At 37.1% G+C, this 72,089-nt stretch overlaps 1 protein-coding gene across 1 annotated transcript; it reads right to left on the reverse strand.

The window, feature by feature from the left end:
• Window positions 1-20,521: 20,521 nt before the first annotated feature.
• LOC134855071 (uncharacterized) lies at window positions 20,522-22,228 on the reverse strand. The gene is made up of 3 exons (XM_063871452.1): window positions 21,769-22,228; window positions 20,966-21,219; window positions 20,522-20,782 (listed from the first exon to the last, which is right to left on the reverse strand). The coding sequence occupies exons 1-3, from the start codon at window positions 22,226-22,228 to the stop codon at window positions 20,522-20,524; spliced, it is 975 nt and encodes a 324-aa protein (XP_063727522.1).
• Window positions 22,229-72,089: the final 49,861 nt, after the last annotated feature.

The raw sequence follows: 72,089 nt of genomic DNA on the forward strand, positions 1-72,089 counted from the left end.
TAAAACCAAAATAACTACAAGGAAGAATAAACACTCATCGAAAATGATTTCAAGGTAACAAATCATCATCGAAAATGATTTCAACGTGCGCTATTTTTATTAAAATCTGAAGCGCAGTTAATGAAGAAAGTTAAGTAGTCAAGAATCGTTTACAAGGGTAAGTTCAACTGAAATCAATCAATAGGGTAGGCCAGTTATGACAATATCTTAAACAAGTGATGAGTTGATCTCCAGATAAAATAGCTCAAAGGATTAATTGAAAACCGTTACAAGATATTGATGGTATAATGTGGCAAAGACGAAGAGACACTTTTCATTCGAACTTCAAACTGTTAAAATATGAAGGTAAATGCCAGTTGTTACGCTTCGAAAAATGGCAATAGCAAAATGAGCAAACAATCAGCAAATTGCTGTTGAATAATTGAAGTTTTGTCTTCTTATTGAGAGAGAGAGAGGGAGAGAGAGAGAGAGAGGAGAGATAGAGAGAGAGAGAGAGAGAGAGAGAGAGAGGGAGGGAGGGAGAGGGAGAGAGAGAGAGAGAGAGAGAGGAGAGAGAGAGAGAGAGAAGAGAGAGAGAGAGAGAGAGAGAGAGAGAGAGAGAGAGAGAGAGAGAGACAGAGAGAGAGAGAGATAGAGAGAGAGAGAGAGAGGAGAGAGAGAGATTAATTCAAAAGATTAATTTCAATACACATTAACTATATTTTTTGCTCTCTGTTTGCTTGAAAAATAATTTTGCAAAAAGAAAATGAAAAAAACTGTGGATCTTACAATGATTCCTTAAGAAAATTTTCTAATTGAATTAGTGTCAAGCAATTAATTGATTGATTGCATACTCCATACACAGGAGGTAGTTCATGACAATTTGCAGCTTTGGTCAATACGGGGTTTATATGAAATATTCGACAAAAATTTATATCTTAAAATAATTTTGGATTTTGAAATTTGAGAAACTATCTCTGTTCCAAAGCCTGTCAATTGTCGATGGACTAATCATCTTGATTTGAATGAAAGATATACTTTCAAAGTTTACCAACAATTATAGGAAAAAGAAATAATTTGACAAATCACACTTAAAGATCAAAAGTTTGAGCTATCACGAAAAACATGCCACATTGGATATATAATTCCAAAAAACGTTGGCTGAAAATTTGCAATTTTGGTTATTTTATGGTTAAAAGGGCTTTTTTCAAAAAAGACGTGGTACTTTTTTCCTATGGTTTTTTTCCTTCTTTTAAGATTAGAAGACATCTTATAAAAGACACCTTATATCATTGTGTGGTTTCAACTTCTTTTTAAAAAAACATCAAAAAATATTTGAAGGTCGAAATAACATCAAATCAAAACTTTTACAAACTGATAACAAAACCTATAAATCTTGAGCAGACACACATTGAGCCGAAACAAAGTTTCTCTAGAATTGTTCAAGTACTTCCTGAAAGCTCATGTCCATCCTCGAAACAGCTCGAAAACTTTTTTTTGCTTATCAATTGACTCAAAAGAGGTCGTAAGGCTAATTTGTTTTGAGCTGTTTTCTTTGAAGCCGAATGAAAAAAAAAGAAAAAAAAATATTAACAGCGAAAACTGATATAATGAAATCGGATATACGGTACACTTACAACGAACGATAATTTCAGACTTGCCCAAGAGTTTTCTGCGTGTTGATCAAAGTCCAAATGGAAACTAATATCAAATTCAGTCATCTGGTGTCAGAAGTTACTTTCGGGTAAAAAATCAAAAACTTGGTATAGAACACCCTTGCATAGAGAAAAGTAAAAATCGGAAGATAATTTTTTCATTTCCAGTTGCCCAACCTATGTTCAATCGAAATTGTTCCTAAATATAATCACCAGCTAAAAACATTCATTTTTTTTCTCGTGAAATTGTCGAGATACAGTCAAGAAAATTGATCATAAATGAACTTAAAATTAAAATGGTTAGTAAAATTCCCAGAATTTCAACCACAAAATTTTTTTGAAGCAAGGATTTTTCCTTTCCACAAAGTTACTTTCTCACTTATAACATTCAGTGAAAATTATAACTAAATCATTTCGGTCACTTAATCTACTTTACTAAGTTTTATTGGAATGAGAAGTTCGGTCAACCAGTGCAATCATAAATTCTCTGGCATCGCAATACAAAATCAATTTAACTGCAAGACCATTGCCACTTAATCAATGTTTTTTTTTTAAATTGTTAGTGATGCTAAAACATGAAAACGCAAAAAAACTCAAAAAATTGAGTTTTGTTGTGAGGAAAAAAACAATGATCAAACTTTTTTATGCACGGGGAATTGCGCGTTATATAAACATATAAGACAAAAGACTTTCGTCTATGAAACTTGTAAGATTGAAATGAGAAATTTGGTCAACCAGTGAAAAAATATGGAAAATTTCGGCAATTTTGTTTATTTTGGGCTCAAAAGGGCATTTTTTCATAGAAGACGTGGCACTTTTTCCTTTCGTTTTTTTTCATTTTTTCAACTAATAAAAGACATCTCTAAAAAATACACCTTAAATTGTTGTGTGGTTTCACCTTCTTTTTACAAAAACATCGAAGTAAAACGTTTGAAGGTCAAAATAACATCAAATTGAAAGTTTTACAAACTGATAAAAAACCTGTAATTCTTGAGCAGACACACGTTGAGCCAAAAATTTTTTTTCTAGAAATGTTTAAAGCTAAAATACTACCTCGAAACAGCTTGAAACTTTTTGTTGCTCATCAAATGACTCAAAAGAGGTCGTAAGGCCAAGTTATTTAGAGCGGTATTCTTTTAAGCCAAAAAAGAAGAAGAAAAAAAGTTAACCAGCGAAAACTGATATACTGAAATCGGATATACGGTACACTTACAACGAACGGTAATTTCAGACTTGCCCAAGAGTTTTCTGCGTGTTGATCAAAGTCCAAATGGAAACTATTATCAAATTCAGTCATCTGGTGTCAGAAGTTACTTTCGGGTAAAAAATCAAAAACTTGGTATAGAACACCCTTGCATAGAGAAAAGTAAAAATCGGGAGATAATTTTTTATTTCTAGTTGCCCAAGTTATGTTCAATCACAATTTTCCCTAAATATAATCACCAGCTAAATATATTTAATTTTTTCTCGTGAAATTGTCGAGATACAGTCAAGAAGTTTTCTCATGAATAAACTTACAATGAAAATGGTTTGTAAAAAGTCCAAGAATTTCAACCACAAAATTTTTTTGAAGTGAGGATTTTTCTTTTCCACAAAGCTACTTTCTCACTTATAACATTGAGTGAAAAATTTTACTAAATATTTTTGGTCACTTAATCTTATTTAATATTTTTTTTTGGAATGAGAAGTTCGGTCAACCAGAGCATTAATAAACTCTCTGGTACAAAAGCAGTTTAACCGCAAGACCATTGCCACTTAAACAATGGGTTTGTTAATTTTTTATTGATGCTAAAACATGAAAACACAAAAAACTCGAAAACTTGCGTTTTGTTGTGAGGAAATAAAAACAATGCTCATACTTTTTTATGCACGGGGAATTGCGCTTTATATAAAAATATAAAACAAGAGACTTTCGTTTATGAAACTTGTAAGGTGGGAATGAGAAATTTGATCAACCAGTGCTTTCATAAACTCTTTGCATTGCGATACAAAGAGAATTGAAACCGTTAAGAGCATAATCGAATATAATTTCTTTGTGAGACAAAGTATTCATAATTCTTTCTGCGATGAAAAAAAGCACTTGTTAAGATAATCTCTGAAAAAGTCCAATGCCAATAACGATATTTCTCAATCGTTACCTATGCAAAACTTACTTAAAAATTTAATTTGCTGGAACTGCTAATGCTTTATTTTGAAAGCTAAATACGAATATTCGGTAAAGGAGCGACATGCGTAGAAGTGAATGAACTTTAACAAATAGAACATCATCGGAACTTTTTTTCTGCATTTTGTAATAAACAACCGCCTTTATTCTCAGAACAACCAATGAAGAGTAAAACTACGCTAAAAAAACCTAACTAAGGTGAAAAAAGCTGACAGAATCAATTCGATTCGCCGTTTTTGTTGTTTCAGCAAAAAAACTGATTGGTAAACTTTGAAAGAAATTTAAAAAATTTACTTTTTGCATTAATCGGTTGGGCATACACAATTTAGCTCTCTGTAAGCATCAGCGTTCTTAGATTCTGTCAGCCTTTATAGATTTAATGTTAAAAAAAAACTTTGTTTGCTTAGCTTACTGTCCAAAATTGTTTTTTTTTTAAATTTTTCCATGATTTTTATTTGTTTGAAGCATTCCTTCGCGAAGTTGCACTAATGAGGAGTTTGAAATTCAAACTTGTCATCAGCAGTAGTAAACGTGTGAGAAGAGCTGGGGGAGGGGTCCCGGTGGTCATCTATGTATCAAGATAGAAAATACATTTCTGGTACAACGGGCTATGTGTTAAGATAGAAAATATATTTTTAAGGTATTAAAACAGAGTATAGGTTTGGCCATATACTCAAGAACGAGGTTTGAGATGGTAAACGTCAAATGGTGAGCTTTTCTGAGCCAAAGTTTGCGAATACAGCAATGTATAAGAAGCTAATATTAAGATTTGTTTTTACTAGTGTTCTAACCAACTGAATTATTTTGAAACTGTTCTAAAGTAGACTGAAATCTAACTGACACAATAAAGAAAACTAGGATTTTGATAGAAAAAATAAATTGCAAAAAATTACTTATCACTGCACCGTATGGAACCTTACAACTATTTAGTAGTTAAATCTACGAGATTTATGCTAAAGTTATTTTTATAGCTTCGCCAAGAACTCTCCTGTATTTGGACCCTGGACCATCACCAGTATTCCCAAAAGTTCTTTTTTTGAGTCCTCTGCTATAAATTTCAGTTTCTACCATAGCGGCAATACGTATTGCTTCCCACCTACAAAATTCGAGTGAAGCAAAACTCTTCATTGAAATATCTGGGTTCACGTTTATGAGGCCTTTTATGAACAGCGCAGCCTGTACGAGGGAATATTTTTTTTTGTACCGCATATAAAGTCTTTTCTAAAGTTACTTTGTAGTCACTGAACTTTCTTCACATGTATTATACAACCGTTTCAATTATCTTTTCCGCAGTCCATTCCCACATTTCTTGAACGTTGTAACCGTTTGCTTTTATATACTCTCATCCAATTTTCGTTTCGTTTCCTTTTTCAAAACCTTGTTCTGACAAAGATGGACGTGTTTTTTGATATGGGCAGAAATGATAGTAGCACCCCATAGCGTAAAAACTGTTTTACAATGATCACAGTAGCCATCAACATGGAAACGGTCAAAATTTTTTCTGCTGTACCTTCTTGTAGAAGCTCTCATTTTCCCACTCGCTAAAGTCACTTCCAAATAATGTCTTGCAAGTATTTGACAATTTACAGACAAAGAATTGATCGAAATCTTCCGCTTTTTGTTTGAAAATTAAGGAGTGTCCAACAGTCATGTTTTCTCTCACTTTCTCATACAAATCCCTATCGCCTATAAATAAGGGGTAGAGGTTGTCTTTTGTCGATTTGTGTAACATTCGCCCGGAAGTACATATCGACGGAAAATAAAGCTAGGCTATAAGACGACTGGCCATCGTCTAAACAAAGCTCTACACGCTTTTCACCGTCTCTACCGAAGCCAGTTCTTTGGGTGGTCTTTCTAACTTCGGGTCGACAAAAACGTTACTGCTTTCGGCTTCGGTCAAAACACTCAAATTAACTTACTTACATGCAATATTAGTGAGCTCATGGCTGGGTCTCAGTATCTCCAGACCACGAGGTCACTCCTAAAAACAGGGCTACTACTATTTGTTATATTATGATTGTTTTTGTCTTGTAGATAAAAATCAACGTCTCCATCGAAGATGGATCAACCATTTCCCTTAACTCCTAGCTTCTCATCGTCAGAAAATGAATCCAGATGTTAATTAATTTCAATTCAGGACATAACCAGGAAGCTAAACGTTAGTTTTAAAACAGTTTTAATTCCGGTCTCAAGACCCCTCCGGATTACTGAATCCGGGAAAATAACACTCTTATTTCCTCTCCGGAAGGCTGGTTTCCACCCTTCACTGTTAGCGTGAATGGCCTTGCAACGCTTGTAGCGACACAATCGTTGTAACTTGGAGCGGTCCTGCAAATACTCTGTCGTATTTTTCTATTCCTTGTCGTCGTTTTTCTCGCAACTATCGTTTTTATTGTTTTCGCAACTTCTCTCGTTGTTCTGTTTTTGTTTTGGATTTCTTCCAAAATGGCCGTTTTTGACGTTTCTCGGAAATCTTACTTAATCATTCGAAATATAAAAATTTAAATTACCAGAATATTCTGACCTTCACAGTTTGTCTAATCGTTTCAAAAACGTCGCTAATCTGTTAAAACTGCCAATTCTCAAGGTCAGCGGCTAATAACTCGAAGTGGCCTTTTTTGTCAATTCTGGTCGAATGTCACCTACTCCCCGGACATCCCGGTCAATGTCCCCATTGAATCTCGTAGTCTTGCTAAGAATGGTACAGTGCCATCGAACAGAATTTGCATAATGCACGAAATCCCTTTTATCCACGACATATCGACTCAATGCGGAATATAAATGGCATCATACTACACTACTATAGCCTTCCAAATTCCTTCACTAATTTTTACTTTCGAGGATATGACTTAAGATAAAATCTTTTTGACTTCAATGTCAATGCCCTGATTTAAAAATTTTTCTCCTAGGTTTTAAAAGGTGTTAGTTTGCAGGAGAGTCCTGCCAAGCAACAAGCTAGAATGATCCTACTATGCTTCTTTCTTCGGAAATTTTAGTTGTTATTGGTCCTGAATATTAAAATCAAGGAACTGGTTAGAAAAAACAATGAAACAATCTCCCTCTTCAAGAGATTACCCAAGTCCTTCATGTCACCACAAAGTGATCAGTCGTCCTAGTTGATTAAAAACAGTCATGCAGGCTGGAATATTTAAATATACTTTTCACTCAAGCCTTTCTAAATAAACAGTAAGTGTCTCTAAGGCCACTAACTAAAATCAAAATGCAAATTTTTAAATGCAACAAATTCTTTAATGTTCAAAACTCAACTAAACGTTTTCTTTCAGTTTCAATTACAACTTGGTTGCTTAGTTTCTCAATTGAGTTTCTTGTCACATACAAAACAATTCTCAACTAGACGTTTTCTTTCAGTTTCAATTACAACTTGGTTGCTTAGTTTCTCAATTGAGTTTCTTGTCACATACAAAACAATTCTCAACTAGACGTTTTCTTTCAGTTTCAATTACAACTTGGTTGCTTAGTTTCTCAAATGAGTTTCTTGTCATATACAAAACAATTCTGGGTTTTAACTTCTTCTCTTGCGTCACTTCTTTGTTTCTTCTTTTTCGTCGTTTAGAAGTTCTATAACTTCTAAATTCTTCTAACTTTTTTTCTTTTTGCGTCTTGTTCTCTGGCCATTTGTCAATGTTCCATCTCCTCCTCTTGCGACATTGACCATGCATTTTCAGTTTCTGTATCTTGCAACACATCAGTAGCTACTCTGACGCTGTTGGAAGCAGTCCTCCAACACTTCTGCTCCTCTACCCTTTGTTTACAACAAGGTAGGGGATCAACGTTAGATTCTCTGTTCCTGCAGAAGCTGTTGTGGACACACAACGTCACGTTTCTCTCCAAATCTTCCTTCAACATCTCTTCTTTCTCCCTTCCTTCACATTCACTCATCCTGGATATTCTTTTTACGGCGCTGGTCACTGCATTCCGATGAGTTACGAAAACTCGCTTGAAAGCTCCTGCTCCAATGTCCAGCTGATACGTACTGTACACTCTGCCGTGCTCCGACATATGCTTCTTGGCATATTCGTACAACCATGCAGTCATGTTGGCTCTAAACCATGGCATCAGTCGTCTTCTTGCCCATATCTTTTTCACTTCAATCGGAATGTTCAGAATCTTGCACATTGTCTCAAAAAGATCTAAATCTTTAAGACAGTCCAATTTCTGCAATCGTTCTCTCGTTGGCGCTTCCAGTCTACTGTTCTCCTTCACATGAGCTTCCAGCCATCGTATCGCCATCATAACTCCCACTATCACTATCGTAATGGGCCGTGATGAGTCTGGTAAACCCATAGAGAGCAGCTCTCCACAGTCTCAGATCAACACCAGATTACTACCCCCGGGGTACCACCATGTTTGCAGCAAGCAATGGCAGGGAAACTCATCATGTGTTGACATGATGCTCCTCCAATAACGCTTTCCCGAAGCTTCCAGTAGTGGTTCTACTTCCATCATCACTCAGTGGATTTCATCATTCTCATCTACTGCACTGTAATCCGTAACAGTTGATCTTTTCTGTTTTTGTCTTTCAAACCACTGAAGTTCCCACTGGCGTATCCCATGAAATTTTTTCCCAGTATCGATTCTAAATCTTCCTTAGTTCTCTCTGGAACTGCTGAAAACAATTTGCACAGTAACTCGTAAGACGTTCCTGACATTCTCGCTAGTCTTACACATTTTGGCACCAAGAAGGCTTGATCCACGATCGTTCTCGTACTTTTTACATCCACAGCTACGAAATGCACTGGGTATCTGCTCTTGCACATTGGAGCTAATGTCGATCCCACCAAATATCGCGATCCCGATGGTCTGCGATAAATTTCACTGTGTCGGATGTTCATTTCCGCTTCGATCGCTTCCCTCCATTTTCCTATGTGCTTTCGCTCAGTCTGCAAAACTCCTGGGGACACTTCTACACTGATGACCGTGACTATCTCATGTTTCTGTTCTAGATTCAATAGTGACTCTAACGAAGCAAACTTGCTGTAGAATCCTAGTGCAGCCTATAGATTCACCTCAGTTCCTCCATGGCAATCTGCGATCAGCTCTGTTTCCGTTTTCGCTTTCATCACAATGTTCCCAAACAATATTGTCAACTGCTTGTGTTGTTTCTCCAGGGTTTTCACACAGTATAGGCCTCCACAAACGTGACATTCCAGACCACAGACTTCTGCCAGGCAGCTACCAGGTTTAATCCAGTCCTCTGGTCCCCAGACAGCCAACTCTCCGCCCTCTATGTTGCTTTTCGTCCTCTCCGTTGCTTTTAGAGGCTGTTGTCATCACATTATAGATGATATTTGGATCACGCAGGTTACAGTCTGAATTCAGTTCCCTCTGTAAATCTTGTGTTGCACGTAGTATCGAATCAGCGTTGGGACTAGGATACCATGATGGTCTCATCAGTTCCCATACCACCATCAAGCTCGTTCTCAGTAGTTCATCTGAGAACCCCAATCAAAACTCTACTCGTTTGTCGGATTCTGGCATTGAAGGTGCGGCCACCTTTTCCTCAAAGACTAGTCCCAGCCTGGTCTGCTGATAAGCAGCGCTTCTTATCGTCGCAATTCTAGACGTCCAGAATCTTAGCAACACTGCTTGCTCGTAATCAAAGAAGCAATCGCGTGTGTCTTCGTTTAGGAATGGGTTGTACGCTATCCCTATGATTCCGGACATGTAGCTGTAGGACTTCTTCCTGATTGCTCCACAGTACTCACTGGATTTCAGCAGTGCTCCCATAAATTCCTTAGTGAACCTCAGCTCTTTCTTTGAGAATCTCCTAATTTCGTCTATTTTCCTCATGGGTTCTTGCTCCACGGGTTCTTTCATGTTCACTCTCATTGGTTTGCTTTGATGCACATCCAGCAGTGCTAGCAAGAGTAAGACTTTCGCTCATTCATCGAATTCTCTGCTTCAAGGTAGTACCGTGCATCATCGTCTCCAGATAACCTTCCATGGCACTTTTGTCTTCCAGAGCCATTAAGTGTCCTCTGGCCGAGTTTCTGTATTCCAACATCTCTATGTATCCATCGGCGGGTTTATCTTTTGAAGCAGTCTCCGACACTGTCAGTCAATTATATTCCATTGGGACTAGCTGTCCCACAACACTTCCCTTTCCGTGGTTCGTGGGAGACGGTTTAAAGTCTTTCATGGTACTCTCTCCACATTGTACTTTCAGTTCCAATGTTGCTCCAGTCACAGTGCGGTCATTCCTTTTGGATTTATAACCTGTTGATTTTATCCCTGCCATGAGAATGGGTGGCACCATCGCTACATCAGTCAACATTCTGTCCGTGGCAGACAATCGATCATCACCTTGTCCCAAATCCATAGCTTCGTCGACTCGTTTTCTTTTCGCTGAGCTTACAGCTTTTATCGAGTTTTCAGAATCCACCTTAGTCTTTCCCGCTTTCCTCAATACCACTTTGCTGCCTAGCTTCATCTTCATTTCATTGATTTTATCAATCACCAATTTCGATCGCATCGTTCCTTTCCTGGTTCTCGACAGATATACCACTTCTCCTTTATCTTCTTGCGGCTTCATCTTGATATGAGAGTTTGCCTGTGGCTGAGTCGATCAACAATTCACTCAATCTCCCTTCACACTCGTCGAGTTTGTCACGGACTTCCCGCATTAGTGGTCGGTTGAGACCTACCTTCAAAATGGACTGGGTTCCGTAGCTCTGAACTACTGTCCAGACTTCTTTCATGAAAGCCACCCTGTCCTATCTACATCCCGTCCTATTTTCATGGTCTCGGTGACGTACCTCCACTTCTTCTTCGGGTAACATTTCCAAGAAGGGTACTCTGGCAGCGCCTTCTATTATTCTTCTCCTTGGTGATTCAATGAGGAGTCTTTGTTCGTTGTCTATAGAATTGCCCGGAGAGCTGCTCTCCGGCAAATTTCGGTTCATTTCCATAAAGGCCGACGGTGGTTTCAGTGTCGAAGTACTTTGATTTGCTGGCTCAGTCGTTTCCAATGCAACCGCGCTGTTTTCAAAATCACTGAGGAAATTGAAATCTAGGCTGGATACCCCTCCTGTCGGTACCTTATCGTCTTCCTTCTCAGCTTGATTGGGATTCTGATGCAAAGGTTCCTCCGATCGACGGCTTTCTTCCTGCCCATCATCTCCTTCTGATTTTCCTTTTGAATTTGAGGGCCCTTGCTCTTCAGTTTTGGCGCCTTCCGGAAATTTCGGTGTGACTATCTTGTCAGCTGACTGATCTTCCTCCTCTCCATAGACTTCTTTGATCTCCTCATAGCCGAAGGGTGCTAAGAGGGTTCTCGTCTGTAGTGTTCCTCCCACCGTTGACTCCGGTTTCACACTTGTCAAAATTAGGGAGGCCTCAGGTAATTCAGCTCTGCCTCTCATCCTCATACGCGCCAAATTCAGTTGTGCCCAATCCTTGTCAAATACTCCAGGCTTTGGAGTCGCTGCATTGCTTATTCGCCTTCTCGTTGTCTGATCCGTGTAAGCAAAGCGCATATGCTGTAACACTGCGGAATTTCTGCCCACAAAACACGGATCCATCGTCTCCGAGAAATTCGCTACCCTCCTTTCGTTGGTTACAAACGCTCTCAACCTAGGAGTCTGGACTGTGGAGACTGCTCTGAGCAACATCCTTCTTATCAGAGGGAAATCAGGAATCTCCTCTGGCAGCTTTTTGTAATCACCCCAACCTTTCGTCTCTTCTCTCACCTTGTGGTATGCTGCAGTGAGACGAGGAATTCTTGTGATCTCACCATTTGTATTGTCATAGGGCCTTAGATTCCAGAGCTTCGGAAATACTTCAATGTGCCCTCTCTCCAATTCTCCCATACGATCAAGGAAGTGATCGTCGAAGTTGACTACCGTCATTTCTGGCTCCAATATCTTTGCAAACAATAGATCTTCGCTCATGAGTTCTCGCAATACGTGCCGCTCACAACAATCCAGAGCACTTCCGTCCACTGCTGATATGAGGTTCAGGTGCAGCACCGACCTCCTGTGTGCTTCCACCTTAACATCAGGGAACGCAAACGTGACTGCCGTTCGTATATGACTGTAACAAACTGCGTGGTTCCTCTGATCAATGCTAAGGGATCGGTCCTCATTGCTAAGCTCAGATCAGTTAGCAGGGGCATGCCCCCAACATGTCGTCGCACGTCTTCCTCCCTCTCAATCGTCTCATCCTCTCCTGTTCCAAAGCGATTCTGTTGCAGGAGGTACTGGATAAGAGTATGTCTCAGATCTCTTATCTTATTCCAGGAATGCGTGGCTCGCTTCACGTCGAATCTCTTCATGTTCTCTCTCATCTGCTCTGGTAGCGCGTCAAAATCATCAGTCCTCCCAAGTTTCCATGCGTTATCGCAATCAACGTTAGAGGTCCATCCAATCGCAAGTTTTGAACTCCCTAGGTGAGCAGTACCACCGGTCCTTTCACAAAGTTTTCTGCCCCAAATGTCACGAACAAGGCTAGAAGCTCAACTATCAACACTTCCACTACTGCTTGGAGGAATTCCTTTATCAAATATCGAGAAAGCGTGGGGTGAATCTTCGACAGGAAGGACGCGGTCCATCCGGCCCCTAGCCCTTCTAGCATGCTTTCAGTCCGGTCAAAACCTTCTTCCCCTCTCACTTTCTGAGTCCAGAAAGTTTCCAGGGTAACTTGGCACACTCTGTTCACAAACTCGGCTGACTTTTCCTCAGTATTTTCGGCCAGGTTCACCTCCTTCACTAAGTAGACATAGATCTTGCTGATCATCACTGGGCCTTGCTCAAAAGCATTCGCACCGAATGCCGCTACTCGAGGAGTTAGGTGTAGCCACTGGTTAGCCTCTGGTTTGGTTCTTAAAACCATCGCTACCAAGTGAGCTCCGGTTTCCTTCGAGTTCTTTCTTCTCTCTCCTTCCTCCTTTATGTTTATTCCTTGGAACCATAAATCATCGACATCGCTACAATTACTCGATGCTCGTCATCTATTCCTGGCTTCAACTTGAGCTGTCGACTGAAGTTGGACAGTTCCAACCCCAGCACTTCGTCCAACACTAACATGTGCAGCGCATGGTCCTTGAATCCTCTCATCGCGTTCGAGATATCTAACCATACTGCAGGTAGTTCAGCCCTGAGTGGTCTCAGATTCTCCATCTCTATCTCGCGATTTGGGGCCGATATGATCACATCATATTTCCTTTCCGAGAGCAAAGCCACAATCGCATACACGAACTTTAGTCCAACCAGGAGACGTGCATACCCCGGAGACAGCGCGATCACGGCTCTATGTCTCATTTTAGTGAAGGCACCCTCTTTCAGGGTATCCACTACTTCACCCATTGACTCGAGGATATCTTTTGTCGCTGGCCATACAGCGCTTTCGGCCGTCGTAGGTTCTCTGAGTCTGCTCAGGAAACCCCTACTGTGTAGATGGTCATTGATGCCAGCGAACACGATTGTGATCACGTGGCCTGGGGGTGCTTTCACCTGCCTGAACATCTTTACATGTTCTCCAATCGGCGCCCTCGTTATCAGGAATCTTCCAGGTCTCTCTTCTCAATTTCCTTCATCGTGATTCAGTTTCACGTCTTGTATCTGTCTTGCATTCACTGGTCCCATTGTATTGTTCGAGGGCAGTCCATCTAGGTCGGCAAACCTCAAGGCAAGTGCACAGCTGAAGTTTATACCAGCAGCTATCAACCAGTCCACTCCTGTTATTGAGTGCAATCCGCTGACCGATAACCTTGCTCCGGTCAGCATCCTCATGGCATCTGCTGCGAAGCTCACTGTCTGAAGGTTAATTTTCATCAGATCATCATTGTATATGTGCCAGGGAGAAGATATGCGCCTCGACCACATCAAGGAGCTCCTATCAGGGCGTCTTTACTCTCGACTGGTACTCGTTGTCTTCGATCTCGTATCCGATCTGGAGGTGCTGGTCGTCTCCGCTGTCGGGTTTACAGGCACTAATCTTCGTCTAGGATTGATGGTTCTCCTCGTGGGCGCCTCCCCCAATCGCTCTTGTAAGTCTGTTCTTTGACCTGGCTCGCTAGAGCTCTGCGGCATATATTTTGTCACGGCCGGGAGCGTTCCCAAACCTGCTTCCAGGTTAGGAGGCACAAAGGTTGAAATTGCCGGTTCATTTGATGCTTCCTCCTTCTTCAGCACTCCCGTGTCAAAGAGTTCTACTTCCAATTCTTACAATCGCTCTTGGAAGACTCTGTTTAACCAGGCCTGTCCTTCGATCCTATCAAATTGGATGCCGTCAGTAGTCAGTCTGGCCTGATCAATAGCTCTCAGCTCATGCTCGATATCCATAAGGATCATCCTTCCGGCATTCCGACTTTTAAGATTCCTTGGGATCTTGTTCCACCTGATTACTCCTTCATTGTGTCTTGTCCGTGTTGCACTCAATGTCCTCGTGTTCATTGGCACAGTGCAGACGGGCAGTACCGCGCAGTTGAACTTCTGCCAGAGATTAGTAAATAAGCACACCATCATTGATTCCCCTAGTGCCTCTTCCTCATCTGAGCTTCTGGAGATGTTATTTGTCCCAACCAGGATCATCACATTAAGGGTTATCCCTGGGTTCATCAGCTTCTTCAGCCGAAATAACTGGGCTATCGTCGCACCTCCGAATCAGATGTGATGTCCCCAGTGGCGGTTGCTGCAGGTTTACTCCTGGGTTCCAGGTCGCTCGATTGAAGCAGGCTCTCTGATCCGTATTCGGAACTCCTGTGAAGCTATACTTCAACTGATTGTTCTTTTGTACGTCAATCACCCGGGAAATTTCTTCACCGGTATCCCTTGTACTTTCCTGTCTGGGACTATAGAGCTCCTCGTTCGTAATGTTGCATTGCTAACTCCCTCTTTGGTCGCACGTCTTGGGAGAGGTGTACTCTGCCCGTGTCGTCTATTGTTCCATAGGCTGCAGTCATCCCGGAACCTGGCGCATTCCTGTTGGCAACTAGTCGTCAAGCTGTCTCTATCAGCTTCCTCACCTTTTGCTCCACGACTGGGTCACCTAAGGTATCACTCGAGTCCGGGATCTTCACTCGACCAGTTGTAGCTGGGAGTCGCGTTTCTGTCGTCTGACTCCTTTCTCGAGGCGTCAAGAGCTCCATCGGGGACTGCCCACGAGGAATACTCCATGCAAGTATCACTTTATCCACGGCTGTTGTCAACGTCAGTCGCTCCGATCGCTCTTTGTAGTCCCGCCTCAAGCGCTCTTTTTCTTCACCCTGCTTCTTGTTGCAGTCTTCAAACTGTCTCTTCCACATGTCTCTATCCTCCTCCGTACTTAGCGTGGTCTTAGTCATTTCGGGCGGTCTAGTACTCCTCTTTCTCCGTATGCTGCCATCAATAGGACTTCCGTGGGGCGGTCCCCATGGTTGTCATGCCCCAAGATGTTTATCAAGGCGGTCAGCAACTTGACTACCTCTGGGTCCTCCAGAGCAAAGTCTCGATCCATTAGCCGACGTTAGATCGCATCTACCATCAGTCCTACATATGCCTCTGCCAGGTCCATCAATTCATCCAAGTTGAACTGATCCATTTTGTTTTCAGGTTTGATTCTACTATTGATTCAACGACTTGAACTCAAGTGAGTAATTAAATGATCAATCAGGATCTAGAAAAGAGGTCACGAATTTCACACTTGTCAGCTTTAATCTAATTTCTAGTTAAAATTTATTTAAAACAGTCAGGTAAAAAGAATTTGGTCCTAAAATTTATTAAAATCAATCAGTCTCTAAACTTTTGGAAATCGACCTAAAACTGGACAGTCCAAATTTTGGATCTAATCCTAAGATCGTCATTCAGTTGTTCATGGTCACTAACTCCTTCTTACCCAGGGTCTTAATAACATAACACATAACATAACATAACACACATATCACACAGTACATATATTTTAGTCTGACACCCTCTTGCATGCCATCTGAACTCAGCCTATACCTAAGTTATATTTCTTATGCAAGTATACTTGTATTATAGTATCAGAGAAGATAACGTGTATCAGCGCGTACAGTTCCCGTGGATGCAGTCTTCCTCTGTTCGGATCGTACACTGGATGCGAAAGCTCCTTCACTTCCCTTTCCACAAGGAAGTCCCTCAATCTCGTCAAAGACAAGACTATTTTTTCTGGGTCTTCGTGCCGCTTCTCCGTCGCCCTCGTCACCAAAAAGCATAATTACTTTCCCGGTATCTGTGACGCCGCCGGAGGCAAGGCTGCTACGCCCCATATTCCTGGTCTTTGCTTCCAATGTAGTTTTATGTTTTTATTTTCTCTTTTAAAATCTGCTGCTAACGCTGTCCTAAAACTCTTGTCTGCTGTGATTGCTATCGCATATGTTCTATTTGTGAGTATGAAATCGCTATCTGTTAGTATTATGCTACTTGAATATTCATTTAGTAAAATAAAATATGACTCAACTACCCTCCCTATGTCTGGTTTCGTTTATTTTCCGCCTGTTCCTGCTTCTAAATCTCATGTCTCTCTTGCTATTCTCAATTTTTTCTTTAATAAATTTTCAGTGTGGGTATGTCCTACCCCCACTCCCCGGACAAAAATATCCACCGACGTCCCTGTCGATCGCATACCGGATATCAAGTCGAGGTTGGAAGCCGGAATGAGTAATCGCCCTACCTGGGCAGTCCAGGAAGGATCCTCTCGTTCGGTTTTTGTATATTTCATGTTTTCACGATCTACATCCTGAATCGTGACTTTGGTCTCCTTGGGGTCCGACGTCATTTCGTTCAGCCACTCAAGACACGCAGATTCGTCAAATCTAGTTCATAGGATTGCTGTTGCTCGTCGTCGAATTCTACTTCGGGATTCGACCGGTCCTCGATCCATTCCTGGTCGTGGTCATCTACTATATCGATGTCTTGCGACACCGTTATTCCTTCTAGACCCACCACTTCTTCCACTATCTTCTTTAGATCTATCCTGTACACTACAAAGTCGTCACCGTAAGGATTATATTTCTTCTTGGATCTTGTCCTGTCGTTCTGTCGCGTCTGCATCGTGAACGGGAGATCTGGTTACAAGTTCTTGGGGACCTCCATTTCTTCGGGGTCTCGCCAGTCCTCTTCTGCGTAGGGTAAGGTTTCATCGTCTGCTTCAATCACCTCATTTGGATCCAGGTCCAGTGGTGGACTTGTTTCTTCTACGACTTCGTTTACATCATTCTCCCTGGTGCCCTTCTCGTTGACCTCACAAGCAGGGTCCGTCATTAGATAGTCTCCCTCTTCCATGTCTGCAGGTATACACCAGTCTTCTGTCGATGGGTTGTGTGGCTTAATGTTCTCATAGTGGGCGGCTCGGCCAGTACGCAGTCTATAAAAGCCTCCCTCCTGGTGCACTTTCGTAACCATGAAAGGTCTCCTCCACTTTTTAGGAGCTTTTTCGTTCCTTTCGGTGGTATAACGTTCTGAAATACACATACGTAGTCTCCTACCGAGTAAGCATTTGCTCCAGCTGCTTTCTTGTTGAATCGTTTCCCCTGCTTTGCCTGTGCTCACTGAGTATTTCGTCTACACAAGTCGTTTAACTCTTGCTGTCTAATCACATCCCTTACGTAGACCTGTGGAGACGTTTTCTTTCCCTCATACTCTGGGTAGAAAAAAGTCAAGGGCAAAGACTTCCCGTGTCCGGTTAGCAACATGTGTGGACTAACTCCAGTGGTGGAGTGTTGCGTGCTATTATAAGCTCCCACATCCTGTGGAAGGTATCTGTCCCAATCGGTCATGTACCTGGAACATTATACCCTCAACATCGACCTAACGTTCGATTCAGCCTTTCCACTAAGCCATTCGTCTGGGGATGGTATGCCGTGGAGTGAGCTTGAGCAACCCGTGTGCGTCTCATAAGCTCTTTCGTGAGTTCTCTTACGAAAGCTGTTCCATTATCCGATTGAAACGTCATCGGACAACCATGTCTCGCTAACCACGTATTGATCAGGTGATTGCACGTCTCTTCCGCTGAGGCAGTTAGGCATGGCACGGCCTCTGCATACTTCGTGAAGTGATCTATCATGACCAAGATTTGATTATAACCACTGTCTGTCATGCGTATTTTTTGGTGATCTGCACCACCTCGTTGAAATCAGACGACTCGATTGATTGTAAAGGAAATCGCAATTTCCTTGGATCCTTTACCTGTTGGCATGACAGACACGCTGTTACCCACTTCGCTTATGCCTTTTTCATCCCAGGCCACTCAAAGCGCTTCAGGACCCTCCGATATACTTTGTCGATCCCCTGATGGCCCATCTGATCATGCGACCTGAATAAGAGTTCTGTCTGATGGAGTTGCGGCAACACTATCGCGTTATACTTGTATAGGACTTTGTGTTCATCTCTTCTCTTGCAAGCCACAATGCCGTCCTTGTTCAAAAATATATTACCTCTTGCTGCATAAAATACTGTCTCAGAATACGGTTACTGTCTTCCTCCGGGTCACGTTTGTCCGGAGCACCATTTTCTATCCACCTTTTCAGGTTGCTTGTCATGCGGTCATTTCTCTGTGCCCTTAGTAGGTCCGAGAGTCTGTATCTCGCCTTCAAGTACGTCTTCATGACCCTCATCTGACTATTCAGCTCATTGGGCTGGTGTGTGTCTTCTTCCATCTTAACGCACCAAATCTTCGCCAACGGCTGTATTTCTTGTTTGAACGGCTGAAGATCAGTCCTGACTACCTCTTTTTCTGGCAACAGACTTATCGAACTTTTCGATACCGCTATTGTTTCCAGTTCATCCGCTGCGTTGTCAAAGACGCTTTTGCTTGGTATGAGGTGGCGATCACTGTCAGGGTCCTGGTATACCTCTCTATCCAGATCCCTTGCTCGAGTCTCCACTAGTAGTGTATGGATCGCTAGTTCTGACAGTTACGATCCCGAGCTCGAGTTCCTGTCTGAGTAGGTGTCAATTCCTGAGTTCCGGGAATGGTCATCTGTTGAAGAGTGTGTAACGGAGTCTGCACCCTCTCCTGGGTCAGTTCTGCGCGTTCTGCTCATCCACCTGAACTCCCCGGACAAAATTTTATTCTCCAGGTCTTGATCCTGAACTCGCCCTTTCTCCTTGCCGTTCGTCTCCCTGGACAAACTTCCTTGCTCCAGGATTCGACCAACTTCTTCACCTTCCTTTTGCTGGTCATCAAAGGTAACGGTTTTCTTTTGAATGCCGTTCCCCTGTTCATTCCATTTATATGAAGTGCTTGTTAAAACTTCTCGGGGTATCGAGGATACTAGTTGCTGAACTATTGTCCTACAATCCCTCTAATTATCTTTGTGTTGTCGTATTGACGGCATGATCTTCACCTTCTCACTGACTGTCAGTGGTGCCATGGCTGCTGCCCACTCGGGGTCATCTTTGGTCACTTCTCTCTCTAACATTCCACCTAGCATCCGCATCACTTTCGGTGTGACCTGCACCGTTTTATCCAATAACGAGAGGATGTTTATGTTCATGCGAGAGAGTTCCTGCTGGACCAGGTTTGAGCGCAGCAACAGATCCAAGGGCACCGGGTGCTTCTTGGATAGAATCTTTATCTCAACTCCTTTCTCTACAGGTAACTCAGGATGTCCTGGAAATGGATGTCCAGACTTGTCCAACCATTTCGTCAAGGGAAGCGCTTCGTAAGCTTCCTTGTCCAGAAACGAGAACCCTTCCTTTATTTCTGCCTGATTGGCTTGCTTCTGTTCTAATCTTTCATAGAACTCAGTTTTCTTGCTGAGGCTGTCAGCATTCTAGCATTCTGGTGTTTGTCACGCCTCCTGTGCTCGATTATCATGTGGTAGCCATCTAATCTTACTATCCATCTACCAATATAACTCTGATCCATCGAGTATGTCTTCAACCAGGATAACGCTCTGTTGTCCACGCGTAACTAAAAGTGAGCACTCCCCAAGTATGCGTGGTACTTTTCCACAAATGTGACTACTGCAAACATTTTTGCTTTTGGTGCACCATTTTCATCTCAGTGTCACTCAACACCTTGCTGGCATATGCAATGGGACGGAGAACCGTTCTTCCATTCCATTCCTGCTCCTGATGCAGTATTCCTGAGATGTCTACTACCGATGCTTTCTGTGTCAAGAACATACATGCCCTTTTCTGTAGGCATGCCTATCACTGGCCGCGTCGCAGAGTTCCCGCTGTATGTTCTCGAAGGCAACTTGTGCTTCTTCGTTCCATTCGAACTTCTTTCCTTTGTTGCGCATCAGCCTCTGCATTGGATACATCTTGTCTTCATAGCCTTTTATGAACTCACGGTAATAATTGACAAACCCTAGGAAGCTGATGAGTTGTGCGTCCGTTCTGGGAGCCTTCCATGTCAACACAGCCTTCAGGTTGCTTGTCATGCGGTCATTTCTCTGTGCCCTTAGTAGGTCCGAGAGTCTGTATCTCGCCTTCAAGTACGTCTTCATGACCCTCATCTGACTATTCAGCTCATTGGGCTGGTGTGTGTCTTCTTCCATCTTAACGCACCAAATCTTCGCCAACGGCTGTATTTCTTGTTTGAACGGCTGAAGATCAGTCCTGACTACCTCTTTTTCTGGCAACAGACTTATCGAACTTTTCGATACCGCTATTGTTTCCAGTTCATCCGCTGCGTTGTCAAAGACGCTTTTGCTTGGTATGAGGTGGCGATCACTGTCAGGGTCCTGGTATACCTCTCTATCCAGATCCCTTGCTCGAGTCTCCACTAGTAGTGTATGGATCGCTAGTTCTGACAGTTACGATCCCGAGCTCGAGTTCCTGTCTGAGTAGGTGTCAATTCCTGAGTTCCGGGAATGGTCATCTGTTGAAGAGTGTGTAACGGAGTCTGCACCCTCTCCTGGGTCAGTTCTGCGCGTTCTGCTCATCCACCTGAACTCCCCGGACAAAATTTTATTCTCCAGGTCTTGATCCTGAACTCGCCCTTTCTCCTTGCCGTTCGTCTCCCTGGACAAACTTCCTTGCTCCAGGATTCGACCAACTTCTTCACCTTCCTTTTGCTGGTCATCAAAGGTAACGGTTTTCTTTTGAATGCCGTTCCCCTGTTCATTCCATTTATATGAAGTGCTTGTTAAAACTTCTCGGGGTATCGAGGATACTAGTTGCTGAACTATTGTCCTACAATCCCTCTAATTATCTTTGTGTTGTCGTATTGACGGCATGATCTTCACCTTCTCACTGACTGTCAGTGGTGCCATGGCTGCTGCCCACTCGGGGTCATCTTTGGTCACTTCTCTCTCTAACATTCCACCTAGCATCCGCATCACTTTCGGTGTGACCTGCACCGTTTTATCCAATAACGAGAGGATGTTTATGTTCATGCGAGAGAGTTCCTGCTGGACCAGGTTTGAGCGCAGCAACAGATCCAAGGGCACCGGGTGCTTCTTGGATAGAATCTTTATCTCAACTCCTTTCTCTACAGGTAACTCAGGATGTCCTGGAAATGGATGTCCAGACTTGTCCAACCATTTCGTCAAGGGAAGCGCTTCGTAAGCTTCCTTGTCCAGAAACGAGAACCCTTCCTTTATTTCTGCCTGATTGGCTTGCTTCTGTTCTAATCTTTCATAGAACTCAGTTTTCTTGCTGAGGCTGTCAGCATTCTAGCATTCTGGTGTTTGTCACGCCTCCTGTGCTCGATTATCATGTGGTAGCCATCTAATCTTACTATCCATCTACCAATATAACTCTGATCCATCGAGTATGTCTTCAACCAGGATAACGCTCTGTTGTCCACGCGTAACTAAAAGTGAGCACTCCCCAAGTATGCGTGGTACTTTTCCACAAATGTGACTACTGCAAACATTTTTGCTTTTGGTGCACCATTTTCATCTCAGTGTCACTCAACACCTTGCTGGCATATGCAATGGGACGGAGAACCGTTCTTCCATTCCATTCCTGCTCCTGATGCAGTATTCCTGAGATGTCTACTACCGATGCTTTCTGTGTCAAGAACATACATGCCCTTTTCTGTAGGCATGCCTATCACTGGCCGCGTCGCAGAGTTCCCGCTGTATGTTCTCGAAGGCAACTTGTGCTTCTTCGTTCCATTCGAACTTCTTTCCTTTGTTGCGCATCAGCCTCTGCATTGGATACATCTTGTCTTCATAGCCTTTTATGAACTCACGGTAATAATTGACAAACCCTAGGAAGCTGATGAGTTGTGCGTCCGTTCTGGGAGCCTTCCATGTCAACACAGCCTCTACTGCTTCCGGGTACGGTCTCACGCCATGCCTGTCCACCAAACTTCCTCGGTACTTGATCGACTCCCTAAGGATTTCACATTTCGATGGTTTGCATTTCAAGCCTGCTCTTTTCATGCATCCAAAGACCTCGTCGAGCCAATCAAGGTGGTCTCCCAGGTTTGGTGTTGCTACGACTACGTCATCCACGTAACACATCACAAGATTCCCGTACTTCTTCGTCACTCTGGTCAAAGCCTGAGCCATCAGTCTTTGAAACGTGGCCGTTGCGTTGCGCAAGCCGAAGGGCATCCTCCTCCACTGGTACAACCCCATTTCACACGCGAATCCGGTCTTTTTTCTATCCTTCTTCCGCAGAGGGACTTGCCAGAAGGCAGAACCCAAGTCCAGTGTGGTGAAGAACTTGGCATCACCAAGTTTAGAGAGGCTCGTCTATTAGCGGTATCGGGTACGCATCTTTTATCGTCATCACGTTTAAATAGCGAAAGTGACAACAAAACCTAAGCTGCCCCCCTTTCTTTTTCGCCATTACTACCCCGCATGCCCATGGTGATTTCGAGGGTTCTATCATGTCGTATTTGAGCAACATTTCGATCTCCGCTCGGCACGACTTATGTGGCGTCATTCGTCTTGCGCCTTCTATGTGGGGAACAGCGCCTTCCTCAAGTTCGATTTCGTGTTCGACGAAGTTACAGCAACCGATATCCGCCTTATGTTTTGAAAATCCGCGTTCCGAATTAAAACCTCCCGCAATAACTCGAAATCTCCCTCGCCTATTTTCCCTTTTAAGTGTTCTATTTCTGGCAAAACTGGTTTGTCAGATTCTAGTTCATATGACGAGGGGCGTTCCGGAAAAATCGAACAGCTCCATAAGCCGTCATACGTTTCGAACTTCATTGAAAACAGTTTATGAATAGATTTTTTGCATTAATCATTTTAAAAACTTCATCTTTATTGGCATGAAAAGGACCGTCTTTCACACTATGTTTCTTCAAGTTTTGTGTCTCTTTATAGTCGGTCCTCATCGGCAAAGCGTAACCAGGTTTCTTTCCACGCTGGATTGAAACCGTGTTGACCAATGTGTTCAAAAACACACTGACACACAGTCCGTTTCGAGTTACCGAGAAGCTCCGGCCTAAAATCACCGAACTTTGATTATTTGGATTCGGTACCAAATATACCTGTTACTATCATTTAACGAATTCAAATTCCTCATTCTAAAAATTGCCACCACGGCCGGTCCGGGCTGTGTTTTTACTTTTCTATCTAAAAAAATTGGTACCTTGTTTTCGTCTGTTATAATTCTATTAATTGGTTTCTCAACATACTTCCGATCCGGGTTTCTAATACTTGTTAGACCGTTGTTCAAGTCAATCATTACGTCAAAATTCCTGACAAAATCTCTGCCCAAAATGAATTGGTCGGCGTCGTCTAGATTCTCTACTACCATGAAGCTTATCCAAAGATCCCGTCCTCCCATGTGGAGAACCGTTATTGGTGTTCTTCAGGCTACGTAAATCGCTCCTCGATTGGCTGCTGCCAGTCGGAGATTCGTCGGAACTAGATAATCCCTCGTGAAACCCATTCTTTCCCAAGTTTTTATCGGCATCACGTTCACTATCGCTCCTGTGTCCAGAAGCCCTGTGACTCCGATTTTTTTCCGGTGGTGTCAAGCAGATGTGCAGTCACATCTGCTTCGTATCCATTGTGAACTGCGTCTTGCTCCATCATGGCGTCATGGCCTATCCTACGGACTTTGATTTCCTCTTCACCCTAATAGATCTGCCCTATCTGGTCACTGTCTGTTGTCACATATGTCCTAGTGTAGATACTGATTCCATCTACGTTCATTATCACTTGATACGGTCCATAGACTTCCACGTAGCGCCCATGAAGCTTCTTTAAGCGAGGGCCACCCATTGTTAGTAGTGCTCGCACAGCTCTTGACTCAGTGCGTGGCTCCACCTGCCTCAGATAATCTGCGTATGTGTCTAAATGCATCAAAGTGAACTCTGATGGTTCACTCAGATTTCTGATTACCTGGTGTCCCGCTACCGAGATTATTGACAGTATTTTGCTTCCTTGTAGCACCATACCGAAACTCTGCCCGGAGATCACCTTACGTTTCATGCTCAAACTATTTGGCGCTTTTTTTTCCTCGATTTCTGATGCCTCGAAGGTATTCAGCTTCTCCTGTTGTTTCTCATTTTCCGATTCGAGCGTCACTTTTTGTTCGATCTCGTTCGTTACGAGTTCCTGCTGGACTCTATTTAGAGCATCCCTCGGGGCTGTCCTATAATCAATCTTGAAGTCGTCCGCCACAGTCACCGGTTCCGGTTCACATGTCTCTTCTGTTACCGCTTGCATTTTCTTCGTAGCCAGCTCTTGCGGTTTTTCTTTTCTGCGCGCCTCCGTTTCACTCAAAAGGCGAGCCTTGCTGGTTTTCACTCCCGATAAAGGTTTCTCATGCCTTGGATGCTTTATGTCTGCTACAGCAGCCCAGAATTGCGTACAATCTGATTTAAAGTGACCTTCCAAGTTACAAAAGAAAGCCCTCGGGCCGATTTCCCAATTACTCCTCTCATGAAGTCCTCATGGTCATTTTCTCGAGACCAAAGCATAGTAATTGTTCTTGTATATCCAGATCTCGAAGGAGGTTTCAATAAAAAATATTCTTTTGACTTGAGCCTCAACTCCTCTGGTGTTGGTGCATTGGTTGATAGTGGTGTGTAATGTGTTGCTAACATTGTTCGAAGTTCATCATTCTTCACACCATCGATGAATTTTGAGGATACTGCCAGGTTCATCCTCCTAATCGACTCACCCGGTTGGCTGCTCCTTCTTAGCATCTCCAAATTGTGTAGAAACTTGTCTATTGTCTCATCTTCTCGTTGCCTCCGTTTCTCGAAGCGCATCATTGCCTGGTGTCCCTGCACCCCTGATCCAAAACGATTTAACAAGATTTCAAAGATTTTCTCAGCTGTGACCCGCTGGTATTACGTTTTGGCCATCACGCAGTTCAGGGCTGTCCCTTCCAAGTTACTGGTGAGCGCACTGCATTCTTGCCTTTCTGACAGGTCTTCTTCCTCAAAATGCAGTTTCATCACCTCTATCCAGGTATCAATACAGCCATCAGATTCGTCTTCATAGCATCTTGGTTTCTTAAAGACTCAACTGGACCTTCCACTGCGTTCATTGGTTCTGGATAACCTCGTAAGGAATGTCTCCAAAGACCTGTTTATGCGTTCAAAGGCTGTGGCCGTTGATGTAGCATCTCTTGTATGCCCCGCCTGAGTATCATCGCCCCCTGATAAGGGTACTGTATTTGGTACTTCCCTTCTGTCCGAATCGCGGGGATTGTTTCATCCTTGGCTTGCATGACTCGTCCCTGGGCTCGCATGTCTCCTATCACTGGAATGACCTCTCCCAGTCGCATGTGTGCCTTGCGTCGGTCTTTCGTTTGAGGTCTGTCTGTTGCCCGTTGAACTTGCTCTGCTGTTTGGCCCCATGTTCTATTATCCCTTGTGGCATAGCCTGATGAACTGCCCCTACCTCTAGTGGATCCATACGTCCTCCTCCTAATTTGTCGGTCATTAAAGTTCACCTTCGGCTCCCTGCTGGTACCTCCGGAGTTCGGTTCCCCATCTCCTGGTCCACTCCTGCTGCCTAGTAGCCCGTTCAACCTATCCGTGATAGCCTGAGTTCGCCTCTCCATCATCGCATCTATCTTTGTGTCAAGAATACCAAGAGTCTGCTCTTGTTGAATTCTCAACTTCTCCATGTCATCTCTTAACCTTAACTCTCTTTGCTCCGCTTCCCTTGTCATTCGCGACAAGTTCTTTGCCAATTGTTCATCTGTTCTTTCCTTCAAGCGTTTTTCGCTTCTACCAACTTCTGGTCGATTGCGGTTTATTTCTTCCCGCAGACTTTCTCTCTCGACGTGGACTGCTCTCTCTAGTTCACTCATTCTTATGGACATCTGTTCATTTTGTTCTCCTATACTGCCCACTATGTTGTTCAAGGCTTCTTCAATTGATTTTCCGTTATCTACTAGTGGCGTAACAAGTGGCGGTGTCACCCTGTCGATCCCAGGTAGCTTGGTGCTGGTCGAGATTCGAGCTTTGATTCTCTGCCTCGACGTCCTTTTTCATTGCCCACATCTGTACCCGCCTTGGCGTTGCTCAGCCCTGTGTTTCTATTCTCACCCGTTCGCATTTCCGAATTCGTCATACTCACAAAGTCTCCTGACTGGCCTGATGTGTTTGTGGTTCTGCCTATTGTCCTCAATACACCAAATTGGTCCATGGTGCCAGTCACTCTGTCGGTATATGCTTCATTCTCCTGAGTCGAACTATTGAGGCTGACTCGAGAACCAAAGTCAACTTGCTGGTCATCGTCCTCTTCTTCTAAACTGGGATTCACCTTCATATCGTGTACCCGCTCCCATGGTAAATAGAAAGATGTTTCCGAAAGTGTTTTTCACTCTTTTAGAAAACGATGAAGATGTTGCCTATTTCTCCGTAACGCCTGCCATCATGGTGTTGTCTGTGGGAGATCTTCTAGTTGCTACAATTTCAGTAGAGATGTCGGACAGTTCCGACATCTCCTCTCGGTCCAGTGTCCCGGTGGAAGTAGCAAAATCTTGGCCTTGTTCTACCGGAGTAGATTCACTCGCCAGCCTTCTGTTTCCTCTCCCCTCCGGTCCATATATTTCCTGGTTCTCATCCATGGCCTGGTCCGGATGGACCTCCACTTCTAGCATTGCCTTTTGCTCTTCTTACGACTTTTGACTCCTGGTCTCAACCATTCTGCCTGAAACCGTCTGCCCTTTGTCGGCCCGGGTTCGTGTGATTCTCTCCGCAAAAGGGTCGTTCATTGTTTTTCTTTGTTTTTTTTCGGTATAAATTTCTTTGAGCTATCACTTTGTTTAGGTATCCTTGACTTGTCTAGACTCAGTTTTGATTTATCACTTCTTACTGCCTATACACTCAATTCGATTGTTAATGTCCTTTTAGTCTGACTACTGATAATAATAGCACCACACAATAAATACCAAAAGTTTCTATTGAATAGTGACCACGAATCCTTGTATGTTATCACAGTAAAGCGTGTATACAGTTTATTCGCAATAATCGATTAATAGTTGTAAGATTTGAAGCCAGCACAGTATGATGATATCAGTCGATTTAAAAGATATTGTTCTCACTACCCAATTAAGCACAAATATTGTTGATTTGAAACCAGAAATAACAAAATAAGAATATTTTCTATGAAAACGTATGTGTTTTGTACTTTTGGTCGTTCGCAGTACAATAGTCGAACTTGTATCTAAAAAAAGCTTTCCCTGCTTGGTGCTGCACCAAACAGACTAAACTTGAAGGCAGTAATTTTCTCAAGTGGACGCCTATTGCACCCACCGAGTCCTGTGTTACCTATCTGCCTTCGGACTGCCCGAGCTAAACCTACTAAAATCCTCAAGGCAATCACTTTTATCAAAAACGTTTTGGATTTCAATCTACACCAATGAGTTGCACACTCTTGTTCAATTTAGATTTGATGTTGCGAATATCCGAGTTTAGACATGTTTTGTTTTGGTCTGGTTTTTTACAAGTGGCAAGTTACCAGTGTAGTCACTGCTACCCAGCCTATTTCTTAATAACCTAGTACCTTTAACTACTTTCTTTTCTATTGTCTTCCGAAGTCTTGACAAAAGAATAACCCTCCGGATTGACAAAAACAGTAGACCTCCGGATTGGCAAAATTGGGAATGCTCCGGATTGGCAAAATTGGGACCTTTCAGGATTGGGACCCCTCCTGTTTTGTAAAACTTAAGACCCCTCAGGATTGGGACCCCTCCGGATTTGTAAAAATAGCTTCTCAGAGGCTTTCTTAATATCTACCCGATACCTTTTCGGATACGTGTTCCCATGCTATTTTGCTGTTTAAATTAACTAGGAAGGGTGTGTCGTCCTTCCCAAGACCCTTCCGGATTGAAGTTAAGCCTCTTATTCGACATTTCACCCTAACGGTCAAGGGTCTTATCGCTTGCCTAGTTTCGGCTCAACTAAGGTTTTATGATGCCCTTAGCCTTCCTTTTTTGTCTAAAACAGTGCAAAACTGCCTTATTTGACCGTTACTACCTTTGGTGAGTGTGTAACGGCCTTCCAAAAAAAAATTATAAAACGTGAAGGGTCTAATTTCCCGAATTGGTGAATTTGCTAAAAACAATCCTAAAAAATTTTCACGCTTACAATCATTCTTGAACAATTGATGCTTCTATCAGTTACCTCAGCTAATTTCTGATCTAATGGTACTAAGATCAAATGGATCTGTCAAGTAGTTTCAAATTTATTAACCAAAACGTCTTTTTTCTAAAATCAAAAAATTTTCTCTCTTATAGGTTCCGCCTCAATTTTTTCGCAATTCTGTTCTATTTGACCTAAAAATTTTTGATCCGAGCTTGAAAGGACTATACTCTTCTATTTCATTGCAAAAAAAAACGATCTAAAACGCTCTAGTTGAAAAAATCTACCAAAAACTATGCTATTTTGATCCCTCCGCATTGATGAATCCACTAAATCAAACACGTTAAGTTCGGTTTCTCTGTATCCCGGAAGGTTATTGGCAAACGGTTTTTAAAACCGATTTACTAGTGGACGTTGTCCAAACAACTATTTTTACTTTATATAATGTTCTTATTTTATAGTGTTCCGTTTTTTCAAAAATCACTAAAATTCGGTTTTTGGTACCCAAATAGTTCCAACCACTTCTGAACTAAACTCAACCGGTTCTACCCATTATACCAGTACAGTTACGATGTAACTCATTAATTTAGCGCTTTTTTCCGTTTCAAAAATATCGATATCTCAAAAATCGCGATTTGTGGGGAGATCAAAAAATCGCTTTTTTGACCCTAAAAACCGGTCCGCTTACTGTGTTTTTCACTGAAGAACGATATAGGAGTATTAATATAGGCTGTATAATTAAAAATACTAGAATTAATTTACCCCTCCGGGTTTGTTCAATATCCGAATTAAGGTGCTTAACCCGGAAATTCGCAGTTCGGTGAAGGGTCACTACAGTGCAGCACTGTCGAGTCCCCACAGATCTTACTTTTTGTACCAAAAGGGATACAAAACTTGTTAACGATACCCAACAGTCGACTGTTGTTGTCGCTGAGCCCCCTCTTGTCACTCATTGTACTGCTTGCAGCATCAGTCTTCTTCACTAATCCCGAGACCCTTCCGGATTGAGCTCAAATTAGCATTAACGTGCTTAAATACTCAAACAACCCTACAGTACAAACCTCACAATTGGGCCACAAAAATCGTAACGCTCCTGACTGATATAAATGTTTGTAACATAAATATATCTAACAACGACAAACGGGAGGGTCGGATCACATCTCGTCTGGGGGATGATTTCTACTGATTTTATACTTTTTTTTTTTTTACTATTTTTGGTTTTTTCGGTTATTTTTTATGTTTTTTTTTCTTGGGTACGACACTAGTTTTTGTTTGGTTTCCTATATGTCTTTAAGTGTTTTTGGTCACGCACCATTCAGGAAATGACGGGACCGCGAATCCACCCACCCTTCCTGGTTCGTGAATTTTCGGTCTTAACTAGGTTAAAAAGTTATTCACGGGAATTCCGAACTACCCTTGCGCCCCGGCGGTTAGGGCCTATTAAGGGCGTTATTATGAGCATCCGCTTGGCGCGGAGTGCTCGTTAACGGTTCTGTCGGTCATGATGTTAAAAAAGAATAACACCCAGGAGCGCCATAAAAACATCTATGTAAAATTAGCCCGGAAGTACATATCGACGGAAAATAAAGCTAGGCTATAAGACGACTGGCCAACGTCTAATGAAAGCTCTACATGCTTTTCACCGTCTCTATCAAAGCTAGCTCTTTTGGTGGTCTTTCCAACATCGGGTCGACAAAAACGTTACTGCTTTAAATTAACTTACTTACATGCAATATTAGTGAGCTCATGGCTGGATCTCAGTATCCCCAGACCACGAGGTCACTCCCTAAAACAGGGCTACTACTATTTGTTATATTATGATTGTTTTCGTTCAGTAGGTAAAAATCATCTTCTCCGTGGAATATGGATCAACCCTTTCCCTTAACTCCCTGCTTCTCATCGTCAGAAAATGAGTCCAGTTGTTATTAAATTCAATTCAGGACAATACCAGGAAGCTAAAAGTTAATTTTAAACAGTTTGAGTTCCAGTCTCAAGACCCCTCCGGAGTCCTGAATCTGGGGAAAAACACCCTTATTTCCTCTCCGGAAGGCTGGTTTCCACCCTTCACCGTTAGCGTGAATAGCCTTGCAACGATTGTAGCGACACAATCGTTGCAACTCGGAGCGGTCTCTGCTAATACTCTGTCGTGTTTTTCTATTCCTTGTCGTCGTTTTTCTCGCAATCGTTGTTGTTGTTTTCGCAACTTCTCTCGTTGTTCTGTTTTTATTTTGGATTTCTTCCAAAATGGCCGTTTTTAACGTTTCTCGGAAATCTGACGTCATCATTCGAAATTTTGAAAATTTAAAATACCAGAAAATTTTGACCTTCACAGTTTGTCTAATCGTTCCAATAACGTCGCTAATCTGTTAAAACTGCCAATTTTCAAGGTCAGCGGCTAATATCTCGAAATGGCTTTTTTTGTCAATTCTGGTCGAATGTCACATTGTGTGGACAGATATGAGCAAGATTTGAAACCGTGTATTCCAGTTTCAACATGTCGATTACCTTAGTATGGTGAAAATCGGTCAATTTTTGCATGGTTTCAACGGCATTGATGTCAAACCAATGTAGGAAATTTTAAAGTAGGAAGTTTTCTAAAGCACTTTGTTGATCGAGTTCTTTGTAACCAATAAAACCTTTTTCTAGGGGGTTTCAATTCTCAGTTTTTTCTCAAAAGTGCTTTTTTTTGTACAATCAAGCTTGCCTGAAGTGTCAAACAGTTCGTAGGTAAAAAATCATTTCAAGTTCGTTATAGGCTTTTAAAAATTGATCAAAGATTGTTTCTCCTCGATGAACCTTCACTTTATCGGAAAAACTGTATATCTCCGAAATTGAAAAATATAAAGTCGTTGTGATTTCCAACAAAAATTGGTTCGACTTTTTTTTAATCAATAACAAGGTACGAGATTAAATAAATTTTAAAAAGGGTCAAGTCGTGTCTCACAATATTGAAGTTAAAACGGGTAAGGCATTCACCTTACGATAACATCCCCTCCATCTTCAACACATTCTTTTGCATTCTCGTTTTTTTTTCAAATTTCTCCTTTTCATTTTATCAAAAACTTTTTTGATTCAATCCTTGACCGTTTTTTCCCAATTCTTGAAAGTAAGTTCTAATTAGCTCTGAAATGAGTTACAGCATGTTTTTAGTTAGATATAGGTGAACTTCCTTTTAGTTGGGATTAAATTGGTAAACAAATTGCAATTGGTAACAAAGCTATTATTAGGAGTTCTGGGTACAAAAAACTGATTACCTTGCAAAATTGAAAAGAAATGATTAGGAAATAGGGAAATTTTTTCCAATTCAAGCAGTCGTTTTGGTAGCTTTTGCTTCCTCCGTGAGAACACAAATTGATGTTCACCCATTTTGGAGAAAAAATCAAGGCAACTTAAATTTGTGAGTTTGTTGAAGACTTCTTCAAGTTTCTTGTGGAGCAATGTGCTATCTAATTTGAACATTTGAAAGTTAAATACTTTATGTATCCCATTTTCCAATCTCTGTTTCAACCAGAAAGCGATAAGAAGCTCTCATTCCCTAGGGTTCAATTGCCCTACAGTTGTTCTTGGTTTCCGTTGTTTCGCTTCATGCTTTTTCTCTCATGTTGTTGGAGAGAATGCCCAACCTAGGGTTCAATTGCCCTACAGTTGTTCTTGGTTTCCGTTGTTTCGCTTCATGCTTTTTCTCTCATGTTGTTGGAGAGAATGCGTTCTCGGAAGACTCTTCACAAGAGGAGAGAACCGTTGAATAGTAAGAACTTGATGGAGCAACCTGTTTGAAATTCAAAATCAATACTGATTTGTTGTAAGTAGAAAAATCATATTTTGAACGAAAACTCATTCAGCACATGCTTTTTGTCGTCGTGCCTTATCAAGTTGCCTGTGCTGTTTACCAGAGTCCGCTTTTCACTCTCTCGTTTTTGTTCATTGCCAATTTCTAGAAAAAAAATTATACTAAAACCAAGTCTTTAATGAATGATACGCGTCCCATTGGAAGATCTGAATTGTCCGAGAAATGTTATTAGAAGAGTAGTTACTTTAATTAATTGAGAAAAAAAAATCTTTTTTTTAAGAAAAAAACTTCTTTTTTTTTGCCCAAAGTACTGTTTTTGCGTAAAAGAAAATTGGCTGAACAAAATTTCCAACTTTTATTGCTCAAAGTAATTTGATTAAAATCTAATTTTATTTGCAAAACAAACGCAATTGAATTGAAAGCATCTACCACTCGTTGAAAAATATCTTTTTTGAAACTTATTCACAGCTAACTACCTTTTATCTCAGCTCTGTTTCTTGCACTTTGATTTATTTTACTCCATTTTCAGTCTCTTTCTTTATTCGAAGAGAGTAACAGTCGTATGCACTTGTTCGCGTTTTGACCTTGATTGATAATATTTGAGACAACTCTCTGGGATTTTCGTGGAATAATTGATGTACGAATTCAAAATTGGCACAATGTTGTGATCACGAGATGGATCTGGAAATCACTTCAATGCACATCACCAGAAGCAAGTCTCCATGACTGAAAATCAATTTGGAATAACACAGATGTTGCGACAGGCAGCTGAGTATGTTGGAATAGACTACCCCAAGTTTCGATGACTTACGAATTTGTTGGGAAGATAACGAAAGATATCAACCCCATCGAAATCGACAACACTGTCGAAATTGACAAACAGTGAAAGGTTCTCGGAAGCAAGGAATCCAGTGAGTGAATTAAAGAAAAAACCACCAGCAATAGAGTCAAAACGTCATTGAAGTTAATTGTGAACTAGCCAGCAGCTTGACAGCTCTATGATTTGATTAGTAATTTTGAAAAAAAAAATTGGTTTGCTATAAATAATTCTTGTTTTGGGTCAAGAATTTTTTGTAAACTTTTTTTCTATTGGAGCAAAAATTCAAAAAGTTGTTTACAAAAAAACACTTGGTTTAAAAAATTTTGCTAAATGGTTGAATCATGCTAAAAATTTGGAGCCCTTGCGTGAATAAACTTGGAATGTTGTGAATTGTAAGTGGACTCCGGGCCAAAATTTTTTAATTTTTTTATTTTCAATTTTCTTAGCTGAATCTTGAAATCCACGGACAACTAGCTCAAACACTGTATTGCTCAAAATCTCTCCAAAACAGTCAGTTTTGGGGAATCTGCAACATATTTTGGTGAATTCGGAGCGGTTTGTGGAATCCAAAAAATATAAGTTTATTTGCATAGTAAACTTAAGCTGTCGGGAAGTACTCAGTTGTAAGTAGAATCCGCAAAATGTGATCGAAATCCGCAAACTTTAAGTGGAATCCGCTTTCCGATCCCACTTTGAAACATTAATGAAATATTTCTCTTGAATCCAGACACAGAGTTCACGCGTCTACACAGCGTAAGGTTCAAATTTTAATGTCGTTTGTTGCACTATATTGAAAAAACAAAACAAAACATCGTGATAAAAGACTCAAGTGTGTTTTGCGTCGATGTTTAGAAAACAGAAGAAATTATTGCATCTTTTTCACACAATTATAACACAATTTTTTTTTCAATTTTTCCAATTTTTTTTCGATATTTTTGTTATTAGTTGGGAGAAAATTGGTCGATTCACTTTTTTTCTACTTTTTTAAAGAAAAGAAAATGACATGACCACGATTTTGAGTTTCATTTTTTGAGTTTTGTATTTTACGATTCTTTTGTAGAATTTCTGAGCCCATAGACTACGTGGAGCCAGTTTTTGATTAAAATCTAGATAATGTCAGTGAAATACTTTAAGTATTAATTTTTATTTGCAGTTTTTCGCTCAAATTTGCTCCAAAAACAACTGTTTGAGGAATCGACGAATAAATAAGAATACATATATTTAGCAATCTTAAGCTGGCGTGGATTCCGCAGTTGTAAATAGAATCCGCGAACTCTAAGCGGAGTCTTCAAATTGTAAGACGATTCCAAAAACTGTACGTGGAATACCCAAATTGTAGGGGATTTGAGCTAATTGTGAGCAAAATCTGCAATTTGTGAACGGATCCCCATACAATTCGGAACCATTTACGATTGCGCAATTCGCTTATATTTGAGGAATTTGGAACAGCTGCCTAGATTCGCTCAATGCGGAAACCTCAACAAGACTGATTTGCCAGCAAAATATATTTTACAGATATTTGTACACTCAAGCATGCAACATTTGAAGGATTTCTCTCTTGAATCCAGGAATCTACAGACACAAAGTTTTGCACCTCTCCAGTGCACAATTTGTTTGGCTGTGGAGTTACAGTTTCTTTTTGCAATATGTTTAAAATTATTTAGACATTTTTTGCAGCATGATGGAAAAAAAAACGAATTTTTTTGTGCATCTTTTTTGAAAGATTTGGATTATTCTCCACATCGTGTTAGAAAATTTTAACGATTTTTCATATTGCCAGAAATTTGAAAAAAAATTGCTAGTAGTTCAAAGTCAGATGACTTTTTCGTGTCTTTTTTTTCCAAAAAAGGGATGGCTCTTTTTCATGTTCTTTGTTCAATTGTGACAACTTTTTTTCAATTTCTCTAAGAATTGTTGATTTTTTTGTATCTACTTGAGCAAAGTTCGGTAGATAAAAATTTTTTTTTCTTAATTTTCTTGAAAAAAAAAGATGATCACGATTTTCAAAACCAAAAACGACAATGAAATAATAGTTTCTTTGAGCAAATCAGGTTGATATTCCGATTTTTTCACCTATTCAGATTTTTCCAGAAATGCTGTGCCAATAATTTACATGGAGCCAATTTCTGATTAAAACATAGATATTGTTTTTTGAAAGTTTTGCGTACCAATGTATACGTGCTCGAAATTGCTCCAAAAACAGGCAACTTTCTAAACTTAGGCAAGTTTGAAAATCAGTGTAGAATTGATGAAGTAATAACAAAACATTCGTTTAGCAAAACTGAGCTGGCGTGGGTCCATAACTATATTCGCTCTTTGCCAAAATTGCAACGAAACAAATGTATCAAATTTTTATTTACAGGTATTTATACACTAAACTCAAAAAAATATATAAACGGAAACCGCTAATCTTTTGGAACCTGTTGAAAGATTTATTTCTGGAATCCAGGAACTTACTGTTTAATAACTGAGCACTTATCTAAATTTGGCTTTGAAAGAACATTTGTTGTATTTTTTTTTTAAAAAAAGAGGCTTTTTTGCATCATGATTTAAAGAATTTTTGCAACTAGTTGAAAAACAGAAGAAAAATTCACTGAATTGAAAAAAAACGTAAGCATTTCATTTTTTTAAACAACTGTAACTGTGGCATTTTTATTTTATTTTTTTAAAGATTGTTTGGTAATTTGGTACATATTTGAGCAAAACTTTGTCAATAAACAGATTTTAACTTTTATCAAAGAAAAAATTACTTGATCGTGATGTTTAAAATCATAACCATTTGAGAAACAAAAAATTGTTTTCAACTGTTCAGGTTGATACTCTGAGCTTTGTACCAATAATAGTAGTAGAAGAGTGAGGCGATCAGGGGGGGGGGGGGGGGGAGTTTGACCTCCATGCATTAAGATAGGGAATAGAGTATACGGTCTCCAAGCTATGTATTAAGATAGGGAATAGATTTGCTTTGTCTTCAGATAGCAGGTTTCAGATGGTAAGTTTCACATGGTAAATTTCAGAAAAATTTTTGATGCCCGAATTTTTTTAGTTGGGTTTTGCCGATACTTGCGTTTCTTAGCTAGTTTCTACGGTTTAGATGTTTTGATTATTGTTTTTTAGGTTTGATTCAACGAGAAAACTATCTAAAGCTATACTGAAAACTAACAGAACTTCGAGAAAAAAATCATGTTTTTTGAAAAAAGTTTTGGTTTTTGTGTGGAAATGTCAAGTTTTTTCGCAAAAATTTTGGCGCTTATTATCTAATTGTTAATTATTACTGGTTAACTACGTGTAGGTCGTGGAATTAAGGTTATTTCTTTTGTTTTATGGTACGTGGTAGGTCAATGGTAAGAGTTTTTGGGCAAAAACTTGAAGTTTTTGTCACAAAAATTGAAAATTTTTCATAAAAACTTTACAAAACTATAAGATTTGTTGTAATTCGATCTATTTTTTTGAATAATCTTACTTTCTATCTATCTGAATTTATGCCGAAACCTACTGAAACTTCAAAAAAAGTCAAATTTTTCTAAAAATTTGAAAAGTTTCAAGTTTTTGGGAAAAAATGCAAAAATTTCAAAGTTTTCGGAAAAATTGCAAAAATTTCAAAGTTTTTGGTACAAGATGCAAATTTTTGGAAAGAACCGCAAAAATCTCAACGTTTTGACGAGTTTTTTGTTAATTCTGACCTATTTGAATAAAAAGTAAATACGTTTAGAGTTAAAAATTAAGCTCAAATTGTATTTCAATTGGCATCATATTGAGACACTGATAAAAAACTTTGAATAGAAATATAGATTTTTTCAGAATTTACTCTCAAAATAATACAATACGACGGAATTTACCCTATTTCTAGCCAAAAAGTGGTTTATATAATGCTCTGAACACAAACAACTCATATTAGCTGAATCAATAGTGATAATTCGGATTTCTCGTGAAAATAAGTTACTTAATCGTAAAAACTTTGAATAGAAATATAGATTTTTTCAGAATTTATTCTCAAAATAATAAAGTACGACGGAATTTACCCTATTTCTAGCCAAAAAGTGATTTATATAATACTCTGAACACAAAAAAACTCATATTATCTGAATCAATATTAATACTTCGGATTTCTCGGGAAAATAAGGTAATTAATCGTAATTTTCGAGAAAGAAAAAATTAATCGAATCTATCCAAATTTTTCCATTTTTAAGCTTTGATTTGTGTAAGTAACAGGTTTTTTTGTTCAATTCAATGAGAATTCACCTTAGATTCTTAATTCAATGGAACAATAAGAGCAATATTCATTGAAATTTCTAGATCAATTTCCATGATCCAGCTCCTCCTCAGTTTTTTCTCAAAGAATAACGCAAACTTGTACAAATTACAAGTTCTCAGACGTTTCTAACCTTATTATTAATCATAAATTCCAGATCATTGACAAAAACTGAACATTTTACTGCTAAAGTTGACTAAAATTGGGGTATTTTTCTCTCATTAGTATATTAGATTGTATGATATTCAACAAAATCTTCTTGAAAACTGATGATTATCTCTCTGTTGCTTCTAAACATGGTTTTTCCGGAGAAAATTTCTATGTCTTAGCTTATCCTTGCTTTCTGCTCCATGCATGTTTTCGCTCTTGAACTCACTTTGCTAGAAATTTTAATCAGAACTGAGGAGTTTAAGAGAAAATAGTATCAGTTGAACGAACATTTTGTTGGCAGAGAAAAATTAGAACTGATAACGTCTTATGATTACCATCTAACTTGTTATCCTTTAGGTTCCCTTGTTTATTTGCAACCCCTACTTACTTCAGCGAAAAACCAACTTTTGAGACCATGAACTATCACTTTTCTTGCAAAAAGTTTGTAATTCGCTTTTTGTTCTTGATTTTGTCGGAAGTTTTCTCAAAAAAGTCGAAGTGAGAAACAATCGCTGCTATTTTAAGCATTCGAAAGCACATGTATACTTCGAGAACAAAAAGGTGTATTTTTACGTTGATTTCTTAGAATATATTTAGAGCAATTCTATTGTTTATAACCTGCAAAACCATCGGAAGTAGAAATGGGCAAGGGAACTTAGTTCCATATTTCTGCAACATTTATAACATCCAAAAGATCTGTTCTCAAAAATATCGATTAAGGAAAAGAAATCTAGGTGCAAACTGTAACAATTGAATAATTTTTTGCTAAATTTTTTAAGCAAAAAATCTATATTTCAATGTAATTTTCTAATTGAAAAAATTGAAGCTAAACAGAACTTAATTTTTACTGTGTGTCTAATTGAAGTTTGTCTCCATAGAATTAAGAGGTTATAAATCTGGTTCTGCTAAAGTATTAGTTTGCTTAGAATTTTTCAGCGGGCGCCATATTATTTTCTCCAAATATCTTTCTACACCGAATTTTTTTATCCAAAACCATGAAATGTAGATCTTGAAAGCAAATTTTTGATTTATGCTTCATGTATCATCTTCCAAAAGATGTCGGAAGTGGGTTTATTTCACAACAAACTATTTTCAAAAAATCTGAATTTTCATATAAGTTAAACTAGTATATCAAATGATAAAAAAATTCCAAACATTACACTTTTATGTTGGATTTTTTCTCAAGATGTATTATATAAGCTAAATTTTAAAAAAAAATCTCTAAACTCCTAATGAATTAAATTAATTTTCCATCCCAATTTGATATTTTTTCAGTTTCTGCTTCATCTATTATCTTCCAACTTAATCCATTTTGAATAAAGTTTTATTTGAAAATTGAGTTTTAGATGGAAAATGTATCATTTCAACGAACGTTCATTAATCCGAAGCTTTTTTTTTGCCCAAAGTACTGTTTTTGCGTAATAGAAAATTGGCTGAACAAAATTTCCAACTTTTATTGCTCAAAGTATTTTGATTAAAATCTAATTTTATTTGCTAAACAAACGCAATTGAATTGAAAGCATCTACCACTCGTTGAAAAATATCTTTTTTGAAACTTATTCACAGCTAACTACCTTTTATCTCAGCTCTGTTACTTGCACTTTGATTTATTTTTTTCCATTTTCAGTCTCTTTCTTTATTCGAAGAGAGTAACAGTCGTATGCACTTGTTGGCGTTTTGACCTTGATTGATAATATTTGAGTTAACTCTCTGGGATTTTTGTGGAATAATTGATGTACGAATTCAAAATTGGCACAATGTTGTGATCACGAGATATATCTGGAAATCACTTCAATGCACATCACCAGAAGCATGTCTCCATGACTGAAAACCAATTTGGAATAACACAGATGTTGCGACAGGCAGCTGAGTATGTTGGAATAGACTACCCCAAGTTTCGATGACTTACGAATTTGTTGGGAAGATAACGGAAGATATCAACCCCATCGAAATCGACAACACTGTCGAAATTGACAAACAGTGAAAGGTTCTCGGAAGCAAGGAATCCAGTGAGTGAATTAAAGAAAAAACCACCAGCAATAGAGTCAAAACGTCATTGAAGTTAATTGTGAACTAGCCAGCAGCTTGACAGCTCTATGATTTGATTATTAATTTTGAAAAAAAAAATTGGTTTGCTATAAATAATTCTTGTTTTGGGTCAAGAATTCTTTGTAAACTTTTTTCTATTGGTGCAAAAATTCAAAAAGTTGCTTACAAAAAAACACTTGGTTTAAAAAATTTTGCTAAATGGTTGAATCATGCTAAAAATTCTGAGCCCTTGCGTGAATAAACTTGGAATTTTGTGAATTGTAAGTGGACTCCGGGCCAAAATTTTTTATTTTTTTCATTTTTCAATTTTCTTAGCTGAATCTTGAAATCCACGGACAACTAGCTCAAACACTGTATTGCTCAAAATCTCTCCAAAACAGTCAGTTTTGGGGAATCTGCAACATATTTTGGTGAATTCGGGGCGGTTTGTGGAATCCAAAAAATATAAGTTTAATTGCATAGTAAACTTAAGCTGTCGGGAATCACTCAGTTGTAAGTAGAATCCGCAAAATAAGATCGAAATCCGCAAACTTTAAGTGGAATCCGCTTTCCGATCCCACTTTGAAACATTAATGAAATATTTCTTTTGAAACCAGACACAGAATTCACGCGTCTAGACAGCGTAAAGTTCAAATTTTAATGTCGTTTGTTGCACTATATTGAAAAAACAAAACAAAACATCGTGCTAAAAGACTCAAGTGTGTTTTGCGTCGATGTTTAGAAAACAGAAGAAATTATTGCATCTTTTTCACACAATTATAACACAATTTTTTTTTCAATTTTTCCTATTTTTTCGATATTTTTGTTATTAGTTGGGAGAAAATTGGTCGATTCACTTTTTTTTCTACTTTTTTAAAGAAATGAAAATGACATGACCACGATTTTGAGTTTCATTTTTTGAGTTTTGTTTTTTACGATTCTTTTGTAGAATTTCTGAGCCGATAGACTACGTGGAGCCAGTTTTTGATTAAAATCTAGATAATGTCAGTGAAATACTTTGCGTATTAATTTTTATTTGCAGTTTTTCGCTCAAATTTGCTCCAAAAACAACTGTTTGAGGAATCGAAGAATAAATAAGAATATATATTTAGCAATCTTAAGCTGGTGTGGATTCCGCAGTTGTAAATAGAATCCGCGAATTTTAAGCGGAGTCTTCAAATTGTAAGACGATTCCAAAAACTGTACGTGGAATACCCAAATTGTAGGGGATTTGAGCTAATTGTGAGCAAAATCTGCAATTTGTGAACGGATCCCCATACAATTCGGAACCATTTACGATTGCGCAATTCGCTTATATTTAAGGAATTTGGAACAACTACCTAGATTCGCTCAATGCGGAAACCTCAACAAGACTGATTTGCCAACAAAATATATTTTACAGATATTTGTACACTTAAGCATGCAACATTTGAAGGATTTCTCTCTTGAATCCAGGAATCTACAGACACAAAATTTTGCACCTCTCCAGTGCACAATTTGGCTGTGGAACTACAGTTTCTTTTTGCAAGATGTTTAAAATTATTTAGACATTTTTTGCAGCGTGATGGAAAAAACGAAACTTTTTGTGCATCTTTTGTGAAAGAGTTGGATTAGAAAATTTTAACGATTTTTCATATTGCCAGAAATTTGAAACAAAATTGCTAGTAGTTCAAAGTCAGATGACTTTTTCGTGTCTTTTTTTTCCAAAAAAGGGATGGCTCTTTTTCATGTTCTTTGTTCAATTGTGACAACTTTTTTTCAATTTCTCTAAGAATTGTTGATTTTTTTGTATCTACTTGAGCAAAGTTCGGTAGATAAAAATTTTTTTTTCTTAATTTTCTTGAAAAAAAAAAGATGATCACGATTTTCAAAACCAAAAACGACAAGGAAATAATAGTTTCTTTGAGCAAATCAGGTTGATATTCCGATTTTTTCACCTATTCAGATTTTTCCAGAAATGCTGTGCCAATAATTTACATGGAGCCAATTTCTGATTAAAACATAGATATTGTTTTTTGAAAGTTTTGCGTACCAATGTATACGTGCTCGAAATTGCTCCAAAAACAGGCAACTTTCTAAATTTAGGCAAGTTTGAAAATCAGTGTAGAATTGATGAAGTATTAACAAAACATTCGTTTAGCAAAACTGAGCTGGCGTGGGTCCATAACTATATTCGCTCTTTGCCAAAATTGCAACGAAACAAATGTACCAAATTTTTTTACAGGTGTTTATACACTAAACTAAAAAAAATTATAAACGGAAACCGCTAATCTTTTGGAACCTGTTGAATGAGTTATTTCTGGAATCCAGGAACCTACTGTTTAATAACTGAGCACTTATCTAAATTTGGCTTTGAAAGAACATTAGTTGTATTTTTTTTTTAAAAAAAGAGGCTTCTTGCATCATGATTTAAAGAATTTTTGCAACTAGTTGAAAAACAGAAGAAAAATTCACTGGATTGAAAAAAAAACGTAAGCATTTCATTTTTTTAAACAACTGTAACTGTGGCTTTTTTATTTTATTTTTTTAAAATTTGTTTGGTAATTTAGTGCATATTTGAGCAAAACTTTGTCGATAAACAGATTTTAACTTTTATCAAAGAATAATTTACTTGATCGTGATGTTTAAAATCATAACCATTTGAGAAACAAAAAATTATTTTCAACAGTTCAGGTTGATACTCTGAGCTTTGTACCAATAAAAGTAGTAGAAAAGTGAGGCGATCAGGGGGGTGGGGGATTTGATCTCCATGCATTAAGATAGGGAATAGAGTATACGGTCTCCAAGCTATGTATTAAGATAGGGAATAGATTTCCTTTGTATTAAGATAGCAGGTTTCAGATGGTAAGTTTCAGATGGTAAATTTCAGAAAAATTTTTGATGCCCGAATTTTTTTAGTTCGGTTTTGCCAATACTTGCGTTTCTTAGCTAGTTTCTACGGTTTAGATGTTTTGATTATTGTTTTGTAGGTTTGATTCAACGAGAAAACTATCTAAAGCTATACTGAAACCTAACAGAACTTCGAGAAAAAGATCATGTTTTTTGAAAAAAAGTTTTGGTTTTTGTGTGGAAATGTCAAGTTTTTTCGCAAAAATTTTGGCGCTTATTATCCAATTGTTAATTATTACTGGTTAACTACGTGTAGGTCGTGGAATTAAGGTTATTTCTTTTGTTTTATGGTAGGTGGTAAGTCAATGGTAAGAGTTTTTGGGTAAAAACTTGAAGTTTTTGTCACAAAAATTGAAAATTTTTCATAAAAACTTTAAAAAAACTATAAGATTTGTTGTAATTCGATCTATTTTTTTGAATTATCTTAGTTTCTATCTATCTGGATTTATGCCGAAACCTACTGAAACTTCAAAAAAAGTCAAATTTTTAGAAAAATTTGAAAAGTTTCAAGTTTTTGGGAAAAAATGCAAAAATTTCAAAGTTTTTGGTACAAGATGCAAATTTTTGGAAAGAACTGCAAAAATCTCAACGTTTTGACGAGTTTTTTGTTACTTCTGACCTATTTGAATAAAAAAGTAAATACGATTAGAGTTTAAAATTAAGCTCAAATTGTATTTCAATTGGCATCATATTGAGACACTGATAAAAAACTTTGAATAGAAATATAGATTTTTTCAGAATTTACTCTCAAAATAATACAATACGACGGAATTTACCCTAATTCTAGCCAAAAAGGGGTTTATAGAATGCTCTGAACACAAACAACTCATATTAGCTGAATCAATAGCGAAATTCGGATTTCTCGTGAAAATAAGGTAATTAATCGTATTTTTCGAGAAAGAAAAAATTAATCGAATCTATCCAAATTTTTCCATTTTTAAGCTTTGATTTGTGTAATTAACTGGTTTTTTTGTTCAATTCAATGAGAATTCACTTTAGATTCTTAATTCAATTGAACAATAAGAGCAATATTCATTGAAATTTCTAGATCAATTTCCATGATCCAGCTCCTCCTCAGTTTTTTCTCAAAGAATAACACAAACTTGTACAAATTACAACTTCTCATACGTTTCTAAACTTATTATTAATCATAAATTCCAGATCAATGACAAAAATTGAACATTTTACTGCTAAAATGGACTAAAATTGGGGTAATTTTCTCTCATTAGTATATTAGATTGTATGATATTCAACAAAATCTTCTTCAAAACTGATGATTATCTCTCTGTTGCTTCTAAACATGGTTTTTCCGGAGAAAATTTCTATGTCTTAAGCTTATTCTTGCTTTCTGCTCATTGCATGTTTTCGCTCTTGAACTCACTTTGCTAGAAATTTTAATCAGAACTGAGGAGTTTAAGAGAAAATAGTATCAGTTGAACGAACGTTTTGTTGGCAGAGAAAAAATTAGAACTGATAACGTCTTATGATTATCATCTAACTTGTTATCCTTTAGGTTCCCTTGTTTATTTGCAACCCCAACTAACTTCAGCGAAAAACCAACTTTTGAGACCATGAACTATCACTTTTCTTGCAAAAAGTTTGTAATTCGCTTTTTGTTCTTGATTTTGTCGGAAGTTTTCTCAAAAAAGTCGAAGTGAGAAACAATCGCTGCTATTTTAAGCATTCGAAAGCACATGTATACTTCGAGAACAAAAAGGTGTATTTTTACGTTGATTTCTTAGAATATATTTAGAGCAATTCTATTGTTTATAACCTGCAAAACCATCGGAAGTAGAAATGGGCAAGGGAACTTAGTTCCATATTTCTGCAACATTTATAACATCCAAAAGATCTGTTCTCAAAAATATCGATTACGGAAAAAAAATCTAGGTGCAAACTGTAACAATTGAATAATTTTGCTAAATTTTTTAAGCAAAAAATCTATATTTCAATGTAATTTTCTAATTGAAAAAATTGAAGCTAAACAGAACTTAATTTTTACTGTGTGTCTAATTGAAGTTTGTCTCCATAGAATTAGGAGGTTATACATCTGGTTCTGCTAAAGTATTAGTTTGCTTAGAATTTTTCAGCGCGCGCCATATTTTTTTCTCCAAAAATCTTTCTAAACCGAATTTTTTTATCCAAAACCATGAAATGTAGATCTTGAAAGCAAATTTTTGATTTATGCTTCATGTATCATCTTCCAAAAGATGTTGGAAGTGGGTTTACTTCACAACAAAATATTTCCAAAATATCTGAATTTTCATATAAGTTAAACTAGTATGTCAAATGATAAAAGAATTCCAAACATTACACTTTTATGTTGGATTTTTTCTCAAGATGTATTATATAAGCTAATTTAAAAAAAAAATCTCTAAACTCCTAATTAGTTAAAATAATTCTTGATCCCAATTTGATATTTTTTCAGTTTCTGCTTCATCTACTATCTTCCAACTTAATCCAATTTGAATAAAGTTTTATTTGAAAATTGAGTTTTAGATGGAAAATGTATCATTTCAACAAACGTTCATTAATCCGAAGCAGAATTAATACCATAAATCCTTTTCAAAAAAACTTCAGACTATTTTCTCGACCTGATAACTTTGTGCTGCTGTTTCAACTCTGAATTTCTTTATTGAAGTAATTTTTTGTAATTTTTTGCTTGAAAATGATGTATAAAATTATCTTGAAACTTTCAAAACTTAGCAAAAGATAGATTTTTTCACCTTTTCCAGGTAAGTTATCAAGTTTCCGAATCAAAGAAAAAAAAAGCAAAAGAAAATCTTAATTCTTAGTAAATCAATCCCCAATATCTGCTACGCACTACTCTATGATTTTTTTACAAGCACTAAGCAAGGAAAATTTTAAATTGGTTACTAGGCAAAACATTTCAATTAATCAATGTTTTACAAATATTCATTAATTAAAAGTAATTCAACAAATACTTAAGCACTCATTAGCATATGTGATTCACTTTTACTGCAAATTTATCGCAACAAAATTGCGCGCCTAATCTCCGTAAACAAAAAATATGAAGTCGAATATTTGAATTTAACGAGAGAATATATCGGCAAATTTCTCGTCCTTTCGGTCGGGTATAACTTCAATAATCTTCGAAATCTAGGTGCAAACTGTAACAATTGAATAATTTTGCTAAATTTTTTCAGCAAAAAATCTAAATTTCAATGTAATTTTCTAATTGAAAAAATTGAAGCTAAACAGAACTTAATTTTTACTGTGTGTCTAATTGAAGTTTGTCTCCATAGAATTAAGAGGTTATACATCTGGTTCTGCTAAAATATTAGTTTGCTTAGAATTTTTCAGCGGGCGCCATATTATTTTCTCCAAAAATCTTACTACACAGAATTTTTTTATCCAAAACCATGAAATGTAGATCTTGAAACCAAATTTGTGATTTATGTTTCATGTATCATCTTCCAAAAGATGTTGGAAGTGGGTTTACTTCACAACAAAATATTTTCAAAATATCTGAATTTTCATATAAAATGAACTAGTATATCAAAAGATGAAAGAATTCCAAACATTACACTTTTATGTTGGATTTTTTCTCAAGATGTATTATATAAGCTAAGTTAAAAAAAAAATCTCTCAACTCCTAGTGAATTGAATTAATTTTTGATCCCAATTTGATATTTTTTCAGTTTCTGCTTCATCTAGTTTCTTCCAACTTAATCCAATTTGAATAAAGTTTTATTTGAAAATTGAGTTTTAGATGGAAAATGTATCATTTCAACAAACGTTCATTAATCCGAAGCAGAATTAATACCATAAATCCTTTTCAAAAAAACTTCAGACTATTTTCTCGACCTGATAACTGTGTGTTGCTGTTTCAACTCTGAATTTCTTTATTGAAGTAATTTTTTGTAATTTTTTGCGTGAAAATGATGTATAATATTATCTTGAAACTTTCAAAACTTAGCAAAAGATAGATTTTTTCACCTTTTCCAGGTAAGTTATCAAGTTTCTGAATCAAAGAAAAAAAAGCAAAAGAAAATCTTAATTCTTAGTAAATCAATCCCCAATATCTGCTACGCACTACTCTATGATTTTTTTACAAGCACTAAGCAAGGAAAATTTTAAATTGGTTACTAGGCAAAACATTTCAAAAGTTTACAAATTGGTTACTAGGCAATTTTTAAATTGGTTACTAGGCAATTCATTTTTAAAAGTATTTCAACAAATACTTAAGCACTCATTAGCATATGTGATTCACTTTTACTGCAAGTTTATCGCAGCAAAATTGTGCGCCTAAGCTCCGTAAATAAAAAATATGAAGTCGAATATTTGAATTTAACGAGAGAATTTATCGGCAAATTTCTCGTCCTTTCGGTCGGGTATAACTTCAATAATATTCAATAACATCATAACTTTAATAATATTTGTCACCAATTCACAGCTTTAATAACAAATTGGCGCAAGCTAGCCACAAGAACCGGTCGGTAATGTCATTGAGACAAATTGCTCTTTTTTAGCGGTCAGCCTTAATCAAGGCTGAACCGAATTAGAATCAAAAAACAGTTAAAATAGGATATAACCCCTTTTTCAGTATATTAATACATGGGCAGGTGGGGGACTCGAACCTACGTCAACTGTTATGTTACGTTACTTTGTCTTAGTCCGCTTGGCCAACTGTGCTTATGGTTGTTACATTTTGGTTCAACTTTATATGCATTTATACTCTCGCACATTTACGTTTATACGCATTTGTACCATTGTTTTATATTTGCGCTGCAACATCCTCCACCCCTAAACAAGGAAGAACGGGAGCGAGCTTTACGGTCGGGCGGGTCAGCTCGCTCGTAACGGTCTTTATGTCGGCGGATCTCGCGCATCCGTCCTTGCCATAGTGCAGTCTTAGGATACGTGCGAGTGGATAATGTCCACGTGGAGTGTCAGGCTCTATGACCCAAACCAAGTCGCCGGCTTTCAACTTAACGTCTGACTGGTTGTGCCACTTTGCCCTCCTATTGAGGGAAGGAACGTATTCCGGCATCCACCGTGTACATATTGCGTTAGCGTATGATTGCGCTCTAGCGAACCGCTTCTTAAGGTCGAAGCTTACTTCGAAACTTAGCGACGGAAAACTCGCTGCATGTTGACCAAGAATAAAATGATTCAGGGTCAACGCCTCTAGTTCTAGCGGATCGGAATTAACGGCTGTTATCGGTCTAGCGTTGAGTGGTTGCTCAACAAGGCACAGCGTGGTTTTTAGCACCTCCTCAGTTACTTTTCTGTTGCCTAAGATGTCATACAAAACGCGCTTAACACTCCGAACAAATCGCTCCCAGGACCCACCATGGTGCAGTGCAATGGTTGGATTGAATTTCCACTTGATCCCTTTCTGAACAAAAACAGCGGGTGCGAGCTTGTTCCAACTCTCAACGCAAGCTAATAGCTCTTTCTTAGCGCCAACAAAGTTGTCGGACATGATGGTAGTCGGAGTACCGCGACGTGCGATAAACCTCTCCGAGCCCATCACACAAGAGCTTGTGTCGAGCGAGGGGACCACTTCAATGTGCACCACTCTAGTGGCAAGACAGGTGAACAAAAAAACCCCACCTCTTTTCCGTAATTCTCCGGATTGGAACTAGGAACGGCCCAAAGTAGTCGACATCTGTGTTAGAGAAAGGAGGTTGCTTGTAACCCAGCCTTTCAATGGGCGGATTAGCCATATAATGAGTTACTGTTTGCGCTTTGCGTTTTCGGCACGCAACGCAAGTATTTTCAATGTTTCGCAGCAACCATCGCGAATTTAACACAACGTACTTCAAATTAACCACCGCACGCGCATGTAATCCAAGCCTTGATGGAAATTCCTAACGTGCAAGTGTTGGACCAATAACCGAACAACCGCGTGACCTGCATCAAGTATAATCGGATGCTTGCTATCGAAATCGGAATTAACCAAGCGGCTGATGCGCCCCGTCGAGCGAAGGATAGCAGCTGGTCCAATGAACGGCGAATACTTGGCGATCCGACTATTCCTCGCGATAACTTTACCGGATCTTAGTAGTTTTAGCTCACTAGGGAATGTCTCACCCTGGGACAGGTAAATGAGCTTCTGTTCAGCAATATCCATTTCAGACGGGTCTGTAATTTCTAATATACTCGACCGGAAATGTTTATGGGATGGCAGCCATCTTAACAATAATGCTACTGCGCGTTTGTATTTTACAATTGAATTGAATCACTCCCATTTTCCGAAGGGAAGGTGTTTTTCTGCCAAAACATCGACGACGAAATTTGACGAATTTTCCAGACAAATTTTGATATCACATGATGGTCCTTTGAGTCTTCTTTTATCGATAACCCTTGTATCGGGCTTAAACGGTCAATCAGTTCTTCTCAATATAATAGAGCCATTAACCCAGCTGTTTTCTTTGAGGGCTTCCGAAGAAATCCCTCGTGTACCGGTATCAGCTGGGTTATCACCGCTAAGTATGTGATGCCACTGATCAGTGCTGGTAGACTCCAGAATCTCACCAGTGCGATTACCAACAAAAACGGGTAGTTTACTACAAGAGTGAAGCCACTGAAGAACAGTGGTACTATCTGTCTACATGAAAATATCCGTAATTATGAAAGTAAGACCTTTCAAAATTTCTTCCTTTAAGCGGGTTGCAAGAAGAGCCGCTTGAAGCTCTAACTTTGGAATAGAAAGCGCTTTCATAGGCGCGACGCGGGCTTTGCACAGAAAACATTCTGCGAACTATCACCGAACATGTGAAGTTCTATTCGGTCGAAAGGTTCAGTGAAATTGCTGCGAGGTATTGTCAGAGAACCTAACAAATGAAGACCTGAATGCCACTCAAGGAATTGTTTTTTGATGTCCTCTGGCAGATCATCATCCCATTTTTGACCGCTGATTTGCCAGATATCTTTTAATAGAAGGCGAGCCTTCACGGTATACGGAGCCACTAAACGAATTGGATCAAAAACAGAGGAAACAAAACTCAACACGGTACGCTGAGTGATTGCTGTCTAGTGGACGATCAACCCCTCTACTAACGACTAAGGTATCTTTTACGTGATCCCACTTAAGACCGAGAACATGCGACGACTGGTCTGGACTCGCACAAATATTTTAACAGAGGAATTGGACTCACGGTTGTCCGGATCAAGAGCGGTTGTTACGTCCGACACGTTGCTGACAAATTTTGTCAGACGAAACCCACATAGTTTAAGCAACGAGATTAAATCCCTACCTAATTTCAAGGCGTCATCCCTGTTTTGAAAAGAGTCCAGATAATCATCCATATAAAATTTCTGGACAACAGCCGAAGCAGCTTTGGGATACTCAGCTTGATTATCCGATGCAGTCTTCTGCAAAGCAAAATTCGCACAAGTCGGCGAGTCACGAGCACCAAAAATGTGACGCGTATATTGGTGAACTACCACACTTGATGTGGGGTCCTCCCACCACAAAAAACGAAGAGAAGGTTGATCTTCTTCACGGACTCCAACCTATAAAAATATCCCTTCAATGTCAGCTGAAACGGCGTATTTATGCTGACGGAATCTTAAAAGTACAAAAACGAGGTGTTGAAGGAGATCGGGCCAACCAACAGAGATTTGTTCAAGGAAGCGCCATGACACTTCGATGCCCCATTGAGGATTCGGCGCACCTTGCCGGGTTTATACGGGTTCAACACCGGGTGATGCGGGAGATACCACTCACGATCGGCTCGTGATTTGGGATCGTGTGCCTTAACGGTTATGACATATCCTTTTGTATATCTTTGTTTCGGCGTATTTTTCACGGAGCGACGGATCCTTATCAAGCCTCTTTTCCAAAGACTTTATTGAGCTAAGGCGGAAAAATAGTTATTCGGTAAAGTACTTTCTTTATCGTTCCAAAGCATTGGTACAATGTACCTCTCACCATCGTGAAAGGTGTCATTTTTCAAAACGGACAAAGCGTGTTTGTCGGCGGTGAACGGGCATCTACCTGCTTGAAGGCTCCGTATGACTCCAACTCATACCAAGTTTTAATTTGGTCCGCAAGAGACATGTCTTCGACAACAAACTTAAAGCAAGACGAGTTCGACTTAAAGGACGGCGGTAACGGACCACTTAAAACCCAACCTATCGGAAGGCGTACGGCGCAGGGTGAAATAGAGTCCTCCCCCAGAAGGTACTCAACGGGTCTTATGGCATGGTAGAAATCCTGTCCAATAATTATTTCGACGTCCTCGTACTTATAATGAATAGGTTTGATCGGAGCCAACTGCTGGTATTTTTCCTGTATTTCAGGAATGCTTATGCTATCCGATCCAATACGAATATGATCCTTAACATAAGCTCGAAAGGAAAACGAAAATTCACTATTATTCGTTTCGGCGGAAACTTGAAAACTTATTTGATGAGTTTTCATCAAGCTCGTGGAATTGAATCCATTTATGGTGAGGTTAACGGGAATGCCAAATAAATGGAGGAGTTTTACGAGATCGGCGGATACCCATGAGTGCGTGGAAGCACTATCGCAAAAAGCTAGGGCATTAGTAATCGCCGCATCCGAAGATACAGCGAGTGATGCAACTGGCAGGAGGCCTTTAGTTGACTCCTGGCTATGAATATCGCCGACGGCAGCGTTAGTCGATACATGTTTAGTGTTTGCGTTACCTGACGCCGGGGAACTTTTAGTATCCTTAGGAGGAACAATTTTCTCCGCTCCATGTAAGAGTACGTTGTGCGTGCTTTCACAATTTGGCTTGGGGCACTTTGTGGCCTTGCTACAATTACGAATACTGTGATTGCTCTGTAAACACGCAAAGCAAAGTTTTTGTTCGGCTACATGTTTCGCTCGCTGCGTAGCGTTTTTCTCTTTGAATACGGCGCAATTCCAAAGAGCGTGTTGACCTTTACATACAGAACATGGAGGGAACTTTGATTTTTCCTCAGTCTTATCACTCACCTTTGCCTTACTAGCAAACACCTTCGTACCTACTTTTTGCTTCACTGGTTCTTCAGACTTAACCTTAGAATTAATTGTTTTTAGCCTCTCATGACCCTCCGCCTTTTCTTTAAGCCATTCGTTGAAATTGAGCAGAGTTGGTCTATGCCATTGGCGTCTTACGGTTTGCATTGACCATGCTTCCTTAAGGTATGCCGGAAGCTTACTCACAGCCTGATTCAGTAAGTTAACACTTTTCAGGTCATCGTTAAAAGATAGAGACTTGAATACAGCAACCAGTCCAGAAATTGTGGAGGAAAAGCCAATTACATTTTCCGAGTTATGCATTTTCAGTGGCGGAAAATTACTCAATTTATCTAGATGAGCCCCTAGTACAGCATGTGGCTGCCCGAACTTTCTTTGAAGAGTTGCTAATGCGTCCTTATATAGTACTCCGCTATAGCTATACTCAGCGATTGCGGATTTTGCTTTACCCACTACGAGCGTTTTCAGATAGGTAAGCTTTTCATCGTCACTGAGTATGGCTGAATCGACCGTCGATATGAACTGCCCAAACCACTCATGCGAATTAAGTGGGTTGCCATCGAGCTGGGTCAGCTTCCACTCAGGGAAATGATCTTTTCGGCTGTGCATGAGTATATTAACCAACTCTCGTGTCGGAAGTGGACCCTCGACGTCGGCACCAGGTGAATTACCGGGAGTCGGCGCTGTGTAACTCGAAGAATTACCGTGATAATCAGGAACGAACGGTTGGTTAACATGTGAAGAAATTTCAGGCTGTGCAAAGAACACAGTCCCTCAACTGGTATAAGGAACAAAATTATTCTGAGGAACAATTGGAGTTACTGCGGAAAAAACAGTTGTCGAAGGTACGTAGTGTTGTTGGGCTGACATTAAAGGGGCAGTAACAGCTGGTCTCCACAAATTACTAAAAGGATTATAGTGATCACGTGAAAATATATAACTACCAACGCGAACACCCATATGTTGTTGGGATGGGATTACAGGTGCTTGGTTGCCAGCTACTACTGATCCTGTAGTTTGATGACTTAAAGAAACCTGATTAGTTGTTGTTGTTGCAGGAACGAACGGTGCTACACCAGAACTAACTTCTGCAGATGTTGTCGGAGCAAAATAATTTTCAGAAGTTACCGGGACTACTGACCCTGTATTTGGAATACCTAGCACTGGATGAGTGGACAAAAAATTTGCTGAGGCAAATTATTAGAAACAGGTTGCATGACCTGCTGTAACCCTACTGGATTGTTAACGGAAACCTGCGATCGGACCAAAGTCGGCAAATTATGTTATTGTCCGTGAATGTGATTACTGAAATACAATCCCGAATCACTAGAAGCTGCCTGGCCATTATTCACTCCTGTAAAACTTGATGAGACCAAGTAATTTGTTGATGCAGGATAACTTGCCTCAGGAGCTGTTGAACGAACGTGCTGCTCTTGATTGGGAACTACAACAGCATCAGGCTGATTGTGGTCGACAGATTCAACCCAGTGACGCGTACGATCCTTTTTGTCTATTTTTAGTTGTGGACAGATTCGAGTTAAACCACTTTCCTCAGCATTCTCGCTGATTTCCGGCAACTCATCTTCTAACTCAAGCCCTTTCAACTCAATTTCTGCCAGTTTTTCCCTGTGTTCTTCAGCCAATTCTTCCAACTCTAAACTGCTTTGTTGTTCTAAAACATATTGTTTCATCTTGTTTTGGTGCTGTTTCAGTCTTAATGATACCTTTGCCTGCCTCTCAAGTTCCTCCTGTTGTTTCTTTAAAATCATTAGGTCGCGCTTTTTCTCAGAAAGTGTTTTCGACGGATCGGCGGTATAACGACTAGATTTCTGAGAACCCGATTGATGATGTCGGCGGCTTCGGTGTGACACCTTAGAGCGGGTATCTGTTTTATGCGACTGGGGTTTTTCACTTTTTTCAGAATGAAGAGAAACTTTTGAGCTGCTATCTATTTTGTCCGTCTCTGTTACTGCCTCAAAACATGTTTTATATGTGATAGCTTCCTGTAAAACTTTATCGTTGCTTTGAGTCAACTTATGAAGCCACATACCTGACCACTTAAAACGAAGTCAATAATCGGACGGGCTGAAACGGCTTAGATTTACTTGAAGCGTGCTGGCTTTAAGTTTCACCAATGTAGGTGGGGGATCAGGCAAATTGGTTAAGTTCCAACAACACAAGCGGAAAAAACCTGAGTTTGAAAAAACTCAACTTAATTTGCCTGATATTTTGCTAACAGACCACTTAACATAAGGTTGGTGTCATGTTACAGCACAGTTTCGCAGAATTCTGGGGACGTTTTGAGGAATTTTTGGCATTTTGTTTACTTTTTTGTCCCAAAATTTTTCGGAAAATTTTGGTCAGCAGGTTCGAGTCGTAAGCCAACCCAAAAACTAGTCCAGTACCTCTTGTCTATGTTCCAATTTCACGGAATAGGATTCCATTCACAAATATCCGAAATTTTTTGGTATCGAGAAAAAATGCCAAGTAAGTTGACTAAGTATCGATTGTAAGTTATTTCAGTTCAACAGAACTGTCCAAAAATTTTGGGTATTAAGAAAAATTACCGGTTGCTAGCTTGCGGAAAAATTTTGAGCATAAATGACATCGTATTTATATTTATAGCACAATTGGAGTTTTAAAAGTTTTGGAAACTTCTTACAGTTTTTTGACATATTTTTGGAGATTGGCGTTACCGGTTTCTGAAGAAACTGAGCTCCTTCAATGCAGCTCCTTGCTCCGGTGATGTCACTTGTTTAATTAGAAGTCAGTCTTCGTTGTAGTCACAGGCGGCCTGGATTTCAGGGAAAGCGGTTGCGATGAAGAGGAGACAGAGTGGGAAAAACATAGAGGGTTTGGACTGATGATCCATCACAAAAACATGCGAAGATGTTCTTTTCTTCGGTAGTTCAGCTCAATGTCCAAGTCAGAATTGTATTCATCAGGTTGTTCAAGCAATAATCAGGTAGATGATCAGTTTCCACTTCTTTATCGTTGGCTGTTTCAAGTTACGTCTGTTCCAGATAAGTCAGAAGAAGGACAGTCAGCAAATGTCAAGTAACCGCAACTTAATCCTTCGAAGTCTGTCAACGCTTCAGTCAAATGAGATTAACATGAAAACAACTCCAGTGGGACTTGAAATGAAGGAGAGAAACTGAATCGGAGATGAAATCTGCTCAGAGTTTGAGATAATGAGACACTAGACACAGATACCACCAGCAGCGAAACGATGGAGATAATTAGTGGAATGGAATTTTTTTTTTTAAAGAACTTCTCTTTTTAACATTTACTAAATCTATTATTAAGTGCATCACAACAATTAAGCTAAATTCGTGTCCTTTTGTGGGGCGCCAAAATGTGCGCCTAATCTCCGTAAATCAAAAAATATGAAGTCGAATATTTGAATTTAACGAGAGAATTTATCGGCAAATTTCCCGTCCTTTCGGTCGGGTATAACTTCAATAACTTCAATAATATTCAATAACATCATAACTTTAATAATATTCGTCACCAATTCACAGCTTTAATAACAAATTGGCGCAAGCTAGCCACAAGAACCGGTCGGTAATGTCCTTGAGACAAGTTTCTCTTTTTTAGCGGTCAGCCTTAATCAAGCATGAACCGAGTTAGAATCAAAAAACAGTTAAAATAGGATATAACCCCCTTTTTCAGTATATCAAAACATGGGCAGGTGGGGGACTCGAACCTACGTCACTTGTTATGTTACGTTACTTTGTCTTAGTCCGCTTGGCCAACTGTGCTTATGGTTGTTACATTTTGGTTCAAATTTATATGCATTTATACTCTCGCACATTTACTTTTATATGCATTTGTACTATTGTTTTATATTTGCGCCGCAACAAAAATCTCCGCAAGCTTGCTACCAATGGAGTTTTTTGTTGTAGAACAAAGATTTTCGGATTGAATTCCATTGAGAGTGTCACGACAAATTGAACTCAATTGTTGCTGATTTCATCATCAAGCAGAAACTTTGAATGAAAAAAAAAGAAATGACAGAATATGAATCATGACGAAAGAACTGTATAATTGTTACTAGAAGTTTTTCAAGTTTAGTGTATAGACTTTTGAATATCAGTGAAAGTTTTTTTTCCAAAGTATTTTCTTCTGTTTTTATTTAAAATATATTAAGTTTACTTTATATCGGAGTGTGTTTGTAGAGTTCTGAGCACATAATTGTTGACAAGGCTTCTTCTTGACATGATTAGTAAGTTCCTCCCTGCTATATGTATAAAAGTTACAATTAGAACACTTTAAAACGCCACAGTGCTTTCAATGTCTTGACGCGTCTTTACGTGTGTATTCTCTGCCACATTCAAGACATGCAATTCTTTCGTTTCTATTCAGTGACGGCATCTCAATACGTAGGAAAAGAACAAATGGAGGTTTAGAATGTTGCAAAGTTTTAGAAAAGAAAAGTTGAATAGCCATCGAAAAATGAATAAAATTGAATAAAAAAACAAATATCAGAACTAATTGTTTTTAAAGTAAACAAATCAAAATTGATTTACTATTTAGCCTAGCTGAAAAAAAAAATTATTAAATCTAACCATGGAGTTTTCAAAAGTTTTGCTATCAACCAATCAGAATTGAGCATTAGTTATAAGGAATTTTTTAATCTTTTCTGATATCAACCAATCAGAATCGACTTTCAATGGTCATGGAATTTACAATAAATTTTATGTCAGCCAATCAAAACTGAGTTCTACTTCTCATGGGTTTTTCAACAACTTTGGTATCAAACAATCAAAAATGAATACTTTTTTGGTAACCCTGTTTGTTGGAAATCAGCTAATCAGAATTCAACATTTTCTAAAAGTGAACTGTTTAATATTTTTAATAAAACTTAATTATTATTTGGAAAATGTCTATCAAAAAACATTTGAGCTTCTTCGAGTTACTTTACAAGAAAAAGGAAAAAATTCCAATTGATTTTCTTATCGATGAAATAGATGTTGACTCTTAGTTTTTTCATAGTTTTTGGATGTCTTTATTGAACAAAATAGAGTTATCCGACTAAGTAAAGGTCACTTCAGAGAAATTTACTCGATCAAAGAGTTTATTTTTGATTCACAATTGCGTATCAAAGTTTCAACTTATGGCTGAATTACGACTCACAAGGAAAGAATTTTTGTTTATTCTCGAGAATTTGAAATTAATCAAAAAGTCATACGATAATATATCAAAGAATCTTTTTATCCCCTACTCAATACCCAAATTTGTAAAAACTCCGCAGCAAAATTCTTTATTCCTTCATTTCTTTAAGAATTTTCAAATTTCAAAATCCTGCTTGATTCGGTTTGGAATCAAATTTTCAGAGGTTTGCTTTGAAAAGAACGTCAACTTTGAGTTAATCTCCCAAATTTACACAAAAATTAAAAACTTGAGTATCTAGTCAAAATTCAGCAATTTCTCATTGATTACATACAAAAAAATACAATTAACCTGATGAAAAAAATTGCAGAGATGTTACTTTTACTAGTTTTTATTCTTTTGTTACTTATATCAGCAATATTTCTTATTTTTACTGCAAACAACTTTTGGTCATTTTTTTTGCAATTGCTTTTGTGTATATCTTTACTTATGTGGAAGATTTAAGTCCATAAAAGGGTCTTCTGATTGGATACGACAACTAGAACAAAAATGAACATGTTTGCGATTGGAAACGACAATACCCAAAATGGAGCTTTGTTTCCGATTGGACACGACTTTTATCCAAGAATGCCATAAAAGGAAGCTGAAATCTGATTGGACACGACTACAATCCAAATAAGGAAAATCAATTCTGATTGTTTAAAACCACACAATCGAGTTGAACGTAACCCTAACTCCTAATTAAAAATCATTTTATTTTCAACTAAACTACCGTCAGCTACCTCCTCTCTCAGCTCTAATTACCTTAATTTCAACTTATCTTCCGTCAGCTACCCCCTCTCTCAGCTCTTTTTTGTTTTTACTCTTTTACTCAATTTATTGCTCAAAATGATTTTCTCGGTGCAAAACAGCAACCTCATGTACTCTGTAGAATTTTCACCTTATCTAGTACAAATTCAAGTGCGAAAAACAGTCTCTGGAGTTTTTCTGGCATGAATGGATATCCCAATCCAAGCCTGGCACATGGTGGAAGCGATGCAAAGGGACTTCAACGAACATCATATGACACAAGTACCCATGACAGAGGACCAACTTGAAGAACCGCAATTGATGGAGGAAGTTTCTGATCAAGTGGGATTGAACTATCCCGAGATTCCTGACTCAATCAGTCGTCGACTTCCTCTTTCCGTGGAGAGGAAGCAGGATCAGCCGAAAAGCCCATCACAATAGATGAAGATGAGGGTTTCTCAGAAAAAATTACAACTCCAGCTCTACAATCACCACTACAACCTCGTCCAGCTCTGCGTTCTATAGAGAACTTCGTTTTCTGTAACTAATTAATTTCTTCAATTTCATTTTAATTATGAGAATAGATGAGAGGTTCAGGGTAAATCATTGAAAAACAATTAGATTTTAATTTAGTGCTCCCAATTCCGAACTCGCACACATGTTAAGAAACTTAATTAATTATTGCACACATATTCGGAAAAAAACTAGAAACATTGTAAACTGTACACAAGTAAAAAACACCTGATAGTTTTTGCATCTTGACAAAAAAAACTCAAACACTTTTTGCACTCTGTAGATAAAATTGAAACACTTTTCGCATTTTGTCGAAAAAAGTGGAACACTTTTTGCATTTTGTCGAAAAAGTGTAAACCTTTTCCGTATCTTGTCAAAAAAATTGCAATTAATTGCAAACGAAAAAAGTGAAACACTTTTCGCATTTGTAGAAAAAAAGTGAATCACTTTTCGCCTCTTGTCAAAAAAACGTGGAACAATTTTCGCATCTTGTCAAAAAATTGAAACAGTTTTCGCATTTTTTCAAAAAAATTGAAAAACTTTTTGCATTTTGTCAAAAAAAAATTAAAACCATTTTGGCATTTTATCGAAAAAAATAGAAACAATTTTCGCCTTTGTACAAAAAAGTGAAACAATTTTCGCATACGCTTGAAAAAATTGAAACACTTTTCCCATTTTGCTGAAAAAATTGAAACTTGTTTTGTATTCTGTTGAAAAAACTGAATCAAATTTTGCATTTTGTCGAAAAAAATGAAACAATTTTTGCGATTTGTTGAAAAAATTAAAACACTTTTTGCATCTTGCCGAAATAAATCACTATAATTTTTCTTGCTCAGTTACTTACTAATCTTTATGAAATTTTAATTCAAAATTTCATCCTTCAGAAAACTAATTTTTGTTTGTCTGTTGCTCAGAAACAAGAGAAAACCAAGGTATTAACACAGGGAAAAGCGATGAAAGTCATCAATGTAGAAGTTTTCTAAGCAATAAGTCAACATGATTTATACATTAAAATTTTGCGTTTTTTTGGCCTTATCATTTAGGAAATATACTTAGAATTTTACATAATTTTTGAAAAAACTAAGAAAAAACCGCTTTTTACCAAAAAAAAAATGCTTAGAATTTTTTGCATTTTGCAAAAACTCTTGAGAGAAAATTTGGTACACGTAAAAAAAATTCTTGTAATAAGTAATCAATCATCATCAAAAAAGTTATTTGAAAAAGCCATTCAGAGGGTCTGACATGATTCCTCTACAGAGCTAAGAGGGCGTCTTTTGAATTATTTTGGTATTAAAAAAGTAATTACACTTGAGAAGATGACATCATTACACTTTTATTTTTATAGAACACCAGAGAAATTTACGTCATTATTCTTTAAATTCTAGAATCTTCTATTTTGTAGAATCTTCAGATTAAATCCTTGAATTTTGTATTAACTCATTACCCATTAACTTTTAGATTTTTCTCAATCTTCTAAAGTTTAGAAAAAACCACTCAAAATTAACCAATCAGAATTCCAGAACTAACTCCAAGGTGATTAGGTTGATGAAAAAAAATAGTAGGTTTTAGTTATTTTGCTAGCTTTTTAAATCTAAATAAAGATACGCAACCAAGGTTGTAAATAATAGGAATAGTTTTCACTGAAATTCTTCCCTCTTGAGAAGACTTAGTCAACAAAAATTTCTTATTCTACGAAATCCTTCATAAACAATTAAAGTTAACCAAGTGTTGCAAAATTTTTAAAAGAGTTCATTTTTTATGAAAAAATCAACAAAATCAACAGCTGAAAAAATATATATTTTATTTCATTTGAAAATCTGATACAGTTCAGTTCATTTTACCAACACAAGCAGAATTTTCAGAACAAACGGAATAGTATCTCAAACTTTGAAACCAATCATAATAGAACGGGTGAGTTACTGCATCCAGTTTGAAATTGGTACCGAAACTGTCAAGATTCTCAAATTTAATAAAAACTACCAAGATAGTGAGCAAATGATCATAGATGTTTTAGAATGGAGAGAACTCGAGAGTAGAAGAGTTAGAGAATTTAGAAAAGAAGTGGCTATGTCTAAGTCACCTTCGAGAAAAAAGTACGGGTTTTCATATGATTCAAACAAAACTTATTTTGATGAAGTTAGGGATCTGAGTAACGGAAATAGTTTTCATTTGCTTACAAGTGAGCATTTACTACAAATGACTATTTTTGAAAAAATAGTTGAATTTGACAAATTCTACAGAGATCCGAAGAAGTGTTTCAATCCCTTAAGAATTTCCCTTAATGATTGGCGAAAATTTGAAACAATTCGTGATTGAAGGTACAAGAAAGAAAAATTGAAGGTTCAACAGAAAAACTTAGCTCTGTTTAGAAGAAAACATGGTGTGGCACATGAAGAAAAAAGTGACAAGGAACTCGAAAATTAACTCATTTTTTTTATTTTTTACACTTTTTTTGAAGTTCCCCATTTTATAAAGTGTTCCTGAACGAAAGCTTAATTTTGGAAGATTTATCAGTGTAAATTTTTAAGAGCACATCTGAAGACAATTGATTCTTTTATCACAAAACTTACATAAACACTATGCACAGAACCATGACCATCAATAAAGCAATCAATAATAGTGAACAAATCAGACTCATATTTTGAGTTTTAAATTTTTCGACTTCTATCCAGAAACGCTGAACCAATAGTTTGTGTGGAAACCAGTTTCTGGTTGGAACATAAAAATTGTCTCTTCAATTTTTCCGAATTAGTCGTTTCTTTGCAATACTAGGCATCTTTTCGGCTTATTTCCATCGTAAATTATGTTGAACTGCTCGACTAAGCTGATTGAACATTTCTCCGCTTGACGTAACCATACTTGAATAGAATCTGTGTTTGAACAAAGTGTAAAGACAGCCAATTTCTTGATATATGTATACATATTTTTCTAATCTCTAAAAAATTTGGCTAACAGGTCTTCCTATTAAAACCAAATGGAACTTACAACTCTGCAAAGAACATAAAAAGTCAGAAACGCAATAATCATTTGTTACTATGTATTTTTCGTAAAAATCACTGGAAACGGAAATATATAGCAATTTTTTTTTACAATAATCTCAATAAAAGCTGTGAAGAGCTTGACAGATAGCAGCAGCCATTGGGAAGAATGATTTTTGCTGAGAATTGTGTCTTTATATAGGAGAAAAAACGCCTACGCGATTTCGGTATATGAAAGTTTCATGCAAAACTTTTCGTATTTGGTATTACTTCCATATATGGAAATCATAATGAGTCATACTTTTTACTACCATTTTCATTTAATCTCAAAATCATTTTTCTTTTTTCTCTTCATCTGATCAGTTTGTTTTTCAAAATTGTACTCAAGGGAAGACACTAGTTCCAATTGTATTGAATTCTCAAAAAAAATCAAACAAAAATTGCGAGATTTGTTTGGTTTCAAAAATCCTACAATGGGAAACTTTATTTTGAGCCCTGCTTTCAACTATTAAAAATTAACAATTTGGACAATTTGAAAAGTCCCAACAAGTCTATCTTAGCGAAAAAGAAGGTTAAGCATTATCAGCAATCCGGACTACTGTTATTCACGATGCTGAAAACCTTGGACTCGTACCTATATATCAAGCCAAATCTGGCAAAGATTCAACTATGGATCAGGAGCCGGATATCTGTAATAGAGTAAAAGAAATAGCAACATACAACATGAGGAGCGTGTGTGTCACAGTCAAGAAGTACAGTGTGAACAAGCCATCTCACAATCAGATTCGACTCTTCACTGCAAAAGATAATGAAGCAATGAAACAAGTTGCCTATGTCAACGATACACTGAACGAATTCAAAGAACTGTCCCATTTTTTGGGAAAACTTTATTTTTGTTGATAATTATAAGCCTCAGTAAAGTTTTGTTTGTTTGTTAATTGAGATATTGTTGATTCAAAACAATCTTTTGTCACTGAAGTGCTTATTTAGAGTTGGGATGTCTGAGGAAAAGTCAGACAAAACATAGAAATTTAATCAAAACTGACATAAAACACCTATCCAATTATCAATAGATTTTCCAGTAATTGTTTAAAAAATTACAGAAAATGATATCTAATTACTGCTTTTATTTAAGTAAAATTTGTCCTATTTGAACAAAACTACAAACAAAATGTATACTTAGTTGTAACATTATCCTTATTTTTGAATTTCTGAATTTCATTGTTGTTTTCAATTGCCTTAATTTGAGGTTTTGATAGGCTAGATAAATTTAGTAATCAGTCACTAAGTAAGAGAAAAACTTTTTATTTTGATTAAAATATAAGTAAAAATGGTACAACAATTCGAGTTTTTTCAGGTTTCTTTGTTAATTTCAGTAAGAAATATGTTTCTATCAGAAGCATTTTCATCGTCTGAATTGGACATTCATCAGATTTTAAGATTGAGTTACCACAAAAAACTATAAGAGTGGTGGACAGAAGACGTTGATGGAGATTGTATTAGTTTTAACTTATATAGAAACATAGAAAGCTCAATAGTTTTGTTAAAAAGATGGAGAGGAGATTTCAAAACAGAAGAGTACTGCCAAGCTTATCAAAAATGTTTTTATTTAGAAGAGTTAACTCAGATTGAGTGGTCAATCAGTGACAAACAAAACAATAGATGAGCCCATGAAACAAAAATTGAAGACAAGGAACATATTTTTGATCTTTGTTTTGAATTTGATACAAATGCAGAATCTAGATTTGCCAGATTATCTTTTAATCAACTATCCAAATTCAAAAACTTCCGATTGTTTATACTACAATATACCAGAAAGAAAAAAATAAAAAAGTTTGTTCTGGAAATTTCTCTTTTCACTTGTTAGAAATAGAACAAATCGAAAAAAATTTGATTGAAATTTCAAAATTTGAATTGAGCATCGAAAAAACAATATAAACGAGACAATAAATCTCATTTATCTCACTCTGGTGTCAATTGTATATGTTGGTTATCTTAGAACAATTCAATTAATATGATTGATTGGGAAGTTTCATAAACATAGTTTGATTCTGATCTACAAAGTCTTTTAAGAGCTGTGAGTACTTCATTCTGATTAGTTATTACCACAAATACTACCTATAAAGAAATCTTTGATATCTACAAACAATACCAAAATGATTAACAAATCCATGAGAAAAAGAACTCACTTTTGATTGGTTGACATTAAATTTTTTGAAAATTCCATGACAATTGAAGCTCGACTCTGATTGGTTGATATCAGAAAAGATAAAAATTTCCTTATAATTATGGCCCAATTCTGATTGGTTGTTAGCAAAAATTTTGGAAACTCCATAGATAGATTGGATAAATTTTATTTCAGCTAGGCTAAATAGTAAACCTATGCTGATTTTCTTTCACGTTAAAAACAATTGGTTGAGAAATTAGCTTTTTTTATTCATTTTTATTCAATTTTTGAGGCTATTCAACTTTTTTTTTTCTAAACATTTGGGACATTCTAAACCTCTCATTTTTTCTTTTTCTACTTATTGAGATGCCGTCACTGAATAGAAACGAAAGAATTGCATGCCTTGAATGTGGCAGAGAATACACACGTTAAAATGCCTCAAGACATCGAAAGCACTGTGACGTTTCAAAGTGTTCCAATTGTAGCTTTTATACATATAGCAGCGAGGAACTTACTAATCATATAAACAAGAAGCATTGTCACCATAATGTTAAATTATGTGCTCAGCAGTCCCAAAACACACTCCAAGAGAAGGTAAAATTGATATATTTTTAGTAATAACATAGTAGAAAATACTTTGATTAATAATTTTTTACTGAATCTGAAAAGACTATACACTAAATTTGAAAAAGTAAAAAGTTTTCTAGTTTTTTCATCATTATTCTTGTTTGGTCATTTTCAAAGGTTCTGATTGATGATAAAACCAGCAACAACCGCGTTCAAACTGTCTTGAAACTTTTAATGGAAATCGATCCGAAAATCTTTAAACGACTGTAAAAACTCCATTGGTTGCCAGCTTGCGGGGATTTTGTTGCGATAATTTTGTAGTAAAAGTGAATCACATACGCTAATGAGTGCTTAAGTATTTGTTGAAATAGTATAAGAAACCGGATATTTATAAAACATCGATTAATTGAAAGGTTTTACCTAGTGACCTTTTTGAAGTTTTCCTTGCTGAGTGCTTGTAAAAGTAATCGTAGAGTAGTGGGTAGCAGATATTGGGGATTGATTTATTCCGAATAATAGTTTTCTACTGTATTTTTTTGAAAAATTCAGTAAAAAAATTGATAACTGACCTGGAAAGTGCATGTTTTGCCAACATTTGAAAATTTCGAGAAGATAATATAGATCATTCTCAATCCAAACTTACTTTATTATAGAAAATCAGATTTGAAATAGCAAAGTAAAATTATCAAGTTGAGAAAATTATTTAAAAACGTTTAGCAAAGAATTCATGGTATTAATTTGGCTTCGGATTATTGAACGTTCGTTGAAACGATACATTTTTCTATCAAAAGTTCAATCTTGAAGTAAAATTTTGTTTTAATTGTATTAATTTGAAAAATAGAAGCTGAAGTAGAAATTGAGAAAATGAGATACAAACTCAATTTATTTCATTAGAAGTTTTGAGATAATTTTACGTAAATTTAGCTTATAAACCATATTTTGAGAAAAAATCCGACATAAAAAATGTCAACGATTAATATTTATGTGCAATTCATTAGAAAAGTGTGTTATCATTTGATATATCAGTAATTTTTTTTCGAAAAATTAAATGTTTCGAGGATAATTTCTGTAAAGTGAACTCATTCCAACATCTTTTAGAAGAAGATACATGAAGCATAAATCAAAACATTGCTTTCAAATTTTTAATAGAGTTTTTTTTTTGCTTAATGGAAATCCGGAAATTACACAATTGTTCCAGTTTGCACCTTGATTTCGTTTGCTCTCAATTTTTTGAGACTCGCTCTTTTAGAAATGTTAGATATTGTAGAAGTTAGGAACTACGTTCCCTTGCGTATTTCCGAAGGTTTTCTGATTATAACTAATAGAGCTGCTCCTAATTTGTTCTTAAATTGTAAAAATTCATTTATGTTCTCATTTCTTACTAATATTTGTGAATGTTTTAACCAGCACCGATTCTTTCTCATTTGCAGATTTTGAGAAAACTTCCCTCATAAATTAAGAATAAAAAGCTATGTAAAATTTATGAGAAATTTTAAGAAAAGTGATAGTTATTGGCCCAAAATTTGTATTTTTGCTCAAACAGTTTACTGTAGCACCTAACATGGGAACATTGAGGAAGTTATTTACAAGTTTTGTCGTACTAATCAGACGGTATCAGTTCAAAATTCATCTTTCTCAGCAAATAGTTTGTTCAAGTGATACTATTTTCCTGCTAAATTCTCCAGTTCTGACTAAATCTTCTTGCAAAGTGTGTTCAATAGTGAAAACATGCATTAGGCAGAAAGCACGAATGAACTTAAAACATAAAGCATTTTTACAAAAAATCATGAAAAAATGGCTATTTTTCGGAAAAAAAAACCATAATTAATGATCCCAAAATTTGTATTTTTGCTTAAATAGTTTACTGTAGCACCTAACAAGGGAACCTTGAGGAAGACATTTAGAATTTTTATTGTATTAATCAGACGGTATCAGTTCTATTTTCATCTTTGCCAGCAAATTGTTCGTTCAATTGATACTATTGTCTTCCTAAGTTCTCGAGTTCTGACTAAATTTTCTTGCAAAGTGTGTTCAATAGCGAAAACATGCATTGAGCAGATAGCAAGAATAACCTTAAAACATAGAAGATTTCTACGGAAAATCATGAAAAAATAATTGTTATTCCAAAAACAAGGTAATTTTTGATCCCAAAAATTGTATTTTTGCCTACATAGTTTATTGTAGCACCTAACAAGGGAACCTTGAGGAAGACATTTACAATTTTTATCGTACTTATCAGACGGTATCAGTTCTAATTTCATCTCTGCCGGCAAATTGTTCGTTCGATTGATACTATTTTCCCCCTAAATTCTCCAGTTCTGATTCAACTTTTTTGCAAAATGTGTTCAATAGCGAAAACATGTAATAAGCAGAAAATAAGAATGACTTTTAACAATAGAACATTTCTACGGAAAATCGTGAAAATTATGTTTCAGCTGCAACAGAGAGATAATCATCAGTTATGAAGAAGATTTTATTGAATTTGAGCCAAATCGAAAAAATTTAAAAGAAAAATTTATCCTACTTTTAGTCTTTTCTAGCAATTAACCGATCATTTTTCATCATTGATCTGAAATTAAGGTGAATAACTTCTCAGAATTTGTAATTTTTGTACAAACTTGGGTTAATCATTGATCAAAAGTCTAGAAAAATTGGGGAATATTGCTCTTATTGTTCTTTTGTTTTGAGAGTCCTATGTCAGTTCTCCCTGAATGGGACAAAAAATCAGTTAAATATCCAAATAAAAACAGAAAATGGAAAATTTTTGAAAGATTTGAATAATTTTTAATTTACTTTCGCGAAAATTACGGTTTTTTTCACTATCATCCGCAAGTTTCAATCTCGATTCAGCTTTTCTGAGCTTTCTGTTAATGCTGAGAGCACTATATAACCCGCTTGGTTACTCAAATAATGCTAAAGTTTATCGTTTTTCAACATTTTGCGTGAAAATTTTGGAAAAATCTGAAAAAATTTTCAAAAATACAGTTTGAGCTCAATTTTAAACTCTGTACTTCAATTTTTTTTTCAATTAGATCACAAGTAACAAAAAAACTAACCAGAACTATGAAATTTCTGCATTTTGTTCCAAAAACTTAAAATTTTTGCAATTTTTTCCAAACACTTCAAATTTTTGCAATTTTTTCCACAATCCTTGACTTTTTTCGAAGTTTCAGTAAATTTCAGCATAGTTTCATGTAGATAGAAAACAGGAATATCCAATAAAATAGATCGAATTACATCAAAACTTATAGTGTTTCAAAAAAAATTTGAAATTTTTTCAATTTTTTCGATAAAAATTCTAAGTTTTACCCAAAAGCTCTTACCATTGATTTACCATGTACCAAAAAACTAAGTAAGAACCCTTCACTCTACAATCCTTTGCATTTCATGTTTTTCAAAAACATGATTTTTTTCTCGAAGTTTCGTTAGATTTCAGTAAAGCTTTAGATAGTTTCCCTGTTGAATCAAACCTATAAAACAAAAAAAACATCTAAACCGTAGAAGCCAGCTAAGAAACGCAAGTATCGGCAAAATGGAGCTCAAAAAATTCGAGCGCCAAATTTTTTTTTTGAAACTTACCATCTGAAACCTACTATCTTAAAATATTGGGAAACCTATTCCCTATCGTAATAGTCAGGAAATCTATTCCCGATCTTAATACAGTGCTCGGAGACCGGATACTGTATTCCCTATCTTAACACATGGGGTCTCCACCCACCTCCCCTGATCGCCTCACTCTTCTACTACTGATAATTGTTTTACCGAAATGATGAGCCGATAGGTTGCGCGGAGCCATTTTCTGATTAGAGCATAGATAATACATCTGAAAGATTTGCGTACTAATATATTCTTTGCATTTCTGTGCAATACACTTTTTCGACATTTTCCATGATAATATATGGAGAACAGTTCAATTAAAATGCTTAAAAACTTCGCCTGATGGATATCATCACAAAAATCTGTATTTGTACAGTTTGTAGAGAAAACTGTGTTTCTACGTAAAATCATAAACGGAGGATTTCTACGGAAAATCATGAAAAAATAATTGTTATTCCAAAAACAAGGTAATTTTTGATCCCAAAAATTGTATTTTTGCCTACATAGTTTATTGTAGCACCTAACAAGGGAACCTTGAGGAAGACATTTACAATTTTTATCGTACTTATCAGACGGTATCAGTTCTAATTTCATCTCTGCCGGCAAATTGTTCGTTCGATTGATACTATTTTCCCCCTAAATTCTCCAGTTCTGATTCAACTTTTTTGCAAAATGTGTTCAATAGCGAAAACATGTAATAAGCAGAAAATAAGAATGACTTTTAACAATAGAACATTTCTACGGAAAATCGTGAAAATTATGTTTCAGCTGCAACAGAGAGATAATCATCAGTTATGAAGAAGCCTACTTTTAGTCTTTTCTAGCAATTAACCGATCGTTTTTCATCATTGATCTGAAATTAAGGTGAATAACTTCTCAGAATTTGTAATTTTTGTACAAACTTGGGTTAATCATTGATCAAAAGTCAAGAAAAATTGGGGAATATTGCTCTTATTGTTCTTTTGTTTTGAGAGTCCTATGTCAGTTCTCCCTGAATGGGACAAAAAATCAGTTAAATATCCAAATAAAAACAGAAAATGGAAAATTTTTGAAAGATTTGAATAATTTTTAATTTACTTTCGCGAAAATTACGGTTTTTTTCACTCTCATCCGCAAGTTTCAATCTCGATTCAGCTTTTATGAGCTTTCTGTTAATGCTGAGAGCACTATATAACCCGCTTGGTTACTCAAATAATGCTAAAGTTTATCGTTTTTCAACATTTTGCGTGAAAATTTTGGAAAAATCTGAAAAAATTTTCAAAAATACAGTTTGAGCTCAATTTTAAACTCTGTACTTCAATTTTTTTTTTCAATTAGATCACAAGTAACAAAAAAACTAACCAGAACTATGAAATTTCTGCATTTTTTTCCAAAAACTTAAAATTTTTGCAATTTTTTCCAAACACTTCAAATTTTTGCAATTTTTTCCACAATCCTTGACTTTTTTGAAGTTTCAGTAAATTTCAGCATAGTTTCATGTAGATAGAAAACAGGAATATCCAATAAAATAGATCGAATTACATCAAAACTTATAGTGTTTCAAAAAAAATTTGAAATTTTTTCAATTTTTTCGATAAAAATTCTAAGTTTTACCCAAAAGCTCTTACCATTGATTTACCATGTACCAAAAAACTAAGTAAGAACCCTTCACTCTACAATCCTTTGCATTTCATGTTTTTCAAAAACATGATTTTTTTCTCGAAGTTTCGTTAGATTTCAGTAAAGCTTTAGATAGTTTCCCTGTTGAATCAAACCTATAAAACAAAAAAAAACATCTAAACCGTAGAAGCCAGCTAAGAAACGCAAGTATCGGCAAAATGGAGCTCAAAAAATTCGAGCGCCAAATTTTTTTTTTGAAACTTACCATCTGAAACCTACTATCTTAAAATATTGGGAAACCTATTCCCTATCGTAATAGTCAGGAAATCTATTCCCGATCTTAATACAGTGCTCGGAGACCGGATACTGTATTCCCTATCTTAACACATGGGGTCTCCACCCACCTCCCCTGATCGCCTCACTCTTCTACTACTGATAATTGTTTTACCGAAATGATGAGCCGATAGGTTGCGCGGAGCCATTTTCTGATTAGAGCATAGATAATACATCTGAAAGATTTGCGTACTAATATATTCTTTGCATTTCTGTGCAATACACTTTTTCGACATTTTCCATGATAATATATGGAGAACAGTTCAATTAAAATGCTTAAAAACTTCGCCTGATGGATATCATCACAAAAATCTGTATTTGTACAGTTTGTAGAGAAAACTGTGTTTCTACGTAAAATCATAAACGGAGGATTTCTACGGAAAATCATAAAAAAATGACTGTTATTCCAAAAACAAGGTATTTTTTGATCCCAAAAGTTGTATTTTTGCCTACATAGTTTATTGTAGCACCTAACAAGGGAACCTTGAGAAGGACATTTACAATTTCTATCGTACTAATCAGACGGTATCAGTTCTAATTTCATCTCTGCCGGCAAATTCTTCGTTCGATTGATACTATTTTTCCCCTAAATTCTCCAGTTCTGATTCAATTTTTTGCAAAGTGTGTTCAATAGCGAAAACATGTAATAAGCAGAAAATAAGAATGACTTTTAAGAATAGAACAATTCTACGGAAAATCGTGAAAATTATGTTTCAGCTGCAACAGAGAGATAATCATCAGTTATGAAGAAGATTTTATTAAATTTGAGCCAAGTCGAATAAATTTAAAAGAAAAATTTATCTCACTTTTAGTCTTTTCTAGCAATTAACTGTTCGTTTTTCATCATTGATCTGAAATTAAGGTGAATAACTTCTCAGAATTTGTAATTTTTGTACAAACTTGGGTTAATCATTCAGCAAAAGTCTAGAAAATTTGGGGAATATTGCTCTTATTGTTCATTTGTTTTGAGAGTCCTATGTCAGTTCTCCCTGAATGGGACAAAAATCAGTTAATTATCCAAATAAAAACTGAATATGGAAAATTTTTGAAGATTTGAATAATTTTTAATTTACTTTCGCGAAAATTACGGTTTTTTTCACTATCATCCGCAGGTTTCAATCTCGATTCAGCTTTTATGAGCTTTCTGTTAATGCTGAGAGCACTCTATAACCTGCTTGGTTACCCAAATAATGCTAAAGTTTATCGTTTTTCAACATTTTGCGTGAAAATTTTGGAAAAATCCGAAAAAATTTTCAAATTTTTGTATTATTGTCCCAACATGATACCGTTAAAAATACAGTTTGAGCTCAATTTTAAACTCTGTACATAAATTTTTTTTCAATTAGATCACAAGTAACAAATAAACTAACCAAAACTGTGAAATTTCTGCATTTTTTTCCAAAAACTTAAAATTTTTGCAATTTTTTCCAAACACTTCAAATTTTTGCATTTTTTTCCACAAACCTTGACTTTTTTCGAAGTTTCAGTAAATTTCAGCATAGTTTCATGTAGATAGAAAACAGGAATATCCAATAAAATTGATCGAATTACATCAAAACTTATAGTGTTTCAAAAAAATTTTGAAATTTTTTCAATTTTTTCGATAAAAGTTCTAAGTTTTTACCCAAAAACTCTTACCATTGATTTACCATGTACCAAAAAACTAAGTAGGAACCCTTCACTCCACAACATACACGTAATTAACCAGTAATAATTAACAGCTAGAGAATGTGCGCCAAAAATTTTGCGAAAAAACTAGACTTTTCCACACAAAAACCAAAACTTTTTTCAAAAACATGATTTTTTTCTCGAAGTTTCGTTAGATTTCAGTATAGCTTTAGATAGTTTCCTCGTTGAATCAAACCTATAAAACAAAAAAAAACATCTAAACCGTAGAAGCCAGCTAAGAAACGCAAGTATCGGCAAAATGGAGCTCAAAAAATTCGAGCGCCAAAATTTTTTTTTGAAACTTACCATCTGAAACCTACTATCTTAAAACATTGGGAAACCTATTCCCTATCGTAATAGGTAGGAAATCTAATCCCTATCTTAATACAGTGCTCGGAGACCGGATACTGTATTCCCTATCTTAATACATGGGGTCTCCACCCACCTCCCCTGATCGCCTCACTCTTCTACTACTGATAATTGTTTTACCGAAATGATGAGCCGATAGGTTGCGCGGAGCCATTTTCTGATTAGAGCATAGATAATACATCTGAAAGATTTGCGTACTAATATATTCTTTGCATTTTTGTGCAATACACTTTTTCGACATTTTCCATGATAATATATGGAGAACAGTTCAATTAAAATGCTTAAAAACTTCGCCTGATGGATATCATCACAAAAATCTGTATTTGTACAGTTTGTAGAAAAAACTGTGTTTTTGCTATGCGAAAAGATAAATTACCAAACTTTGTAAAATTTGGTTGAGAGATGAAACTAACAAAAGCATGTGGAACTTATTATTGTTCAAAAAACAATATGAATTTTGATAAAAGAAAAAATAATCTACAGTTTCTATAGATTTTACGTGTAAGTTAGTGAAAGCGGAAATAAAAGCAATTTTTTTAATTAAAAGACAATTCCAAACAAAATTTGCTGATCCAGGTGGCTGCTGCTATAGAACAAGGTTTTTCTAGCTTTCATTCAGATTCTGAAAACTAACCGATTTATAATTCCGTTTTCACAGATTTTTATGAAAAACTTATGGTGACCCAAGAGCATTGTGTCCTCAAACGCAATTGATACTGTTCTTTGGACATTTGTGAAATCCATATACTCTAGTTGGTCTCTCTTGATCAAAACTTCTAACATTTCGGTAAATGTCACCTACCCTTTTTCCGATTATCTCTACGCTTTGTACAAATTAAGATTTTATTTGATTGCTTTTCACTATCAGGCGAAATTATAAACCAGTTAAATTGCACTGTTCATCACAATATACAATGGGAGAGAGCAAAATGAAGTGCTAGGTTTTGCAAAAAAAAGAGTGCTACCCAAAAAAATTATACGTTCTCATCTATGTTTTAACCAGAAAGTGGTTTCGGTGCAAATTTATTGGCTCAGAATGTCTTATACGAGTTCGTAAAATACAAAATTAAAATAAGAAACTCATTTATTGAAACTGAGTGATTGTTTAATTGTTGGTTATCGATTTATAAAGAGTGATCTGCTCAATTTTTCTACAAACTGATGCTCTTGCTTAAAGATAGAAAATTCTTTTTAAGATTTTAATTAAGATACAAAGAACACTTCAAACTTTAGCACGGTGTGAAAAATAGTTCTTTTTTTGAAATTTGGAGAATATGCTTCAGTT

This window comes from Symsagittifera roscoffensis, chromosome 10 (assembly GCF_963678635.1).
Source record: "Symsagittifera roscoffensis chromosome 10, txSymRosc1.1, whole genome shotgun sequence".
In the NCBI taxonomy this organism is placed as follows: Eukaryota; Metazoa; Xenacoelomorpha; order Acoela; family Convolutidae; genus Symsagittifera; species Symsagittifera roscoffensis.

Coding starts and splice junctions, on each gene's coding strand:
- LOC134855071 (XM_063871452.1), bottom strand. CDS start 22,228: ATGGCTCAGGCTTTGACCAGAGTGACGAAGAAGTACGGGAATCTTGTG. Junction 21,220..21,768: donor GGAACTCTGCGACGCGGCCA/GTGATAGGCATG, acceptor ATCCATTTCCAG/GACATCCTGAGTTACCTGTA. Junction 20,783..20,965: donor CAGCCATGGCACCACTGACA/GTCAGTGAGAAG, acceptor TTTGATGACCAG/CAAAAGGAAGGTGAAGAAGT.